At 42.5% G+C, this 60,736-nt stretch overlaps 2 protein-coding genes and 1 pseudogene across 4 annotated transcripts; all 3 read left to right on the forward strand.

The window, feature by feature from the left end:
* The first annotated feature begins 1,730 nt into the window (after positions 1-1,730).
* CUNH2orf66 (chromosome unknown C2orf66 homolog) lies at positions 1,731-3,116 on the forward strand. The gene is made up of 2 exons (XM_021715039.1): positions 1,731-1,953; positions 2,938-3,116. Exons 1-2 carry the CDS (start codon positions 1,731-1,733, stop codon positions 3,114-3,116), a joined length of 402 nt encoding a protein of 133 aa, XP_021570714.1.
* Positions 3,117-9,810: 6,694 nt separating this feature from the next.
* On the forward strand, positions 9,811-42,252 carry GTF3C3 (general transcription factor IIIC subunit 3). 2 transcript variants are annotated; one of them, XM_008063471.1, is made up of 18 exons: positions 9,811-9,962; positions 10,930-11,041; positions 14,207-14,394; positions 15,103-15,226; positions 16,811-17,002; positions 17,499-17,664; positions 19,925-20,072; positions 20,895-20,967; positions 24,684-24,787; positions 25,675-25,846; positions 29,258-29,460; positions 29,957-30,058; positions 31,261-31,396; positions 33,321-33,558; positions 34,037-34,227; positions 35,809-35,933; positions 39,973-40,125; positions 41,755-42,252. In XM_008063471.1, exons 1-18 carry the CDS (start codon positions 9,861-9,863, stop codon positions 41,875-41,877), a joined length of 2,652 nt encoding a protein of 883 aa, XP_008061662.1. In that variant the 5' UTR covers positions 9,811-9,860; the 3' UTR covers positions 41,878-42,252. The 2 variants fall into 2 exon arrangements, with proteins under 2 accessions (XP_008061662.1, XP_008061668.1); XM_008063477.1 differs by lacking the exons at positions 31,261-31,396; positions 34,037-34,227; positions 35,809-35,933; positions 39,973-40,125; positions 41,755-42,252 and having other exon boundaries at positions 33,321-33,447.
* LOC103265802 lies at positions 12,601-13,529 on the forward strand (annotated as a pseudogene). Its single transcript, XR_504658.2, has one exon. The product of XR_504658.2 is annotated as a vesicle transport through interaction with t-SNAREs homolog 1B pseudogene (transcript).
* Positions 42,253-60,736: the final 18,484 nt, after the last annotated feature.

Raw genomic sequence — 60,736 nt, forward strand, 5'->3', positions numbered from 1 at the left:
CAAGATAATAATAATTGCTCCACTGCTATCTTAAGACAAAGATGTTTTCCAGGAGGTTGCCAAGCATAAGGGAAAACAGCCAAATCACCATTATCCTAAACTTAAAAGCTCATTGGCAATTATGCAACCATAATAATTTTAGTTGTGTTAGTTTTATTTCATTATGTTTAGTTAACTTTATATGTTTATTCAGAGTAAAGATTAGTGTATGTATTTTCACAGTAAGTGACTTTCATAGTTATTCTTTAAATGCTAGCCACTGTTGTTTGGTCAAGTTAATGGGCTTCATATTCCTACTATCACTAGGTACAATCTATAGTTTTGTACTAGTGATTTTTAGGCTTTTTTAATTAGACAAGTGATGTGGAACCGAAGTCAAAGTAAACCTTGTGTGCATTATGTTTAGTTTAAGTGAAACTCCTTTTACACTTATCTCAAGACTCATTAACTGAAAGTAGATAGTGTTTTTGGCTTATTCGTTTCTTCTAAAGACCGCTAGATGGTGGTAACTTTTAAAACATATGTACATGAAGGAATTTTCTTTGTCTTGCCCCTTTTACAAATGCTATAAAAGCTTTCTGTTAACTAATAAAGGATGTCATATGCTCAGGAAGCAGGTGTCCGGGTATATTGTTTTCATCTTTCGCCTATCCGTCTCTCCTTCAGGAGATCTCACGACCTGGCAAAGGGGCTGGACCCCTTCAACTGACATAGTCTATAAACCTTTTTCATCCTAAGCTGATTGATTTATGCCAAGTTAAACAATTCTATAGAAGCTTAAGTATTTACTTTACAAACGAAAGTGGCCCATCCCAGAATGTTTGGAATGTGGCCCAGTCCAAAGTTCACAGTGGACTACCTGCAAGTAACCCAGCCGCATTCTTTCAACAAAATGGCTGTCTTCTAAAACTGTATTCTACAATTTACACCTTCAATAAATCCTAAGATCATGACCCAGAAGCCTGTGACCAATACTAAGGCTCTTCGATGTGACACGAGTTTGAATTATAAGTTGTGTGAAAGCCAAAATCGCAGTTTGTGGAAGAATGGGAGCAATGAGCTTCAAAAGTTAGCTTGTGTTCATCCTGGTCTCAGAGTTTTTATGTTTTGAGCTCACAAGAGTTTAATCTGGTTAGTGCTGAGTAGAAAGGGGGAGGAAATGGGGTCAATACCTCCCGAATGCATCCTAGTGGTCTCGGGGTCAACGGCCCTTCCTGATCCCTAATGCTCAGTGGGCCTCCATGGCTGGCTCCCAACAGCTCGGTGGCTCAGCCTGTAATCCCGCTCCTTTGGGAGGCTGAGGTGAGTGGATTGCCTGAGCCCGCGGGTTCAAGACCTGCCTGGGCAACTTGGTGAGACCTCATCTCTACAATAAATCAAAAAATCAGCCGGGCGTGGTAGCGCATGTCTGTAGTTCCAGCTACTTGGAAGGCTGAGGTGGAAGGATCGCTGGAGCCCAGCAGGTCGAGGCTGCGGTGGCTGGGAGCAGCCACGGCACTGCAGTCTGGGCAGCAGAGTGAGACTCCAACTCAAAAAACAAAACAAAAAACAAACAACAACAACAACAAAAAACAAGTGAATCTGGAAAAACATGGCTGCAAAACATCAACAAACCAATGTGCTGTTTGTCCTTCCTTGTCTGCCTATACAGAGGTGTCCTCATTCTCTCTCTCCTCCCTGACCATCTGTGACCACCAGCCATTCCCTGACCTCCCCTATCCCACTCTGCCATGCCCACAGCATCCCACTTGCTGTTGTGCACCACCCTGGGGCTACTCAGGCCTGTGTGTGGGGCCATGCTGAGAAATGAAGACACATGGCAGTCACTCAGCAACCTCAGGAACCGAGACCTGGTAAACATGCAGGTGTGCCAGGCTGCAGAGAGGCCGGTGCCTCTCTGGAGTTTTGCACATGGCACTGTGCTCCAGAGCACAGGGAGAGGGGGCTGCAAGCGTGGAGGAGATTCCCCCAAATGACAGGACCAGGGTCTTGCCAGCCTTGTGGTGGGTCCTGTCGTTTCTCTGACCCATTTGCATTTGCTTCTGCAAGGAGAAACACCTTGACATTTAGAAAAAATCTTATATGCACACAGCCCATTCCATCTGCAGGTGCTCTTATTCACATGCTGGGTCTGTCACCTTGACTTCTAACACACATTCAAAGTCAAGAGCGTGACAGGGGATGCTTTTCTCACAGCGTAGACTGAACTGGTGATGGAACAGATTATCACAGAAGCAGCACTTGCCAAGCTCAGCTGCACACATGGAAAGTTGACCCTGCATGTTTGTCAACTCACCAGACATAACTTCAACACACAGTTATCTGGGAAATGGAATTCAAAAGATCGATAGAAATCCTCTTTTAAAAACCATGCCAAATGCAATAAACATGTTGATATGACTATTGCAAAACACAGTTTCTCTAAAGATAATGATGTGAAATATAACAATATAGGACTAAAACAACCAAACAAATAGCACTTGTGCTCAAATAGCTCCTGTGCTCACTTCCTACTGGAAATCTGAAAAACCCACATCTGAGAAGACATGATTGCAGAGGGTGGCGACCAGGGCTCTCACTGTCAGAGGAGACAGAGATGTTCATGATGGAAGTCAGTTTCCTCTCTGCCCTCAGTTTTCAGAGGAGGCTCAGGGTGTGACTTCTGACGTGGTGCTGTTCAATAATGGATACTCCTCCCTGAGTTTTCACCAGGAATGCCCACAGCATCCTTATCTTGTTTAGGGCCAGAATGTCAGAAGGAAGGCTGTGGGGAGGGTGGGGAAAGTAACCAGAGCTTGTACTAATTTTTTCTGTATGTTCAGCCTCGTGGATCAACCTTAGTCTATTCAGAGAGGAAATGGAGGGGAAAAATTCACCTGTGAAGATCTTTGGTGTCTCATGTGTTTATGGCATTGAACATTTTCTTTCTCTCTTTAGTTTTACAGGAGCCTTCGGTGTATTTTAAGGCCAGAGGTCTTGATCTTGGAAGGTTTCCAAATACTTTCTCCATGAATAAGGGTCCCAGCCTTCTCTCTTTCCAGTCAGAACTTATTGCTTCCACATTTGCAGATTACAAAGAGCAGAAAAACTCCACTCCCACTTACCTCAAAGGCTGAAAGTTTATCCTGAGCTCAGGTGAAAGTTCTCTCTTTTCTCCCGTGATGTGTCCACACACACAGCTCAGTCACGAGGTAGAGATTTCCAAAGTACTCATTTGAAAAATGATTTTATATCCTCCTAGAAATAAGTGTTCAGTCCTGCTTATACTCATCACTGTTAAATATTTAGTCTTGGTTCAGGTATTTTACAGTCTTTTTTTAAAAAAGAAATGACAGTTATGATTTTTAAAGCATAGTTTTCTGGGGAGAAAAATATATTAAAATAATAGTAATTGTCACACTTAATGGGATTATTAAATTAATAACATAGCTACAATATCTTTTACCAATGTCTTTTTTAGACCAGATCATATATCTGTTATATGGTAAATCATATAAAAGAAATATGTTAAGCAGTTGGATTAAATGGGAAATCAAAGTTAGAGTGGTTCTTTTTGGAGGAAAGTATGCATATACTTGAGCTTGAACTTCCTCACCCTAGAGAAAAAAAGGTAGAATATTTGTAAGGATAATATTTTACGTTTAAGACTTGAATTTTATTAATCTTATTATGTTAGCATTCCTATCAAATAAATACCCACCATTTAAAAAGGAACAGGTGTGCTGCTTCCAAGTAAATACACACAATTGAGGCCATTAGCTCTTTGTTCAACTGAATCATAAAAGGAATGGAACCTAATGAAAGCCTTTCACCTTTCTTTCACAGTGTGGGAATGAAATTGTGAGGACACATGCAACTGCTGGACTTCACTGTGTTTGTGAAAGTGTTTTCACTATTCTTTTTAATGTGATGATTTAAAAAATAATGATTGCTATTCTAAAAAGATGTAATTTGCCATGTGGACTATGCACTTGGATACTGTCCTAAAATTAGAAAATAAAAGAGAATAAGCAGGAAGATGTTGATCATGTTTTCCCTTGATTGTTCTCCACACGTTGGCCTTAGGGTATCAGACACTAAAACAGAGACCAGTGACTGACACCAGAGCACCTGCTTCAGTGGCAGACACGCTGCTGAGAACCTGTTTCTTCATCTGTAAATTACAGATACTTGTCCTGACTACAAAGAAATTATCATAGAAAATACCAGATCAATGCTTTCATGTGAACATGAATGTGGTCATGTTCAAGGGCAGGAAACCAATGAGGCCCCTAGTTGATGGGACTGTAATATCATCAGAATTACTCAGCTCTGTGAAAGAAGCACAGCTCTGACGTGGAGTTCATTTCATAATGATAAGCTCTACATTCCTAAAACCTCTGATGAGAAAATGAAGACAACAAGAGTTTTCATGGAAATATGTCAATTCGGGGGGGTCTTCGGGTTGATCGGGCAGTCTTCATTTTCTGCTTCATAACGTGTCCTTGCTCTTTCAAGTGTCTGCTATCGTAAAACTACAGATGAAGCTGCTCATCAGAAAAATTCAGCCACAGTCATAGCTAAACTTTTGTGGGGTTTCTTTCCCCTCCATTTTTATTTTCAGTTTGTAATGATTTTATTCTACAGTTACAGATTTACATTTAGATAGCTGGCCCCATGTGATTTATGTGCATATTTTTGGAGTGTTTTTTCCCTGTATAACTGTAAATATTGGTGTAGAACACTGCACATATTTGTAGGAGTTACAAAAACACCACAAGCTGAAAAGAGATGATAATCTTCCAAGTTAGATGTTTCATTGAGCCTGTTTTAAAAACTTGTCTTTTATGTTTATTACCTTTTATCAATCAATATTTGTATTTGAAAGGGACATGCTCATTTTTACTAGAGTAAAATTCATTCTATATAATTGGGGTTTGGGTTTTAAATGTCTTTTTTCATAAAAAGAAGATGCATTCCCGCTTTTAGTATATGCTGCTATAAGACCTTACCGCTCCAGTTGTCACAATTAAGTCAAAAGGGAAAGCAAGGGACATGAGAATCCAGGAGCTGCCAAGGTTTGGTGGAGGGAGGGGGGCGGAGCGCGGCGGGGGGGAGTGGCATTGCTCTTTGCCAAAACATTCTTAAAAGGATGTTTTGTTACTCCAAACAGCCTCACCACCACCACACCTGGAGCCTCCACACAGCCTCCGCAGGAAGGGAAGAAGAAACAGGGGTTCTCCCTTCTTTCCACCCCACCCTCCAGCTCATGCCAAGTTACTCTGATGTCCATATTCTCATTGGAACAGCGACATTTCAACATTTCCTGTATCTTTATAGATAGCTGCATCGTTGTCTCTGTGATTCCTGCATCAGGAGCATTGTACTAGAACTCAGCGTCAGTGTCCTAAGAAAACTAGTCTGTACATTTCAAAATAGTTTTCAGTGACTTTTCTCATGGATAATTAATACTATCAAGAATAAAATATTTGGGCAAGAACAGACTTTATGTCTGGTTTTAGATGTCCTACTGTCAGTTGTAGATGTGTCTGTTTTCCCTGAAGGGCTGTGAGGTCTTTGTGAACAGGGACCCTACGTGACTTATTTTTGTTCCCCAGCACACCTAGCACAATGGCTAGCATGCAGCAGGGGTTCAGTAGACATGTGTTGAAGTGAAGTGAACATGTGCTCTTCAGCCATTCTTCAGGCAGTCATAGAAGATGCTTTTGGTTAATGTCAAGGTTCTTTTTTTTTTGCCATTTAAAAATATAAGTGATTATAGATGAGTTAGTTCTCATAAAAACCTAGCTGATTCATATAAATGGCAGAGTGGTAGGGAGTGTTTCACCACTGTTGTGTTCTATACAAGGACTAGTGACTGGTTTTTCTTTTCTCACCACCGCCCCTACTCTGGCTATCAAGACCTCCATAAAGGGGCTATTATCAGTTTCAGGGCCTTGAAAAGGAGGAGCATCCACATGGGACATTTAGCCGTAAGCCTGACAGTCTCAGGGCTGGGGCATGCACCCTTCAGCTAGAAGATTCCCCCCAGTGGCAGTAGCTGTTGATGGACACCCAAGCCCCACACTGATGAGCATTTCTTAATGTTGGTGCTGTTGGCACTTGGGGGAGGCCACGTCTTCCTTGTTTGTGACCATGTAGCACACCCAGTCCCCAGACACTCTACATTAGCAGGTCCCTCACCTCTCCCCTATCATTCTGACAATTACAACCTCCCTGAACGCATTCCTAAAAGCCCACTGAGAAAGTAACTTTGCACTTGACTGAGAACTTTTGCTAGGAAATAGCATAAGTGCAGTTTCCTCTGATGGAAGTAAATGTTCTACGAGTGCTCCAGGCTCTCCAGAGGCCCTGATACTTCTCTCTATGGGTTCTGATAGCCCATGAACACTGACTCTGCATGCCTTCAGTGAGTTCCCATTCCCTGGCACTTGGCCTATTGTCCCCTGTTCCAGATTGAGGGTGGCCAAGAACCATTAAGAGCATGAGGTTTCATCCTACTTGTAAGCTACACACTAGCCTTCTATGTTTTTTTCAATCCTGGCAGACACGGGAGATTCCTGTGTCTGAGACAACCACGTGTGCTACTCATGACATGCAGTGGCATGCTTTTTACATTTACACCAGTTCTCCTCTTCCCCCATGTAATGAGGAGGTCCACATGAATGTGGGTCCAGCGGTATTCAGGGCACAAAGGGACCTGTGCCAAAGTGGAGGAACCCTACTCTCACAATGGGACTGCTAGCAAACATGCCCAACCTTTGTCCCAGAGGGAAATGTGATTTTTATTATACTGGTCAGAAAACAAACTTTCACCCTGCCCCAGAAAGAGACAATATCTCTGTCTCTCAAGGTTGTTTGTTCTGCACACACCTTTGAAAAGATAGCCCAGAAGAAAGTTATCACAAGATTCTTCAAAAATGTGAATGACCCACAGGAAAATAGTCTGCCCTAAAGAGTTGCAGCCCACCCTGGTTCCTTCCCCTGGCAAGGAGAAGGAATGTCATCATCTCTCTGTGCTCTCCTAATTTGATGATCATGGGATAAATTTGATGTTCTGCTTCCTTCAGACTTTCCATTTTATCTAAAATCAGTCTGAAAGTGTTTTCATTACTGGCATAACAACTCTACTTCTTTTCAAGGTCATGTGGATGCCTTTGACTGGGGGTTGGGGGGGAGCCTCTTACAAGGAAGTGGTGAAAGGAAAAACAAAAAGATTGACATTTCAAGATATTTTGCTACATTCCGACCTCTAAAAGAGCTTCATATCATCAAGATGCTCCAGAAAAACTATCCTCCCACCCCTAATTCACTCTCCCTAGATAAATCTGTATCTCCACAACTGTTCTTCCCACATTCCAGATGACCAACAACAAAACAAGCTGGACTATGCCATCTGGGTCCTAGGAGAGTGTCCTCCTTGCCAGGCAACTGTCCCTCCTCACTTTCAATCCCTTCTTCTTTCTTGGGAGAGTGAGGGCTGGAGATTCTTGACTTCCTCTTGGATGCAGTTCCTTATTGCTAGAAACGATTAGAGGAGAACTTCCCTGTTGGTAATTTCTGTGGTAATTACCTTAACACACCCCAGCCAGCTCACCTTCCATAGTTTATACCCAGCTAGACCTGTGGGTCTTTTCTCGCCTAGAGGTAGGGGGCTGACTTCTAGATGTGAGATCATTTTCTCTCACCTGGCAGTCCCATGGTCTCAGGTCCAGGTCCCCATTCTGCTATCCTATGGCTGCTCACCCTCACCTGGACTGTTATAAAGGCTACTGGGTCGTCACCCTCACCTGGACTGTCACAAAGACAGCCCGGTGATAGTTCCCTGTCACTTGTCCCTGACCTTGGCTGCAGAGGGAGCTACATTCCCCAACTGTTGATTCCCTTGCCCAAGTTCCAAAGGCACTTTCCATTCCATCCAGTTCAATTCACAAAGATGTTCTCAGCACACATTTCTAGGCTACAGAGTAAGATTACAAGCATGCATCAGCTAGCTGTTCTTGGGATGTTCATAGCTAACATCTCTAGGATTGGACAAGCAGAGAAATAGTTATAACACAACGTGAAATACAAACCACAGGAGTGTGCAGGAGTTGAAAAATGGCACAGCTGGGGGAACAGCAATCATCATCATTACAAACATGGGATTTGGAGTCAGGGACTAGAGTTGAAATCTCGACTCTACTACTTATTAAGCAGGAGACTTTGGAATTAGGAAAAAGAACATCCACTTCCAAGGTTTATTTTGAGAAATGTATGTAATTTGTATTCATCAGTGGACAGACAGCAGTGTATAGTGACCACATCAAGTGTTCGGTTCTTTCTCAAAATCTGTTAGAAAATATGTAGGCTGGGCACGGCAGCTCACACATGTAATACCAATATTTTGGGAGACTGAGGCAGAAAGACTGCTTGAGCCCAGGAGTTTAAGACCAGCCTGGACAACATAGTGAGACGAGAGAAGAATCTACCAAAAAAAATTAGCCAAGTGTGGTGTTGGGCATAGTCCCAGCTACTCAGGAGGTTGAGGTGGAAGGATCACTTGAATCCTGGAGATGGAGGCTGTAGTGAGCTATGATCCTGCCACTGCACTCCAACCTGGGGGAGAGAATGAGACCATGATTCAAAAAAAAGAAAGAAAAAAAGGAAAGGAAGAAAGCACAGACAGATGGACAGAGGATCAAACCTGCCTTTTTTTTTTCTCTCTCTTATCCAAATTCCTAAGAGGCTTGGGGAGTCACTGCCCGATAAGTACTCACCAGACAGGGTTTTTATTACCCTATATACTAAGGTTTGTTTTTATCCTGATTCTTGCATAACATCACATAACAAATAAAGAAGGAAATAAAAGTATTTTTTGGCCTGTAAAGCCATCTATTGTGGACTCCCAGACTCCAGGAATCTTGTGAAACACTTATCGTCTCTGAAGTCTGCCACATATAGGACTTCATCAATATATCGGCAAACCTGAAGTTTTCCACCACTTTATCTCAGCAAAACACCTCCACTACTGATTTCCAAAATTCCTTAAATAGGAACGACAAATTACCAGCTAAGAAATCTTTGAATTCGATACGGTCAAACCAATGAAAATATCACCTATATTGATTTACGGTTTCCTGTAACTTCTGCCTTCTAAGATATATATATAACCAAGCCACCATTCAACCACAGTGGGCACACATTCTCAGGACCTCCTGAAGATGAGTGTTGCCAAACGTAAGACCCCAAGTTTGTTTCAGAATAAACCACCATAAAGTATTTCAGAGTTTAGCATCTTTTCATCAACAGAACACATGGGCATAAGAGACGGCCCAGGAGGTGCAACAGGCCCAAGCAAGCAGGACTGGGGAGGGGAGCGTGGACTCCTACGAAAGGGGCTGAAGGTGGACTCGGGCAGGATTCAGAGCATAAAATGGGACTCAGTTTGCTCACCGGGGCAGGATGGGGAGAGACACACATAGGAGAGCAAAGGGAGAAATTAAGGAAAACAATCGCCACAGCAAAGACAAGCAAATGTAAAGGATCTTCAGAGAAGAACATGGATTGGGAGGGTGAAAAACATCTTTGAGAGGAGTTGTGGGGAATTATCTAAAGAAATTCTCCTTAAAGCCTAGATTTTTCAACGCCAAATCTTCTCAAGCAGGAGGGGACGGGACGAGTCAAGTACCCCGTTTACGCCGGAAGTGCCCGCCTGGCCAACCGGAACTCAAGCGATGCGTCTGGAGCGGCGCGAGCCCGGCGGCTTTTCCGGTAGGACGCCGGTCCCATCTCTCGGCTGCTCGGGCTCGTGGCCCTTCCGGCTCGTGGCTTTTCCGTCTCCCGGTCCCGATTCCTGGGGCTGTGTGGGTCCTTCAGACATGTCAGGGTTCAGCCCGGAGCTCATCGACTATCTGGAGGGGAAGATCTCCTTTGAGGAGTTCGAGAGACGGAGAGAGGAGAGGAAAACCCGCGAGAAGAAAGTGAGGCTCTCTGGGACCAGTGCCCCTTCCGTCGCCCTCGCGAGCTGGGATGTTGGGCCCAGGCGGCCCCTTTTACTTGGCGGAGACCCCAGGCTCGCCCCACCCGCGCCGGGCGGCTTAGCATGGTTCCCCCGAGGAACTTCTGTCGTTAAGCGGTCCCTAACTCGTCTCCTTTTTCCTAATTCTAAGTTTGCATCGGGAGTGGCTGGACGCTGGTAAAGTGGAAGTAGGGAGAGGCGTTTGGGACCCCAGTGTCGGGGTCAGGTCTTAGCGTTGCGCTGCGTGTTTTGTGACCTGTGTGGGCAACTCACCTCTTCTTTGGACCCCAGTTTATTTCAACCCTGCGGGGATTGAGCTCCTGTTTTTTGAGGAGTCTCCAGTGGTGTCATTTAATATTCCATAACAAAAGTAAATCTAATTGATAACATGACACTCTTCATGCGTACCTATATTTTCATACTGAGGAAGAAATATCTGCATTTTCCACATATTCTCACTTACTTGAAGTCCAAGGGAAAGTAAAAATAATTCAACCTTTTGGAGTTAGCTGGCAGATTCTTTCCTAATGCATTCGACTTTGTAGGGCCCCATCTTTTTATTTAAAGTGTTAGGATACAACATGCAGATTAGTGAAATCATTAAGATATATATATATATATATATATATATATATATTTTTTTTTTTTTTTTTTTTTTTTTTTTTACAAACGACCAATTGAGATGGAAGGTTAAGATCTAAGTACTGTAAAATGTTTTGGCAATATTCAAATTTAGATTCCACAAAATATGTATGTGTGCAGAAGTTTTCTATAAATAGAAAATGAGGTAAACATCCTATTGTATTATTTGCCCACCCACCATCACAGAATGACTGAGTGGCAAAGCTAGGACTAGAGACATAGACTCTGACTGGGGAGAGCTAAATCTGCGTTACTCTATGGACTCATTAATTAATTTTCAATCACAGAGTCTTCAGGAAAAAGGAAAGTTATCAGCTGAAGAAAATCTAGATGACTCTGAAGTTCCATCATCATCAGGAATTGACTCTACCAAATCCCAAGACAAAGATGCCAATGAAGGTATGTTGGGATTATTTGCTGCTTGCATTGGATGTTAAGAGTATGTAAGAAAAGTAACTTAGTGAAAACATTTTTTTCATTGCACTGATATTCATTAATGCTCCTGGTTTATCAGTATTGTAATCCTGGTATATAGTAGGTGTTCAATTAAATAACAATAATGATATTTAATAACTCAGCAAATAATGGAAAAGTGTTTCAAATTGACATCAGTATTTGTTTGGGAACCTTTTTAGAGTCATTGTTTTTTAAATTGGCCCTCTTACCTGGTGACTAATTAGTTCCAGATGATACTTCCAACCTTTCCATTAATCGTGGCTTCCAAACCACTGCTTTGGTGATAGGGAGGTAAGACAGAAATGCTGGTGTGAAGGTCAGTTGACTCCCCAGATGGGCCCTCACACATAGCATAGGTATCTAGGATTCAGTCCTCAGTTTTGCATGTATGCTATTAAACTTGATTAGTGCACCCAGACTAATTAAACTCATCATAGTGTAATGATGGACTAGCATGCAAATTTATTAATTTTTCTGTGATTGATACCCCTTTCTGGTGATCAGAATGCTGATAATAGCTCAGATTATCCTTTACTACCCATGTCAATTTACCTGAGATGCCAAAATGCCAAGTAAAATGTAGCTTTGTGAACAGGATCTGACTGAGACCCAAACTAAGCTATCTAGTTCTGGGGATTATAAATAGGGGCTAGCTTTTTCCCATTAAACAAATAAGCCTTTACACAGAGAACACACATTCATAGGATGGGCAAAAAAAAAGCTTTATTCCTACCTCCTTGGACCAAGAGGGGAAGAACAGGAAGAAAGTTTCTTACTTTGGCTGGTGAGTGGGGTGGGAAAGGGAGCTGGAGTTGTTCTGACACCTGTGGGTCTTTATCTGCTCAGGGGAGGAGCTGCTCTTCTGTCATCTTTTTTTTCTAAGTTCGACTGTAGCAGCAGGCACATGTTTATCCATCAGCTTTGGGGTTTGAAGTATTTTGCATAAGTGAATAAGCTTGAGGTTTTCTGAACACAAATATATGTATTTATATTTATATATTACATATATTTTTAATTTTAACTTTTTTGAGGAACTTTTCTAAAGTTTACTTTTCTAAAGTCTGTTTTCTGTTGCTTATAGCAGAATACCTGAAACTGGGTAATTTATAAGGAAAAGGAATTTATTTCTGACAGTTATGGAGGCTAAGGTTGAGGGACCACATCTGGTGAGGGCCTTCTGGCTGGTGGAGACTGCAGAGTCCTGAGGTGGCACAGGGCATCTCGTGATGAGAGGTCTGAGTGTGCTAACTCAGGTCACTCTTCCTCTTCTTGTAAAGCCAACTGCCCCACTCCTGTGATTAATCCATTACCCATAAATGGATTAATTCATGCATGAGGTCAGAGCCCCACCTCTCAATACTGTCACCTTGGGGATTAAGTTTAAATATGCATTTTGGGCCTCTTCCTGGGTGGCTGCGGCGGTGGCTGCAGCAGTGACAGCAGCAGCGACAGCAGCGGCTGCGCCGGACCGCGGCGGCCGCTGCTGTAGCACGGCCCGCACCATGGCCACCTCCGCCACCTCCTCGGAGCACTTTGAGAAGCTGCATGAGATCTTCTGCGGCCTCCATGAAGACTTGCAAGGGATGCCCGAGCGGCTGCTGGAGATGGCAGGGACCGAAGAGAAGAAGTTGATCCGAGATTTTGATGAAAAGCAACAGGAAGCAAATGAAATGCTGGCAGATGGAAGAGGAACTGCGTTATGCACCCCTCTCTTTCCGTAACCCCATGATGTCTAAACTTAGAAACTACCAGAAGGACCATGCCAAACTCCATCAGGAGGTGAGAAGCACACCTTTGACAGCCACACCTGGGGGCCAAGGAGACATGAAATATGGCTCGTATGCTGTAGAGAATGAGCATATGAATCAGCTGCAGTCTCAAAGGGCGCTGCTTCTGCAAGGCACGGAAAGCCTGAACCGAGCCACCCAAAGTATTGAGCGCTCTCATCGGATTGCCACAGAGACTGACCAGATTGGCTCAGAAGTCATAGAAGAGCTGCGAGAACAGCGAGACCAGTTGGAACGTACCAAGAGTAGACTGGTAAATACAAATGAAAACTTGAGCAAAAGTCGAAAGATTCTCCGTTCAATGTCCAGAAAAGTGACAGCCAACAAGCTGCTACTTTCCATCATCATCTTGCTGGAGCTAGCCATCTTGGGAGGACTGGTTTACTGCAAATTCTTTCACAAGCATTGACTTCCCAAAGGGAAGGGTTTGTGAACCAGCACTTTGGCCCTGTGAATGCATAGTATTAAGGATGTGGATGGAAGAAACCTGTTGCTGCTGTGGGCTGACAGTGCCAGGATGGACTGTGTAGCCAGACTGTGGGAGGAGGGGGGAAAGGTGGAAAGCCATTTAAATGTGAAGGAACAGCAACAAGACCAGTGTGATATACCAAGGTAATAAATGCTGCTTATGACTTCTTGAAAAATAAATAAATAAATAAATATGCATTTTGGAGGGGACAAATATTCAAGCCATAGCAATGTTTGCCTTGTTTAACAGAACATTGGCTTCCGAACTTAACCTTCTCTTGATCATTCGAGGTCATCATTATGAACATACAAAAGTCATTGTATTGTAGGGCCATCCTAAGATACAAATGAACTATGTCATGTTGTTTTGTTCCTGAAATAATAGTGCTATTTACTACTAATAGTAGCACTCAGTAATTTATTCAAGGTTGCATAGCTAATGGCAGATGGAGATAAAGTTTGAAGCCAGGCAGTTTGACTCTAGAGCCCTCTAATTTGGCTTCTGTGCTATGCCAGTGGGGTTCTGTCCCACCATGCTTGTTTAGTTCTTGGGTCTGTGTCTTGTTTATGTTTCTTCTCTCTGTTTAATTATTATTGCATGTGCTTCTGATTTTCCAGTTAATTTTACCTATAAAGCTGGGTGAGGCCTACAGAATGTCAGCCATTCCTCCAGAGCAAAGTACATAGCTTTTGGGACAGGTTTGTTCAGGTTGTTTTGGGGGGTGTTAATTTGCTATTTTTCACTTTCAAGTTTGCCATTACATTATACTCCAGAAAATACTGTTTTCCCTCTTAAACACTGAGAGTTCATAACTTTTTTTTCCCTTTGCAACCTTAATGTCTCTTTTTTCAGGAGAAACGTCAGATGGAGTGAGTAAGTCTGTTCACAAGGTCTTTGCTTCCATGCTGGGAGAGAATGAAGATGATGAGGAGGAAGAGGAAGAAGAGGAGGAGGAAGAAGAAACACCTGAGCAACCCACTGCTGGCGATGTATTTGTATTGGAGATGGTTCTCAATCGAGAAACCAAGAAAATGATGAAAGTAAATTCTTACTTATTTTGATATTTATTATAAGCAATGTAAGAAAATGTCAAACTGATGGAAAAAATCTGTCTTTAAATTATACCTGGGAAAAAACTATAAGAAAGGAAGTACTAAGAGACAACTACTGTCATTTAAGTTTCCTTTTGAGATAATTTTTAAGTAAAAACTTAATTATTGCTATGTTAAAATAAACTGTAGTTTTGCTACTAAAAGGTCCATACTATAACCCTATGTTTTTTTAACCAAGTTAGTTCTGAGTAGATAATTTGAAAGAAGGAGGATCTCTAGTAAATTATATCATAACAAGTCTCCTGGTGTATAAGTCCATTTTGTAGCATTTTGTTCCACCTTTGTTGTTATTCTGAGTAGTAATTTAGTGATTCCTGACCACTTTGGTTTTTGATTTCTTTGTATATTTTACTGAACTTTGAACTTTACACTGTAGGAAGTTTTTGTTTTTAGACTTTCTGAGATGCTTCTCTTTGGAGAGTATCATAGGATAATTCTATTCTTTCCTGCAAGTGAACTTTAGACTTTGATGTTAAATAATCTGTTAGGCTTGCAGCCTTTTGGTTCTGAGTTTAGAACATTGAAAAGTTTTAAAGGAAAATTTTAGTTTTATTATGTTCTATATTTATTAATATGATTGGAATTGAAATCCCCAACTTTACTGTATTTTAATCTAAACCTTTTTTCTCGCAACAGGAGAAAAGACCTCGCAGTAAACTCCCCAGAGCTCTGAGAGGTCTCATGGGTGAAGCCAACATCCGCTTTGCTCGAGGGGAGCGTGAAGAGGCGATTCTGATGTGCATGGAGATCATCAGACAAGGTGTTTCCTGCGGGGACTTGATTGATCACAGCAGTCTAGTAGTCTGACTTAAAATAGTTGGAGGAGGACGTCACTATTCTATTAGGAAAACATTTTCAGAGGATTGGGGATACTTATTTGTGATAAGTTATCTCTGCTTTTCACAAGAAATTGGAAACCACAGAACATGATTCAATGAAATATCATTAATATTTACTGAATTTTTACAGGGTTCTTTTTTTGTTTTTATTTGGTTTTTAATGTTTCATTTTGTGGTTTTAGAAGTTTGTTAGTCTTTTTAAAAAATACGTTAAACACCTTATGCTAAAACCACTTGAACATTCTTTTTTCCATTTTTCAGATTATGCAGTGCTGGATTATTTTAATCTATTTTTGGTAAAAGACAATTTAAACTTGTCATCTTCCAATTAAACAATATTTCCTAGGTGTATTAAAGGACATACTCAGAATTTTTTTTTTTTTTTTTTGCTACTAATTACTTACATTATTATTTTGCTTCCCTGTTGTGTTGTCAAATAATGCCCTGCAGAGTGGGTTGGGTAGTTGTAATATAGTGAACTTTTAGTTTATCGTTTCAGTATTTTGGCATTTCTCTTTAGTTAGACTAGGGTCATTTCTTATAATTTCCTGGATTATTTATTTGGGTAATTTGAGGCTACTGCTTTTACTTTTTAACTCCTTTAGAAATAAGATTAAGCAAACTTTTTTTTTCAGTATATTTCATTAGGTTTCTACTTTCCAGTATTATCTGTTTCTTTATTTCCATTTATAATTTTTTTTGACAAAAAATTTTGACTTTAATAGCTCATAATCTTTGAATTTTGTTTCAGAAGCAGTATTTGAGAAATGTAGATTTACCAGTATTCTGGGACTAGGCGCTGCTTACTACCATCTCTCCATTCGTACTGCGCTCCCTGGGATGGGAAACAGACCAGGAAGACTCACCCACTGATGTGACTGGTGCTCACCAGGATGACTTTGCTGAGCTGTTAGCCATGTTTAGCCTTAGTGAGGGGGATTTTCTTTTGTTTGTTTTTTTTTTTTTTGAGTCAGAGTGACTCACTGTCACCCAGACTGGAGTGCTGTGGCACGCTCCCGACCACCGCAGCCTCGACTTTCTGGGCTCTGGTGATCCTTCCGCCTCAGCCTTCCAAGCAGCTGGAACTTCAGGCACGCGCCACCATGCCCGGCTAATTTTTTTGATTTATAGTAGAGATGATGTCTCGCCAGGTTGCCCAGGCGGGTCTCGAACCTGCAGGCTCAGGCAATTCACTCACCTCGGTCTCCCAAAGCGTGGGATTACAGGCTGAGCCCCCGAGCCCGGCCTGTGAGGGGGATTTTCATGAAGGGAGTGCAGTGGAAAGTAAGATCATGGCATTATACTTTAACATTTTAAAAATGTATGAAAATAAAGCATATATAATCCTGTGTTTATTTTCACTTGCATTAAGCAGTTTGTATATTTCTGCTAGAGTGATTGGAGGTGTTTAGGTATTAAAAGACACACAGTTTGAACCATGGGGTTGACATCCACTCAAGCCTCTTCCCTCAGCCAATGGAATTTATCTGTTTAATCCGTTGTAGCTCCTCTGGCCTATGAGCCATTCTCTACTCTTGCCATGATATATGAAGACCAAGGTGACATGGAGAAGTCATTGCAGTTTGAGTTGATTGCTGCACATTTAAATCCCAGTGACACCGAAGAATGGGTTAGACTGGCAGAAATGTCTCTGGAACAGGACAATATTAAACAGGCTATTTTTTGCTATACAAAAGGTAATTAAAATATTTTTTCTCACTTGATAAGATGTTACCTAATAGATTTTTTGACAATTGTACTTGCTATTCTGGCTTGTGATATTGGCTGAAATGCATTTGTTTCTTGTGCTTTTATACCAGAAGGTAGTATCTGGGGTCACTGAGTTCTCATGTTGTTTGTTAGTGACTTTATTAATACTGTGAGGTAATGCAACACAAAGTTTTTGGATGAACAGCACCTTCAGTTTCCCCTGAGGTCAGTATTGAGGGTTCATGTCAGGCCAGAGTGGCCAAATAAAGATCAGTATGGAGATTCAGCTTCTGTTTGGTCTTAGATTAAACCTCATCGAGGGTTGCTGTGATGACAAGTTTGTTCCAGCATATCTCCTTTAGTTCCATTGAAGGACTGGTCTAAAGTGCTTACTGCATGTCCTGAGGAGATGGGGGGGTCACACCCAGGCATCATGCACCCCTTTTTGTGGCAGATATGTAACTTGTGTTTTTGTCTGTTTAGCTCTTAAATACGAGCCTACTAATGTCCGTTACCTGTGGGAGCGGTCGAGCCTTTATGAGCAGATGGGTGATCATAAGATGGCCATGGATGGTTACAGACGCATCTTAAACCTCCTGTCTCCATCTGATGGAGAGCGTTTCATGCAACTGGCTCGTGATATGGCAAAGTAAGTTGGAGGGAAGTATGTCCAGATGTGGCTCCTCGTCATCTAATTTGCAAATTAGAGCATGTATTTGAAATAGAACATCCTTTTCATTGAAGTTCAGGAAATGTTTTGCCTAATTTTCTGACCTTTTCTGTTTCCAAGTCAACTATAATCACTCAGAAAATCTTATATAGAAGATTACGTTTCTGTTGCTTAGGAGCTTAAACATGGGGCATGCTCTGAAAGGGTGACTAGGTTCCCAGATTCCCATCACTTAGCTGAAATTGTGTATATTTGCAATAATTTTAAAATTTATTTTTATTGTAGATGTGACTGTGAAATGTTTGTGACATGGGATATTCTATAATCATTCTCTTGAGCCAGTACTAGAGTAAGATTTTAAGATTAAGAATTTCTTCTTATAGCTGGCACACATTACTGACTATATGTAACTTAATCTAAAACATGCCCTCCTGCATTTACTTCTCTGATATTCTGTGTAACAAAACAAAGCAGGAGGCATTTTGCTGCCTATGCTTTCTGCCTAGGGATGTCTGTCATGTAGTGTTTGAGCCTGGGATAACCATCTTACTCTGGGCATGTTAGGGTTAACCTGACTAACTCCATGGCCTTTATAATGATGATGCTTAGCTGTGAGATCAATCCCTGCCCTTCCAAGGGTATGTAGGACTACTGTCAAGCATTTTTGGGAAATCTATTGAGGCAGGGCAACTCTAAGTTGATTCCTAGTAGTACTGTACACTGAGGGTCTTGGCGGTTACTGGCTGTCAGATCTTCAGCTGTTGCAGTGGTTAGTCCAGTAGGCTTCTGCTTTATGAACTGCAAGTGGCCTATGAGAGTAAACTGGTTTTCTACTTGATTATCTGCAGTATTTCTATTGGGGCAGCATGGTGGTAGTCAGTTCTGCCTTTGCTATGGAGGTCTGTCCTGCATGGAATTCTGTCTCTGTGACTTCTGTGGATCGGGCTTTCCCTGTGCACCCTGCTTTCCCTCCAGAAAGGTTTATCAGGTACATCTCATGCACTAGGTATGTACACGGAACCAGTTTCCAGGCCTGAGCATGTTTTAAAGTCCCCTGCATTTGTGGTACTCTTGTCCAATGGGGGAGAGAGTAAACAAGCCTGTTAGATCAGGGGTGTCAGGTATTGGCAAGTGGTGGGAAGAAGGGGAGGAGTCTTGGGCATGGGGCCTGTGATTTCAGGAAAGAGTGATGAGGGAAGGACTATTACCATGCTGTTGTCATGCTGAATGAGGGAGATGCAGGAATGAATGTTCAGGGCAGAGTCTCATAAAGGGAGTATCAAGTGCAGAGTGTCTTCAGGGAACACTGGAAGCTGAAGGGTTAAGAGGCGTAGAGCAGGGAGGTGTTGGGAATCCATCAGGGGCCTTTGCAGACTGTTGTCAGGGCTTTTGCCTTTATCCTGAATGAGTTTGGAAGTTACTGGAGGATCTGAGTAGAAAAGTGACATGGTCTGGCATAAAGTTTAAGTGTGTCAATTCTGGCTACTCTTGAGAATAGGTTGAACAGAGGGAGGAGCAGACGTAGGGGGCCTGCTTAGGAGGTCCCTGCAGGATACACAAATAGTGGTGACTGGACAGGGTGGACACAGCAGGAGATGGGGGAGGTATTCAATTCTGAGTATGCTTTGAAGGCTGAACTCCCAAGATCTTATGTTGGATAGGAGTTGTAGGGGGGGGCGCAGAGAGGGAGAGAGAGGGAGGGGAAAGGGAGGGTTCTGGGGCCTGAACCCTGGGTACTTTGGCATTTGGAAGTCAGGGAGAAGAGGAAGAGGCATCGGTGGGACTTGCAAGAAATGGCTGTGAGGTAGGAGGAACTGGGAGTATATGATGGTGAGAGAGCTGAGGATATGTGCAAGGGACTATTAATAACGCTGGCCCACAGAGCAGGAAGAGCAAGGGTGGAAGGGTGCAGGGGACTTAAGAGGGGGCATCCAGGACCTATTCTCTGTGGATCATGGAAGTAGAAGAGTTGTTGGGTTGTATGACAGCAGAATGAGCTGGAATGGTGGGTGGTGGTATTGGGAGAATAAGATGCTTGATGTTGTGACATTGTTAATGCTGACATGGCATATTTTTCTCTGGATCAATCCTGACTGATTTTAAAGAAGAAAGTATGTTTTCCTCCCAAATTTTAAGAAAATGAATGTCACAGTTTGTTGTTAGAGAGTCTAAGCAAGAAGATGAGTTTATCAGTAGAATTAGTTAAGTATTCATCCATTCTGCTGCTCACTTTTTTCAGGAGTTACTATGAAGCCAATGATGTTACTTCAGCTATTAACATAATTGATGAAGCATTCTCGAAACACCAGGGCCTGGTCTCCATGGAGGACGTCAACATCGCAGCTGAGCTCTATATTTCCAACAAGCAGTACGACAAGGCATTGGAGGTGAGGATGCTTGAGTATCTCTGTTAGGTTCTGAATGTGCTTCCGCATTCTAGACATTTTCACAAATTGGCAGTTCCTCATTTTAGTTGCATATTAAATGATGTGTATATTTAAAGTCTATATAGAAAACAGGTGACTTCTAGATTCTGTACAATTCTGTCTGAAATATAAATGTAGCTACATATGACAATATAAAAGATGTCACCATTATCGCAGGTGCCAAATATATCAGCACACAGGTTAGCAGGACTCAACAGTCAAGCAAGTGGCTGACTTAGTCCTTAAGCTGCCAGGGAAAGTAGGTTGGTTCACTGCAGAGGAATTGTGTATGTTTAGTTAGCCTTAGTTAACATGATACAGAAATGTAAATGTGTCACAGGATTTCTAATATTATTTATTATTTTTTTGAGTCAGAGTCTCACTGTCATCCAGGCTACAGTGCATTGGCACCATCATGGCTCACCACAGCCTCAACTTCTTGGGCTCAAGTGATCCTCCTGCCTCAGCCGTTGTGTAACTGGGACTACAGGCGTATACCACCACACCTGGCTAATTTAAAAAATTATTTTGTAGAGACAAAGTCTTGCTGTGTTGGCCATGCTTGTCTTGCTCAAGCAGTCCTCTCACCTCAGCCTCCAAAGTGCTGGGATTACAGGAGTGAGCCACTATGCTTGGTGATTTCTTACATTAAAAAGACACCGTTCCTCTTTATAATCCATTTTCATATTGTTGGGATTGAGTTAACTGTACAAAGTCTTGTGTTATGAAAAGGTTTTTCATACATAGCTATTGTATTTCTTTACTTTTTTTCCCATTCTTTAGGTAATTACAGATTTTTCTGGAATTGTGCTGGAAAAAAAGACTTCAGAAGACAGCACTTCAGAAGAGAATAAAGGTTGTAGTTTGCATAGAAAAGTGTATCTAATGCTCTCTTGCTCATAATGATATTTTATGGGGAAATTTATTTCATAATATGGTGAGTTGATAGTTAATGTTCTCGTAACAAGTTTTCTCAAGAAGCATTTTTTTCCTCAGAGAGATTTCTTATCTTGTGATTATTGACTTATAAGTAATCTTTTAAGTCATTTGTCTTGAGTCCTGTTTATTTCTCAGCATGTCCATTTGAATGTGGCATTTTTCACTTATACAAGTTTCTTTTCATTATTCTTACAGGAAAAAATAATTACTGAACAGCTTAACAGAAACCTTTAGATCTAAAGCAGTTGACCTTTCAAATGGGACTTAAATGTTCTCATTTTAAAAATTCTACTTCTAACTTAAGCGTTCATAAATAAAATAGAAACTAATATGATGACTCTACATTGTTTGGAGACTCAAAATATATAATTGGAGGTCTGGTTAGAGAGCCACCAGAGGTGTGCCTTGCAGAATCACTTTCAGCTCTTTCCTTGTCTTGGTTCTTTTATCCTGTTGAAATACTAACATGCAGGACTCCAGCTGAGATTGTCACAGAACTGATCTTCTTCATGGACAAAGCTCTGTTCTTATAAGATAACTCCTGGTAGTACCTTCTGCCCCTGCCTGTGAGTATCTGATGGAGCCTGAGGAAGGGGCAAGTAAATTGGTGTCAAGGACGTCTGCTTCAGAATGCTCCTTCCCTGGCCTATCATGACACCTAAAAACCCCATCATTATGTCATCCTTTGGGCTAAGGTATAATTCTCCAAAAACAAAAACTCTTATTTAAAATGTGATCCACCCTAATGGTGACATAAACTGATTTGTGCTGATTCCTAGAGAGCACTGTCCAAGGTGGGATGTGGAATGGAGAACTGTGTAAAGTTGCTGGGAGGGAACCCCATTCAGGAAGTTTCTTAGGAGGGACTGCTGGAAGGGTGTGCAGATGAGTGTGACACTCCTGCTCCGAGGAAGTACAGGGGAAGAGGCTCCAAGTATCATAGGAGGAATGACGGGATGATTTCTGTAGTAAAGCTGACGTTATGGGAATATGGAGGAGGCCATACCTGAAGAGTGAGAGGATGTGAATAGAGGTCCGGTTTCAGCAGACACCTATGGGAGCATATCAAAGGGATGGAGTCTCAGGTGTGGGAGCATGTCACAGGGGTAGTGTCGCAGGTGTGGGAGCATGTCACAGGAATGGAGCTGCAGCTGTGGGAGTGTTGCTTGGTGAGAGCAGGATCAGATCTGAGGCTTTGGTTGGGGCATTTGAGTTGCCAGGGTGGTGTGAATACGTGGAATAAAGAGTGGGAATTGTGAAGTGGTGTGAAAGCATGGATTAGGGTATTGAAGGCCTCTGCTGGTTTTGGTACTTTTCTTGAGTCTTGGAGAACCAAGGCCCAATTAAGTTAGTATTTTACAGTCATAATTCCTGTTTAAGATTTTTCTCTAAATAATTATATTTGTGTTGAAAGTGACAGTTGTCCTTTGTTTTGAAAAGTATTAAAAAATACAGAGTTCTGTTCAAGTGTTAATTATAGATATAATCAATCATCTTATCATTTAATATATTTTATTGTGTTTCTTTCATTGATTCTGTTTCCTCTCCTCCCTTCGTCCTCCCTCCCTCCCCCCTTCCTGTATATCTGAAATCAGCTAACATCTTAACATGTTTCAGTGACAGGCTAGCATTTAAGCAGTGGCGTTTTTCTGTTTTAGTATGTAAAATAATGATGCATCTGAAATCTGTGGCACCTTAGAGTTGATGGAATAACTTTAAGGAAAATATATCCAGAAGACTAGGAGATTAGAAGATTAAAAGCAATCCAAAGTTAGCTAAGGTAGCTTTTTAAATATACTTTTTCTTTTGCGTTGGAGTCTCACTCATTCAGGCTGGAGTGCAGTGGCATGCTCATGGCCACCCCAGCATCAACCTGCTGGGCTCTGACCATCCTTCTGTCTCAGCATTCCAAGTAGCCTGACCTACAGAGGCGTGCTACCACGGCTGGCTAATTTTTGATTTATTGTAGAGATGTGGTCTTGCCAAGTTGCCCAGGCTGATCTCAAACCCTCTGGCTCAGACAACCCACTTGCCTTGGCCTTCCAAAATGCTGGGATTACAGGTTGAGCCACCAAGCCCGGCCTTAAAAATGCATTTTTAAAAAGGATTACATTTATTGGTAGATTGAACATTGTCTATTCAGGTTCACGTTTTTTAGTGAAATGTGAAAGACCTGATGGGAGTTCAGGAGAGTAAAGTATCAGTGACACAAAGACAAGCTTTTTAAAAGATAGTGTAGTTTAATATTAGTTAAAAATGTATAAACTATAGGGACTAAACACACATTTATATGCACCTTCCTTAGTGTTGCCAAGTTCACTCAGGTGTCTAAGCTCTCTTAATCTCTGTGTTTATCAGACTGAACTGTTGACGTGACCTGTGAGTAGCATTATGAAGTGACCTTGCCTTTTTAAATGCATGTAGCCTGAATGCTACCTTGTCCGACAGCAACATTGTGATCCCTGCTTTCTTGTTCGCATCTGTCTGCTGTGCCTTTGTTCTTTTATTTTCAACTTTCCCGAATCACCTGATTTAGGCATACATCTTGCATTCGTCATAGAGTTTTGCTTTGCGATTTGATCTGAAAGTGAAGTTATTTATACATCTGTACACTATGTCTAATGAACATGCTGAGATTTTAAGTATTTACAATAGCTTACTTTTCTTGCTAAAAGTTAAAACACATAGATGTATTAGTACATTTGGACTTTTACAACAAAATTTCTTAGACTGGTTAATTTAGAAATAACAAATGTACTGTTGTTCATTCTGAAAGCTGGGAGGTCCAAGATCAAGGGGCCACCAGGTTTGATGTCTGGTGAGTGCCCTTTCCTTAAGGAGGAAGCCCTCTTGCTATGTCCCCACGTGGCAGAGGGGTAAACAGGCTCCTTCAGACTCTTGTATAAGGGCTGAAATCCCATCCACCTGATTGCTTCCCAAAGACCACATCTCTTAGTACCATCACCGGGGGTTAGATTTCAACATAACAATTTTGGTGTGACACAGACATTCAGACCATAATAAACAGTATTTCTAGAAAGAAAGCAAATGCAAGAGTTTGGAATATAAAACCCATATGTAATATAGATAGAATCCCACCTTAGTAAAGTCAAAAGTCTCGTTAAGATGACTACATGTGTTTGGTCCTTATTCAGATTGGTGTCTATAGATACTGTCTGCAGAAGAGATATGCTCTGGGCATATCCCTGAGCCAGGTTTAAGGATAAACATTCCTTTCAGTAATTTCACAGGGTTTTAAATTGTTTTGCTGTAATGAAGTTTTAGAAAACAGCACAATATTATTTTATCCTTTTCTTAGCCTTTTTGTAGTAAAGACTAAAAAGAACCTTTTCAATTAAAGAAAGAAAAAGAACATCCACACATCCTGTCATTTTTGTCTTTTTAGTTCCCTGTCGTTCAGGTAGAAAGTGGGCATTTGGGTATTAGGAAAATAGTAGGAAGGAGACTCGCTACTAAAGGACAGACAGAGGGAGGTATAAGAACTTACTTAAAAGAGTTGACCAGAATTAGAATTGACTGTGGAGTCATTTGCTTTGAATGCAGTACATGATTTTGTACATAGAAGACACACATCCCACACTTGAATTTAGGAAGTGCCTGTCTGTCCCACAGCTCCTGAAAGTGTCACCTGCTCTATTCCTGACGGTGTGCCCATAGACATCACAGTGAAGCTGATGGTCTGCCTTGTGCATCTGAACATTCTTGAACCACTCAATGTAAGTTGAACCAAGACCCCGCTTGGGAGGCTTCAGATCAGATCCATAGCCTGTTTTCTTTAGATGTCCTAGCGCTTTGGGAGGTGAGAGGATGGTCTGAGCCCAGGAGTTCAAGACAAGCTTGGGCAATATAACAAGACCTTGTCTCTACAGTAAAAATAAAAAAAATTAGCTAGGCGTGGTGGCACACACCTGTAGTCCTAGCTACTCGCAAGTGCTAGGATTACAAGCGTGAGCCACTGTGCCCAGATGGACCAAGTATTTTATTATACAAAAAATGCATTCGGCATTTGATTTGTAGAACTTGGGTGAGGTATTGAGTAAAATACACATCGCCCTGCCCTCATGGGTCTTTTGTTTTAATGGGATTAGATAGATAATAAATAAAATATAATAAAATATACAGAATATTGATTGGTGATAAGTGTTCTAGAGGAAAATCAAACAAGGAAGAAAAATAGGAAATATTGAGCAGGGTTGGGGGAAAGTTGCCACTTTCTATCAGGGAGGCAAGAAAGACCTCCCTGAAAAAGCAGTGTGAGAATTATAACTTGAGCAAGTGAGGGAGTAAGCTGTGAGATATCAAGGTAGCAGCTTTCCAGAACATCAGCAGACAGAAGCCCTGGTTATGGAATGTTTGCCTCATTGGAGGAAGAGCCAACAGGTCGATGTTATGTTGGCTCCTGCAGTGCCTGCCTTTGAGCTGGCCCACAAGCTGTCCTGCATGGAGGAATGAGGGGAAGTGTGAGATACTGGAGTGAGTAGGTGAGCAGCCGTTCAAGGCTGTTTGTGTTGCGCTTTGCTGCTTTTCACTTGCTGCCTATGACTGATAGGTAGATATGCATGTTTGCTGTGAATGTTTGACTCAGGCTTTTCCTTGGCCCTAGCCTCTCCTGACCACACTAGTGGAGCAGAACCCTGAAGACATGGGTGACCTGTACCTTGACGTTGCTGAGGCCTTTCTGGATGTGGGGGAGTACAGCTCCGCACTGCCCCTCCTCAGCGCGCTTGTGTGCTCAGAACGGTACAATCTCGCAGTGGTCTGGCTTCGGCATGCAGGTAATGCTTCCTGTGGGAGGGAAAGTTTAAATCACCTGAGCAGACAGGAACTTACTTTCTGTGATGGTAATAATTATTATATGTGTTCATATTTTTGGTTTCCGGGTGGGTTTTTGAAAGTATTTTAAGTTGTCACTTGGCAGGCTGTAAGTGATCCCCACTCAGTGATGCTTTGGAGCACAGTTCCCTTGATGCCAGAGTGGAGCAGGGGCCGGGCATGTCCCTTCCATGCTGGCCTTCACCCATTTCCATTGTGGGCTCCAGATTCTAGAAAAGGATGTCAGACTTGGGGTAAAATCTAATTTTTGAAGTGTTTTTATAGATTTATATTTATTGTGTTATTGAGAAAAATATTATATATATATATATAATATTTTTTTTTTTTTTTTTGAGTTAGAGTCTCACTCTGTCTCCTAGGCTGGAGTGGCACACTCATGGCCACCCCAGCATCGACCTGCTGGGCTTCAGCAATCTTTCCACCTCAGCCTTCCAAGTAGCCAGAACTACAGGTGCGCACTACCACTCCCGGCTAATATTTTATTGTTTTCTTTTTTTAATTGTAGAGGCGAGGTCTCATCAAGTTACCTGGGCTAGTCTCGAATCCACGGGCTCAGGCAATCCACTCGCCTTGGCCTCCCAAAGTGCTGGGATTACAGACTGATCCACTGAGTAATGTATTTTTTGATGCTCTTTGAGCCACATGTATAATCAAGAGTTTTTTTTATTTTTTATTTATTTTATTTTATTTTATTTTTTGAGTTGGAGTCTCACTCTGTCACCCAGACTAGAGTGCAGTGGCCGCTCCTGGCCACTGCTGCCTCGACCTGCTGGACTCCGGCGATCCTTCCGCCTCAGCCTTCCAAGTAGCTGGAACTACAGGCATGCGCTACCACACCCAGCTAATTTTTGATTTATTGTAGAGATGAGGTCTCGCCAAGCTGCCCAAGCAGGTCTTGAACCCGCAGGCTCAGGCAGTCCACCCACCTCAGCCTTCCAAAGCGCTGGGATTACAAGCTGAGTCACCGAGCCCAGCGAGACTTTTTTAAATCAATTGTTTTATTGTACTGTGCCTAAACCCACAGTGACCTGAAATAAATCATTTGGAGTGCAAGAAATAGCTTAATCTATTTCTTAATCTTTTGAAGAAATGTATTAAAGCAAAAAAAAAATTCTAATAGGACTTTCTATTAAGTCAACATAAAAGGTGCATTAAAAGTTGGGTAATCAGCTGGGCTCGGTGGCTTAGCCTGTAATCCCTCACTTGAGGAGGCTGAGGTGAGTGGATTGCCTAAGCCCGCGGGTTCGAGACCCGCCTGGGTAACTTGGAAAGACTTCATCTCTACAATAAATAAAAAATTAGCAGGCGTGGTAGCGCGCGTCTGTAGTTCCAGCTACTTAGAAGGCTGAGGTGGAAGGATTGCCTGAACCCAGCAGGTCGAGGCTGTGGTGACCGAGAGCGGCCACTGCACTCCCAGTCTGGGCGACAGAGTGAGACTCCAACTCAAAAAAAAAAAAAAAAAAAAAAAGTTGGGTAGTCTTTGTTTCAACTATTGCATGCCGGCAGAAAATCCTAATGGCTCTTGAAGTGTTAAGTGATGACAGAAAGTTCTAACTAGAGAAGCAGTGACTGACGTCTTGGGCAGTAACTTGAGAGAGCACTTATGATCAGGATAGCACTTTTTTATTTTGATCTGTGAATAGGAGTATAAATGGAATGCCATCATTAAAAAGTTGCATTACTTGTGGGACTTGAAATTTTTAAGACGAGAAGAATATTTGAGGTTTTATTACCTTTTAAGGCTGTGATATTGAAACTGCTCCTGTGTTACTAATAGTAGATAGTTTAAAAATTCTAATTGGTGATTTTGATAAATGCTGCTTCCTTGTTGGGCCCATGTGACTTGAGAAGAACGGAAGGCAAAAACTTCAGGAGATAAGAAAGATAATTAGAGGAATTTAATGCTTGAAGCATAATAACATAAAATAACAATATCTTTAAAAGTGAAAAATGAGCCAGGTGCAGTGGCTTATGCCTGTAATACCAGCACTTTGGGAGGTAGAGGCGAGAGAAATGCCTGAGACTACAGGTTTGAGACCAGCCTGGGCAACATGGCGAGACCTCTACTATAAATTAGAAAATTAGCTGGGTGTGGTGGCACACTCCCTAGCTTCAGCTACTTAGAAGGCTGAAGTAGAAGGATCATTTGAGCCCAGTAGGTCGAGGTTCTGGTGGCCATTAGCGTACAACTGCACTCCAGCCTGGGCAACAGAGTGAGACTCTGACTCAAACAAGCAAACAAATAAATACAAGTGAAAAATAAGAAAAATGTAGGAGGTATTATTGTGATAATCCATGCATATTAGTACTCTTCCTTTATTATCAAGTTTTAACCTAAAGATGGTGGTTAGGAGGGATTTGGGAAAGCAGTTGGAGGCAGAAATATTATTTGGAAGGTAACAATTGCAGTGAAAAAGGCAAGATGCAAAGGATCTTGGCTTTTAGGATGGAGAGAAGAAATGCTACAGGCCTGGGTTCATGTCCAGAGGATGGAACTTTGTGTCTGATGGACGTGAAGTAGTGGGGTCCAGAAGCCTCACCTCTGAGGACTGTCTGAGAAATGAGCTGCATGCAGGGAGGGGAGTGTTTGATATCGAGGTCACAGCTCAAGAGCCTGGCAGGTAGCCAGGCCTGATGACAAGAGGAGAACTGAGAGTGCATCCAGGGGGCTGTTGCTCATACTGGCTGATGTGTGGGTATGGGCACCCACTGCTGCCGTCTGACATGCAGGTGAGTGTGGAAACCCACTGCTGTGAATGATGTGCCAGGTGGGTGTGAGCACCCACTACTGCCAAATTCAGGGTTTCCAGAAGAGTACAGTACCCTGGATTTTATGAAAATTCTAATTTTTAAAAATCCTGGAAATCAATAGTTTTTAAAAGCACTGTGCCTCAATAGAACACATCTGTGGGATATATCAGTCGGTCAGTTGTGAACTCTGGTGTCTGTAGATGGAGATGTTCACAGCGGTATTATTTATTATAATAAAACTTGGAAACAACCTAAATGGCAAGTGATATAATTAAGTAAATAATCACACTGGTTATTATGTAACCATTCAAAATGACAGTGAAGACGTGGGATAGTGTTTACAATGTAAGTCAAGCAGAGCCTATAATTGGATACATAAACCAGTCACATCCTTGTAGCAGCTTGAATTTAGAGAGATTGATAGATGGATCAATCAACAGATAGAGATGAGAAGGGATAGTTGTATTAACATATTAGAAATAGGCATTTGTTTCTTTTTATACTTATTTTATATTGATGTAATATTTATTTAAAATGGAAATCTTGCTTTGGCAGTTTACATGTCTGCCGCTCACGTTTGTGCTGTCTTTCTATATGACCAGAATGCCTGAAGGCCTTGGGCTACATGGAGCGGGCAGCCGAAAGCTACGGCAAGGTGGTCGACCTGGCTCCCCTCCATCTGGATGCAAGAATCTCCCTGTCCACCCTGCAGCAGCAGCTAGGCCATCCTGAGAAGGCGCTGGAAGCTCTGGAGCCAATGTATGACCCAGACACACTGGCGCAGGATGCAAATGCAGCACAGCAGGTGGGCTGTAGGATGCAGGAGGCAGCTCTTCTCGGTGGATTACATTTCAGAACATTCTCCTTAGTTAGAGATGTCTCTGCAGCTTACGAAACTTTATTTTAGTGATCAAATTCAGTGTTGAAAATGATTTGAGTCTTAAGTTTCAGCCACTTACTTACTAGTTATTATAAATTATGGTTTCTAAAAATATTTGGGTATTAGTTATTGTAAAAGATTATTAAAGCAAATGTTCTTAAAGTTTGCTTTTTTTTTTGAGTCGAAGTCTCACTCTGTCACCCAGGCTGGAGTGTAGTGGCATGCTCACGGCCACTGCAGCCTCGAACCTTTGGGCTCAGGTGATCCTTCCACCTCAGTCTTCCAAGTAGCTGGAACTACAGACGTGTGCCACCATGCCTGGCTAAAATTTACTTTTTAAAATAGAACTTTTCTGTGCAAATAAAACAACTTATAGAAAAAGACTCCTTTTCCATCCACTGTCATGTGCTTATTCACTCAGGAGCTGAAGTTGCTGCTTCATCGCTCCACACTGCTGTTTTCACAAGGCAAGATGTGTGGCTACGTGGATACCTTGCTCACCATGCTGGCCATGCTGTTGAAGGTGAGTGGTGAACTTCCTTACCTATTTTCCAAGCTGTTGAAGGTGGGTGGTGAGCTTTCTTTATATTATCCTTTTCTGGGTTTTAGGTGTTTAGTATTTGATTTAAACATAGGGCTGGGCATGGTGACTCATGTCTGTAATCCTAGCACTTTGGGAGGCTGAAGCAGGAGGATTGACTAAGACCAGGAGTTTGAGAATAGTCTGGGCAACATAGGAAGACTTCATCTCTACAAAAAAATGAAAGAAAAAAAAAAACAGGTGGATGGGGTGGTGCATGCCTGTAATTCCTGATACTCAAGGAGCTGAAATAGGAGGATCGCTTGAACCCAGGAGTTTGAGGCTGCAATGAAGGAATTGGAGGTTGCAGTGAGCTATAATCTTGTCATTGCACTCCAGCCTGAGGGACAGAGGGAGACCCTATCTTTAAAAATAAAAAATAAATAAATAAACATAGATTATACAACTGTGTAAATATTTTACTCTCTTTTGAAAGTTTGAATTTAATCTGAGTTTCTCTTTTGAAAGTTTGAATTTAATAAAGTCAGATAAAGACAAAAACTTAGAGATTTGTGGTATATAATTGAAAATTCTTGACAATAGATTTAAGTGAAATAAAATCTTTCCTAGTACATATTTAGAAGAATGAGAACCATAGTATCGTTGATTGTTTGCCCTGTAGACTGTACTTTGTGCCAAAAATCATTCACTTTGCAAAACTGTTTTTCAGATCTGACACCCTGGGTCTGGCTTTTTTGCGGGGATGTGGCTGTGTGTGTGTGTGTGTGTGTGTGTACATGTTTAAATGTTAATATGAATTGCCTTTCTCCTTTTTAATGTGAGTAGTGTGACCCAAATTTCCTTTGCTAAGAAAAAAGTAAGTCAATTCATTCTACTTTTAGGTGTTTTCTAATGTAGTAATTTGGTGTCTTTTTTTCTTACTAAAGGAGCTTTCAGTCACACTTGTGGTACTTGTGGCCCATAGGTTTTCTTTTTAAAAAAATTGTTTAGAGATAAGCAGTGTGCCTGTAGTCCCAGCTACTTAGAAGGCTGAGGTGGAAGAATTGCTTGAACCCAGGAGGTTGAGGCTTCAGTGAGCTATGATCTCAGCACTGCACACCAGCCTAGGTAACAAAGCAAGACCCTATCTCTAAACAACAAAAAAAATTATTTTAAAAAATCTCAAATTTTCATCTTTAATCCAGGTAGCAATGAATAGAGCCCAAGTCTGCTTGATATCCAGTTCCAAATCTGGAGAGAGGCATCTCTATCTTATTAAAGTGTCAAGAGACAAAATATCAGACAGCAGTGACCAAGAGACAGCAAATTGTGATGCAAAAGGTAATTACTTCATTTGCCTTGTTAAATTACATAAAACTTGACTGAATTGAAAGACTCATGAGGTAACATCTGATAGTAATCTAATTGAAAATATATTATTTTCAAATAAAAAGAAATTTTCTAATCTAAATCTCTCATATACAGTAAACTCATTTGATGTTTAGAAAGCAAAAGCTAAATGTAAGTACGTTAAAAAAATTAAAAGCATCTGCTAGGATCTTTCTATGGAAAAAGTGAAACAAAACTTTTAATTCTGACTTTTTAAGAAGAAAATGCATTTTAAAAAATTTGTGAGTCCAGTCACACCAGCTCACACCTATACTCCCAGCACTTTGGGACCAAGAAGAGAGAAGATTGCCTGAGCCCACTGGTTCGAGACCAGCCTGGGCAATTTGGTAAGACCATCTCTCTACAATAAATCAAAAAATTAGCTGGGCTTGGTGGCATATGCCTGTAGTTCCAGCTACTTGGAAGGCTGAAGCAAAATGATCGCCCGAGCCCAGCAGGTCAAGGCTGCGGTGAGCATGCCACTGCACTTTAGCCTGGGCAACACAGTGAGACTCTAACTCAAAAAAAGAAAAAAGGAAATTTGTAAAGATTAGATGGCAGTGTAGATTATTTGTCCAAAGACTTCAATTACATATATTCCATTCTCTATTAAATTCATTGACAAATGTAGCAATAGACATAGAAGTTCTTTGAAAATAGGTTGCTGTTACCTAGTCTCAAGTCATATGATTTTAAAAGACATCTATTTTTTGTTGAAAACGCATCAGATATGTTTGGTTTACCTAGGCTATAAATTGGAGATGTCAATCCGGCAGAAGATGGCTTCACTGTTAATTAATTCAGCAGATTTTTATCAAGTAATTATCATAGGCAGTGTTGGAGTCTGAGGAGGGTGGGGCCTCATCTACCCCTGACCTGGCGGCATGCTGTAAGCTCTGCCAGCTCTCCATTCGGCTATTCTGGGTTTCCTCAGCAGCCTCTCTCTCTGCAGCATATATTTTGAGCCACGTTTCCTTAAGTTGTGTTTTCTCTTTGTACCTGATCCTGCCTGCTTTCTTTCAAGTGCATTGTTGATTTTTCTTTGGCTCATGGGTTGTGTTGGTTTGTCTTGTTAACTTTATTACACTTGCTACCTGGATAGTGTGATAAGCCTCTTTATGTTACATGCCGAATTCTCTGATACTTTCACTTGACATCTTCCCGTGGTGCTCTGTTCTCTTCTTCACTGTTATATGTAAGGAATGGATAGCGGTTCCATAATATAATAATTTCCTTAGTTAACTTTTGGTATATGGCTGCTCCTGATAATTTTCTTTTATAAGTAATAATGTAGTGAGCATCTTCATTCATATAGATTGTCCATATTCTGATTATTTAGGATCGATTCCTAGAGGAAAAATTATTGAATCAAAGGTTTTTGGTATTTATCAAGGGTAGTTAAAGGGAGACTTCTTATAGAGAAATAAAGAAGAGGAGGAGGTTGTTAAAAGAAGTATAAAGTAGTGGAAAGAAAACTGAGTTCAGAAAGAGAGCAGCAATCCCCTGAGTCTCATGGCATGGATTTGGGCATTGTTGGTGGACATTTGAGTGTCCCATGTGTGGAGCCCCCTGTGACTGTGGTCGCAGGACCCGCACTTGCTCTCTGTCTGGAGGAGCTGGGTCCTGGCTGGAGTTTTCTTTGCGGAGAACACGTCGGCATCAGTGTGACCTGGGATTGGAGTTGGCCGGGCAGCAAAGAAAGGGGGTGCTGGGGTGTTGTGAGCCAGGACCACCCCTTCTTATAACTGCCGGGGGAGCAGGCTGGTATCTGGGTGAAGGATCAGGAAATTGCTGTCAAGAATGTGATGTGTACTTCTCTTCCTAAGACTGTGATTCTGAAAACACAGCATCTTAACTTGTCTCATTGGCCTTGTAGCGATTTTCGCTGTGCTCACGAGTGTCCTGACGAAGGATGACTGGTGGAACCTTCTGTTAAAGGCCATCTACTCCCTTTGCGACCTGTCCCGGTTCCAGGAGGCTGAGCTACTCGTAGACTCTTCATTGGAATATTACTCGTTCTACGATGACCGGCAGAAGCGGAAAGAACTGGAGTACTTTGGTCTGTCTGCGGCCATTCTGGACAAGAATTTCAGGAAGGCCTACAACTACATCAGGTGACCTCTGGTGACTTGCTCCTAGAGCCTTCCATGGGGCACACCTTTCTGTTGACTTAGAGGCAACTCTGTTTTAGCTCTCCTGCAGCACATGGCTCATTCAGGCTGCTGGCCATTCTCTGGTGGCAGATGAGAGTGTGGCTGCCAGGGCCAGGCTGCTGGGTTTAAATCTTAGTCCTGGTGCTTACTAGCTGTAGGACCTTAGGGAGGGTGGTGGGTAGAGGGAGAGTGATGCTTAAACCTCTTGTTTGTGTTTGGGTTTAAAGTTCTGTTGAAAGCAGAAACAAGATATGGACACACTCCCTTAAGCAGCATCTTCTGGGGAAAGTCTTTCACTGTGTAAGATGTAAACAGATGAAAGTGGCCTGTTTTTCCTTGCGGGGATAGTGCATTCAGTGCTAGCGGGACCGCAGTGAGACCTCATTTTTAGGGGCCAGAAGTAATTCTACTGCCTACCCCCTCACCACCCCAATTTCAGGATCATGGTCATGGAAAATGTCAACAAGCCCCAGCTCTGGAACATTTTCAACCAGGTCACCATGCACTCCCAGGATGTGCGCCACCACCGCTTCTGTCTCCGCCTGATGCTGAAAAACCCTGAAAACCATGCCCTGTGTGTCCTGAATGGACACAATGCATTTGTGTCTGGCAGCTTCAAGCATGCACTTGGTGAGTGTCCTGGCTGGAATTGTGGTGAGGAGACTGCCAAGGTGAGCCTGTCTGTTACTCCACTGCCACTGCCTCCGTGTCTTCGTCCCTAAGTGGAGTAATAACTGGACTGCCTTGTAGGTTACTATGAAAGCTAAGTGAGTTGATATACTTAACACAGCACCTGGCACCTGAAGTGTATGTACCTGTTGGATAATATTAATCCGATCAGTGTTTATTGTTCCTATTGAGCTTTGGTTGTGAAAGGCTGCTGAAGTCAGGTCTTGTAATTCATTTGAGATGTCAACAATTCTCCCTGCTTAGGCTTGTTTATTCTTAAAGTGATTTTCATTAGTTGTGATGGGTTGACCCTGATTTTAATTTGCCGTAATGCAGAAGTATTGAAGATGTGCTGATAACGCCTTCCTTTAGGAGAAATAAATCTTTATGTTAAGAATTACTGGCCGGGCGCAGTGATTCAAGCCTGTAATCCCAGCACTTTGGAAAACCAAGACGAGGGGATTGCCTGAGCCCAAGGGCTCGAGACCCCCCTGGGCAACTTGGCGAGACCTCATCTCTACAATAAATCAAAAAATTAGCTGGATGTGGTGGCATGCGCCTATAGTCCCAGCTACTTGGAAGGCGGTGGCGGAAGGATTGCCTGAGCCTAGCAGATCGAAGGTGCGGTGGCTGTGAGGTTGCCACTGCACTCCAGCCTGAGTGACGGTGAGACTACGACTCAAAAAAAAAAAAGATTTATTTATATGGTGCTTAACTAGTTCTAATGAAGCTCAGGGAAAACTCGTTAACCATTTATAATAGGACTTTCTGTAATAAGGAATCAGAAGCAAACACGTAGAAAATTACCCAACCAGGTGTTTGAGCGTTAGATTAGGTGTGAATCTTAGCTGCCTGAAAGCTCGTGTTGCCATGTTGACTTCTAATAAGTAAACTCTGGCTTTGGCTGTTCATTACTTTCATGTTTCTCTGTGGATGGCAGAGTAGAAGCTGGAAGAAGTAGAAGTTTTTGCCTCTATATGATACATTAAATATTACTGCTTCTTGAGAAAAACCTGCTTAAGTTCCCCTACCTCACTTGAGGCTCTCACTTGAGGTGGTTGTATATATGGAATACAGGGCATTCTCACAGCCCCAAATTCTTATTTTGTTATTGAATACATTTAGCTTCTCAGGACAAACAACATGGTTGCTGCATTTGGAACACAACACCTGTAATCTAAAGACTGGAATAAAACCTTCCTTTCCCCATTCCCCTACATACCATATTTGAGTTCATAAAGCAGATTTACAGATGTATTCACCAAAAGACATGCGCTTCCTTTCCTGTCAGGCCAGAGTTATGGTCATGATGTAGATTCATGATCACAGTGTAGAAATGTCTTGCTGTGCCTAGAGAAAAGCTGCTCAGTTACACCCATTCATCTTGGTGGTCAGAGTTTGTTCATGGATGGGTTTGACTGATGTGTTTACACTGCTGTGGAATGTAGATACATGGGCCTTTGGTTGGCATGTAAGACAGATTCACCCGTGTGAATCCGTGTTGAGCTCTGTTCTCACCCTCACGTGCCTGTTCTCTTCCAGGACAGTACGTGCAGGCCTTCCGCACCCACTCCCAGGAGCCCCTCTACAGCCTCTGCATCGGCCTCACCTTCATCCACATGGCATCTCAGAAGTATGTGCTCAAGAGACACGCACTCATCGTGCAGGTACCTCATGCAGCTGCTCATCGCTTGATTTTGTGTTCTTCAAGTGAATGGGCTTGATGCTTTCAAAGCCTTCAGAAGTAGCACGTGTGCTTAGTGCTCACCAGGATTCCTCGTGCATCCTGTACAGCACCCACAAGACTCAGCACACGGTTGTACGCTGGACCAGGACTACGACAGTGGTGTAGGAGAAACACTAGGAGAGGACACAGCAGGGCTGGAGGACCCCTGCAGGCACCTTAGTCCAGAGCCCCAAGCTGTCCAGCCATCCTGGGCCCTGAAGATCCATGTCACTGAAAATCATCTTTGAAAATATAAGAATACCCACACATGGGTTGAGGGCAGCTGTTCTTACACCATTGCCAACAAATTGTTCTTTTAACATTTTCTTCCTGGATCTTATAACAATTTGAAAGTATGTTTTTGTTTTCTTGTTACCTGTTTTTACAGATTGTCTCCTCTAATAAACATGTAAAGTTAGGTCGGGCGTGGTGGCTCACACCTGTCATTCTAGCCTTTGGGAGGCCAAGGTGGGAGGATAGCTTGAACGCAGAAGTTCAGCACCAGCCTGGGCAACATAGCAAGACTTCGTCTCTACAAAAACATTTTAAACAATTAGCCAGGTGTGGTGGTACACAGCTATAGTCCCAGCTACTTGGGAGGCTGATATGGGAAGATCATTTGAGCCCAGGAGGTCAAGGCTGTGGTGAGCTGTAATCATGCCACTGTGCTCCAACCTGGGCAGCTGAATAAGATGCTGACTAAAAAAAAAAACAAAAACTGCAAAGAAATAACAAAAACATTTCTTTTTTTTTTTGAGTTGGAGTCTCACTCTGTCGCCCAGACCGGAGTGCAGCGGCCGCTCCCGGCCACCGCAGCCTCGACCTGCTGGGCTCCGGCGATCCTTCCGCCTCAGCGTTCTGAGTAGCCGGAATTACAGGCATGCGCTATCACGCCCGGCTGATTTTTTTGATTTACTGTAGAGATGAGTTCTCGCTGCCCAGGCGGATCCTCGAACCCGCGGGCTCAGGCAATCCACTCACCTCAACCTCCCAAAGGCGCGGGATTACAGGCTGAGCCACCGAGCCCGGCTATTTCAGACATTTTAATCGAGTTAATCACTAAAGGACCCAGCATACTCACTGCTTAATGTCTACATAACATCAGATAAAGTTAGAAGGAAAGAAACGCGAACGAATTTATTCTTACAATATGGTGTAAGGGTGTGGAAGATAGAAAACCATGAAAAATTAGGGGTTTTTTTAGTAGTATATTTACTATAGTCCCGTAGTATGAGGAAAGAAAGATGAGAAATTAAAGCAGTTTCAGAAAGTATGCTATTTACCACAACACCTGCTCTTTCAAGACTTTTCTAGGGAAACTGTTTACCATCTACAGGAACACAACGAGTAACCCTCAGCTCTGTGCACTACCTCTCATTTCGTCTGTCTCCAGCCATCTGAAACCTGCTACTGAACTAGGAAAATAATGTGAAATTTAGCTTCCAAATTACCTTGAAGTACATTTTTTGCCCTACCAGACCAAAAAAACCCAGACATTCTACCTATTTAATAAGTTAATCCATAAACATTTCTTAACCGTTCTAACCAAACTTTTATGAGGGCAAGAAATTCTGCCTGTGACCCCCTTGCTACCACCCCAAGCCCAGGCATGCATTGAGCTCAGCACACATTTAATTAACATGCACACCAGCATATTAACAGAAAAAGTGCCCATGCAGGAAGACCCTTAGGGGAAGAGACAGAATACTGTGATTCAGTACAAGAAAAGTAAAAATGTAGGGAGACTTATTTGTTTCTCAGAGTTGTTTTTTTTTTAACTTTTTACTATGGAATTTGTCAAATAAGTAAAGAGCATTTCTAATGAACTCCATGCCTAGTTTTAGTAGTTGTCATCATTTTAATAGAGACTTTCTTTTCACCATTTTACTTTAAGAAAACAAAAACCCTTTACTATATCCTGCTACTCCATTGAAGCCAATATTTTCTTTCCTTCCCAATCTATTTAAAAACATGTCTATACCATGTCATATTTCAGAAGCAACAAACATACAAAAAGTGAAATCATAAAAACAAAAATGTTGAAGACATTGAACAAGACAGACAATATTTCTGATCTCTTGGGAATATATATATAAGTTATTTTTAGAGACAGGGTCTCACTCTGTCCGCCCAGGCTGGAGGGTAGTGGCACGATTGTGGCTCATGATTGTAGCCTTGACCTTGACCTCCTGGCTTAGACATTCCTCCTACCTCAGCCTCATGAGTAGCTGGGACTACAGGCATGTGTTACCACAGCCCGCTGATTTTTCTAATTTTTGTAGAAACAGAGTCTCACTGTGTTGCTCAGGCTGGTCTCCTGCTCCTGGGTTCAAGCAGTTATCCTGGCTCTGCCTCCCAAAGTGCCAGCTGGAATAACAGGCTTGAGCCACCACACCCATCCTTCAGTTTTATATTTGATGATTCAGATAAAATAAAGTGCTTATAGTGTCTAGTTTTAAAATGACTAAATATTTTCTGAATAGTCTTTGAGTTGTCAAGGAGATTATCCTCTCAAGTTTGTTAAAGATTTCTGGAAGGTAGCAGGTAACTCCCATTATTGGATTAGAAAACCTACACATTCACTTGTTACAACAGTTCATCTGGGACTACTGTTTCTTTTTCCTTGTTTTTATCTATAAATTTGTCTTATTTGTCATTTTTAAATATGAAAACTTAGCTGGGCTCGGTGGCTCAGCCTGTAATCCCGCACCTTTGGGAGGCTGAGGTGAGTGGATTGCCTGAGCCTGCGGGTTCGAGACCCGCCTGGGCAACTTGGCGAGACCTCATCTCTACAATAAATAAAAAAATCAGCCAGGTGTGGTAGCATGCGCCTGTAGTTCCAGCTACTCGGAAGGCTGAGGTGGAAGGATCGCCGGAGCCCAAGCAGGTCGAGGCTGCGGTGGCCAGGAGCGACCACTGCACTCCAGTCTGGGTGACAGAGTGAGACTCCAACTCAAAAAAAAAAAAAAATATGAAAACTTGATATTTCTCTGAGATTATAGTTTAATAGTCTGCTAGAGACTATTAACAGAAAGCTGTGTGTTTCAGTGGCTGGAGATCATAGTCACATAAATGAGTTCTTTTATTGTGCAGAAAGTATGATTTGTATATATTAAACATGATTACTCTTAGCCTTAAAATCCTCTCATTTGAAAGATTTTATTAATTTTATTTATCTAAAAAATTTTATTTAAATTGTTTATTATTTAAATTTGTGACCATTTGTTACCTAGCAGGCCACCCAGGGAATCATTATACATAATATTCTGTGTTCATAAATCAGTTGCTTTACTTTTCTGGCAGTATATTTAACTACTTAAGTAGGACATTCACACCTGTACAGTCTGTCACCTTCCATGGTCTGCATGTGGGAAGAGCCAGGAAGCAGCTGCTCTGCGGACGCGATGACAGTGAGCCAGTGTCATGATGGCTGTGCTCCAGGGTCGGCTTCTTCACCAGCCCTTGAGTCAGAAGCTTTCAGGGCAAAAAACACCCCAGTTTTAGGTTAAGATGTTCTTAAGATCCTGAGGTAACGTAGATAGGTGCTGTGTACCCTGAAGGGGCCACTGTGCCTGAGTGCGCCTGCTCCTGGGAGCAGGCTTTCTAAAACTACCCTCCCAGGGCTCTGGGTTCATATCCTGCCCAAGCCATGTCTCTCAAGTCAAAAGCTTACTGGCCTCTGATGCCACAAAGGCCAACTTGAAACCACAAAAGAAAGTCTTGTAGGTCATGGATCTTAGGGAGCTGGTGTGAATGTGACTCTGTTTTCTGGAAGTATTTTTGCCCCTAGCTCACACCTTCAGAAGAGCTGAGAGATTGACACTGTGATATACCACCATGCTGAACAGACGTGTTCTTGAGAGGAGGACTGTTTTTTGTTTTTAATATTTGTGTTCCTAGCACTGGTGATACACAGTGGTCAAGTGCACACATGACAGATGAGTGAAGTGTTGACTTGTTTTTCTTTTCTTTTTCACCAGGGCTTTTCCTTTCTTAACCGCTACCTTGGTCTGCGTGGGCCCTGCCAGGAGTCCTTCTACAACCTGGGCCGTGGCCTCCACCAGCTGGGACTGACGCATCTCGCCATCCACTACTACCAGAGGGCTCTGGAGCTCCCACCTCTGGAGGTGGAGGTACTGCCTGACTCGCCTCATCCTGTCTGCGTGTCATTGGCTGAGTGCAGTGAATTGCACTCAGCATGTATTTTCCCTTATTTGATACATTTACATGACTGTTCAGTAACAGGTAGACCTTTGGCATCCTAGCTTTGTGACGTGGTTGGCCCCACGCAGATAGTACAGCCTATGGTTAGGGTGGTTCAGTCATCCTGAGTTGGTGCTCGGGCTTCAGATAGGAGCTGGCGGCATAGAGCCCAGGGCTGAATGAGGTCATCACTGTTCATTCCCAAGTTTGGGTGCAACTAATGTGTTTCTTTATAAAGATGAAGGATCAGTGTTGATGGCATTCTTTGTTTTAAGAGAGCATTATAAGTGCTGTGATGACCTGTGTTTAAAGTCTGGTTCTTTTTATTTATTTATTTATTTATTTTTATTCTTTTTCATTGGAGTCTTACTCCATTGCCCAGGCTGGAGTGCAGTGGCGCAGTCGCAACTTACCACTGCCTCAACCTCCTGGGCTCAGGCCATCCTTCTGCCTCAGCCTCCCAAGTAGCTAAAACTACAGGCACGCACCACCACACCTGACTAATTAAAAAAATTTTTTTTAGAGACAAGGTCTCACTATGTTGCTCAGGCTGGTCTTGAACTCCTGGGCTCAAGCAATCCTCCCACCTTGGCCTTCCCAAGTGCTGGGATTGCAGGTATGAGCCACTATGCCTGGCCTAGTTCTTATTTTAATTCCTAAAGAAAAGTATGAGTATTTTCATTTTAATCTTTAAATATATTTTAACACAGCAATATGTAAAAATTTTTAAATTTCACTCATAATCCCAGTATTTCTTCAAACTTATTTTCTGTAACTCTTGGTCCACTTTAGTCTGTAAGCAAATGAACAGGTATTTTTATAGTTACCCTGACAAAATGTATCTCATGTTCTTATTTCATAAATGTCTTCACATGCTGCTATTTGAGCTTCATAGGTGTCATTTTTTTATTGTTGCAGATGTTTTTCAGTTAACCCAAAAGCTTTGTATTGGGGAAGCTTTAGGAACATAGATCTGTGCACTGAGTTCATTGCTTTGTGTTAAGTAGGAAGCAAAGTCACCCCTGAGATCATGATCTCAGACACCTTGCACCTGCCCTCCAGACCTGCTCCTTCTGGGCCTTTTGTGGGGTCATGTGGGCATTTCCCATCTGGTCATTTGTTCATTTATTCCTGTGTTATCTTTCTACACAACCTAGGCGCAGAGTGAGACCCTGTTTCTGGGAAGTCACGTCAGTCTTTCCCTTTGTGCTTCCACTTTTGCAACATACCTAGAAGGGCCTTTCCTCCCAAGATGATGTTATTCAACTCTTTCTGTCTCGCGGCTTTAGTTGTTTACTCTTAGATCCTTAATTCATCTGGAGTTCATGCTGCTATGGGTTGTTGGTGAGACTGTAAATCGTTGATTAGACATTTTAAGATACTGGATGACACTCGTAACTGCATCGGCATCGATACAGGGCATATACACAGTTTTATGGGATTTTTCTAGTACTAGGGGCTTTAATAACTTTGAGAACTTAGGAAGCTCAGCTTGCCATAAGACTGTCTTGGTTGGCGATTTGAAATGTAAAGACCGCAACCTGTCTGCTTCCTCCTAGGGCGTGGAGACTGACCAGTTAGACTTGCGACGAGATAGTGCCTACAACTTGTCCCTCATCTACCAGAGCAGCGGGAACTCTGCGATGGCGCAGAGGCTCCTGTACACCCACTGTGTCCTCTGAGTGCGGGATGTTGAGGGCATTGGGATGGCCCAGAGCCTTCTGGACACCCACTGCGCCATGTGAATTCTGCGAGAGGACATCAGAATGGCCCGGAGGCCGCTGGACACCCACGGCACCGTGTGGTCTCTGTGTGGGGACATCGGGTTGGCCCAGAGGCCTTTCAACACCCGTTGCCCTCTCAGCTCCGGCAGCTGCTGCGTGAGCACCCTGCATCTTCTCTCTGAAATCCTACTTGTACCTCTAAAATGGTCATAATGGTTAACTCTAAAATTGTCATGACACTTCCAGAATTATCTAACAGTGCATTGGCTTTTAATATGTGATATTTTGATAAGTGTGGAAAAGTATCTTTCCGATAAAAATTTGCATATTGTACTGTTGCTTTCTTTTAGCATGTTATAGTTAAACTGTCCCAGTGCAGAAATGAACAGGATTAGCCTTGAAGCCAGCTTGGATGTGAACACACTATTCTTTACACCATTTATTCTTTTGTGCATTTAATACTGAAGGCTTCTTAATATTACGTGATCCAATTTTTCAAACACATCAAAAAGGAAGTTGCTTATTAAAAAGACAGACTGGGTACAGTGGCTTACACCTGTTATCCCAGCACTTTGGAAGGCCGAGATGGGAGGATTGCTTGACCCCGGGAATTCGAGACCAGCCTGGGCAACATAGTGAGACCTCATCTTTACAAAAAGTAAAACATTAGTCAGGCATGGTGGCACGCACCTGTAGTCCCAGCTACTCAGGAGGCTGAGGTGAGAGGATCTCCTGAGCCTAGGAAGTAAAGGCTGAGGTGAGCTGTGATGTGCGACTGCACTCTAGCCTGGGCAACAGAGCAAGATCCTTTCTCTAAAAAATAATAATGAAAATAAAGACAAATTGGGACTTGTTATGACATCAAGAATATTACTTAGCTGAGTACCTGACAAAATTTTTAAAAATAGTTATGTGGTTGGTAGAAGGACAATAATTGATTGACTCTTTTACTTTTCACTTACCACTGTTTAGCTTCTTAGACTGTGAAACCTGAAAGGCTTATATCAATTCACAACATACTGCTCCAACACATATGAAAAATGCCTGGTCTCTACCTACGACTTCCTGACACAAGAATAGAAGAGGATCTCGCTCAGTAACAAGACCAGGTTTCTATTTCAAGATCACTGGAGTAAGACTGGGCAGGTTGTCTGTAGGAATTAAGTATTGCCAGTAGATTAAGAACAGATAAACACTCTCTGCGTGTCTCATGTGACACATTTTGAGTCTAAGCTGAAAGTACTTTTTAGATGTACTTGTTTCATAACAGTTTTTGAGGGGAAAACAAATGCTATAATCCATGTGGATTGTAAGACCCAGTCCAGATATGGGAGGAAGCAAGTGAGGCTTGGGGTCAAGAATACAGGAGGGCTTTCACAGAATCTCACCAGTTTACACTACAATGCCTTCTAGTTGAGGAGCAGAATTTGTACATAATGGTAAATATATTGTGTACTCTGGGCACTATAAATAAACTATTTTTATAACTAAGGTTAATTTTTATAACTAAGGTTAACTGCTTGCTTTCAAATTTCCTGCTATCTGCAGGCAGTGCTGATGCTGGCTGTTGGAGTTCTGTAGAGCTGGGCATCTTGTGTGCAGTTTCTCTCTGGAACTCCCTCTGGACAGTGACTCCAGTGTCTGCTCAATAGCCTTGGAGGAAACAGTCTCTAGCAGTCTCTGACATCACTCGAGCGTGTTGAGCATTCAGTCACGGCTCCCAGTTGTTGAGTCTTGGCTGCTCGGTGCCAAGCACAGTGCTCGGTGCAGTGGAGACATGAGCTCTGAGTGTCTCAGAACACCTACAAGGCAGGTGGTACTATCACTTCCACCTTCTGTAGGGAGGTTAAGCAGCAATTTCAAGGTCACTAGCAGGTTACTCCCTGCTCAGAAATGTTCCTTTGGAGGAGTGACTTGCAAACTGAGCATGAGTCTGTTTTGGGAAAAAGAAGGAAACTGGCAGTTAGTGTACTACATTTATACAGCTAGCAAAGCTCCTGTGGAACACATCTTCTGGGGTGTAACAGCCCACAGCCACTGCCCACCTGCCACCTCACCCCAGCGGTGGGTCACAAGAGTGTCTCACTCAGGGAGTCTCCCTCCTACACTCCGCGAGCCAGCAGGAAGTCTGCTCCTGACCCGTCCAGAGGGTCTGTCCGCCCTCCCTCCCGGTGGGTTTTAGAATTGAGACTGAGCCTTTCTGTGGGGGCTCTGGCTCAGAGCTCTGTTGAGGTTTATGCAGTAAGAGAATGCGGGGTGAGAGCCAGGAGCTACTGGGCTCCTAGGGCTTTCCCTGTCCCACTCCATCCGGGGCCAGCTGCATCCTGCCCTAGATTGTCCTGTAAGGCAGCCTTGAGTCGACAGTCCTTCCCACTTGGGTGTTCACGCTAGCTTGAGCTTTTCTGTGAGCTGCACCGAAAGCCAGTCCTAACAGCCCCATGCCCTCTTCCTTCTCATGGAGCATTCCTACTTTCTAGCTTTTCACGGCAGGAAGAACAGATGGCAGACAGGAGTGAATATAAAAATGTGTTGCCAAATTGTAAGTAGTGTCACAAAGTCTAGTCCATGATAAGCTTAAAAGCCTTAGGATCAAAGAAATACAGTGAGTCTTCTGATCTTTAATAAACTACAGAGCAAGAACAGGGGAAACGTGTTTACTGTCTGGTGTCATAAAGTTAGATTTGTGCCATGATCAAGCTTCTTACAGTGGTTAGTACTGTAATACTGTAGTTAATACCCTAAGAGCATAATTCTCAACTGAACCAAGTAGACGAGTCAGTGCCCAAGATGGCCAAAGACATGGTAAGGGGGGCTAGAAGTGAGTTCCACCTCCAGGTCCACAGTCCCCAGTCACTGCTGTTAGGGAACTGCGAATTACCATGTTTTAGGCATTCTGGAGAAGAAAATGATGAAATAAGATGGAAATTTTCAAGTGGGCAAAAGTGAATTCTGGAAGCTGTGGTGCAATTTTAGCCAGTCTGAGCTCTCGGGAGAAGTGAAGTTCTTCAGGATACTTACTCCCTCCCTGGAGGGGCTAGGCTGGTGGCTCTGGGATTCCCTTGAAATAAGTGCACCTGGATCTCAGCAGAGGGTCTGAGGAAGGCTGGTGGAGATGGGCTTGGGGATTGAATGGGGAAAATGTGGCTGATCCTCCAGCAGGTAGAATGACCAGATGCAGATTGCATGTGGACAGGCTGATGTCAACTGCAGAAAAGCTAGATGACAGGCCAGCAGGTTCACTAACATCACAACTTAGGTGGACATAGAAGAGGTCAAACGTGCATGTTAGAAAACCAGAAGCTACAAGAAGCACCAATACTAAGAACCAAGAACAAAAAAATCTCAACAGGTTTGAAAGGGAACCCAAACACTTTAGAATAAAATGATGCACTTCAGTTTAAAAAGTCAATAATAAAAGTATAGAGGAGGCCAGCTCAACAGGGCTCACGGAGAATTCCTTGGGGAATTCTCGCAGCACCTGGGATCTGGTGGGAGCTGCTGACAGCAGAGAGTGCCCATGGCACACTGCCACAGTGCAGTAGCCACCTCCCACTGCCCACTACCCACTTCCGACTGCCTACTTCCCATGTCCACTACCCACTGCCCGCTTCCCTCAACCCTTACCCACTAGCCACCCCTTGCCCACTGCCCACTGCTCGTCACCCACTGCCCATCACCAACTGTCTATTGCCTCCTACCCACTCCCCAAACCCGCCACCCACCGCCCACACCCACTTCCCACGGCCCACGGCCTGCCGACTCCCCCCGCCCCCAGTGCCCCAAACACAAATCTCAGTGCAGGATACACTCCAGGCTTGTCCCCAAAGCCCAGCCACGGCCCTGCCGCCATCCCTGGTGAGCACAGCTGGAGGGCGGATGCCCAGGACTCCAGAGACACCAAGGCGATGCCGTGGGACAACCTAGTCGCAACTCGAAGGTCGCACCCCGAATGCATCCTGCGTGCAGACTCAAGGCAAACAAGCTCATCTGGAGAGAATACCAGCAGGGCTCGTGGCACGGTGGCAGCAGAGGTTGGTGGGGCTTAGATCTGGGAGGATGTGAAGCAGCGGGGGTGGGGTGGGGGGGGCAGGTGTCCCAGACCCTGTGGGCTCAGGGCTCGTACAAGGACAAGCCAAGGCCAGTCCTGGCACAACTGATTCTAAGCATGCCAATTCTGTCTTCGCTTTTTAAGTTATTATTTTTTAGCAACAGGGTCTCATTCTGTCACCCAGACTGGAGTGAAGTTACAAAATCACAGCTCACTGCAGCCTCAAACTTCTGGGCTCAAGCGGTCTTCCTGCCTCAGGCGCCTGAGTAGCTGGGACTACAAGCACGCACCTCCATGCCTGGCTACTTTTTTCCATTTTTTTGTACACACAGGGTCTCACTGTGTTGCCAGGCTGGTGTCGAACTCCCGGGATCAAACAATCCTCCTGCCTAGGCCTCCCAAAGTGCTGAGGTTCCAGGCACCACCACCACGCCCAGCTCTGTATCCTCTTTCTAAAGCTAGTCAGTATCACAGATTCTCCTTGTTTCAGAGGGGTATGAATGCAGCAATAAGTGCTTTTTACCTAAAGTTATCCCCATACTTACAGACAGTTGAATGAAGTTTTCCTAATAACATGCTTACAAGAACTTATCTGGCCAGAGATGCTGGGTACATGTGCTGGGGTGAGGGGGGCCTTGCCTTTCCTCCATCTCAGGAGCTGGTGCTCTCTTCTGACCAGCGGACCAAGAGGAAGGAAGGGATCTGACCACGGGGGGGAGAACACCCCCAGACTTCCCAATTGCCAGAGCCCTGGGCTGAGCAGTGAGTGTGACACCTGTCAGCCCTGTGGGCCCAGCAAGCCCTGGAGTGGCCGTGCTGTTCCTCCCAGTGTGCCCTGAAATAGTGCCACCACCCGAACATGTTTGTTGAGAAGCCTCCCCTTCCAGCCGCAGAGGGCCAGGCAGTGGCATGAGGGGAGAACAGCTCGCCTTGGTTCTCCATCTACAGGAGGTTTTCTTTTCAAAAATAAACTATTTATTTATATTATTTCGGAATCCATGGGGTGCACGTGAGGACTTGCTACACAAGCAGATTGCGTGCAGGTGATGCTTGGGCTTTTAGCAGGCCCTGGTCGTGGACAGGGTCCCTGGTGGGTGACTGTGTGTCCGTCATCGCCCCCTCCTCCTTTGGCAGTGCCCAGCATTTATTGTTCTCACCTTTGTGCTCACGTGTTCAATGTCTGGGGTCCACGTAAGAGTAAGAATATGCTGTATTTGGGTTTTTTATTTCTGTGACAATTTGCTTGGAATGATGACCTCCAGCTGCATCCATGTTGCTGCAAAGGACATGATTTTGTTCTTCCTTATGGTATAGTATTCCATTGTGTATATGTACCACATTTTATTTATCCAGTCCACTTTTGATGGGCCTCTGGGTTGGTTCCAGGTTTTTGCTATTGTGAATAGTGCTACAATGAGCATATGTGTGGTGTCCTTTTGGTAGTAAAAAGACTATGTTCCTCTGGGTATACTCCCAGAAGTGGGATTGCTGGATCAAATGGTATCTCCCTTTTTAGTTCTTTGAGAAAACACCACACTGCTTTCCACAAGGCTGAACTAGCTTACATTCCCACCAACAGTGTAGAAGCGTTCCCTTTTCTCCACCATGTTGCCAACACCTGTTGTTTTTGCCTTTTTAATGACAGCCATCCTTACCAGTGTTAGGTGGTATCTTATAGTTTTAATTTGCATTTCTCTGATAATTAGCGAAGCTGAGCATTTTTTTCATGTTTGTTGGCTGCTTGTATATCATCTTTTGAGAAGCAACTGTTCATGCTCTTTGCCCACATTTTAATGGGGTCATTTTGTTTTCTTCATGAATTAGTTTGAATTCCTTATAGATTCTGGATGTTAGGCCTTTGTCAGATGCATAGTTTGCAAAATGTTTTTTTTTTCCATTCTGTGGGCTGTCTCTTGAGTCTTGATGGTTTCTTTTGCTTGGTAGAAGCTTTTTAGCTTGATAAGGTCCCATCTGTCAATTTTAGTTTTTGCTGCGCTTGCTTTTGAGGACTTGGCTATGAATTCATTGCCTACACCAATGTTCAGGAGGGTGTTCCCTAGGTTTTCTTCTAAGATTCTTATAGTTTGGGGTTTTACATTTAAGTCCTTGGTCTATTTTGAGTTAATTTTTGTATATGGTTATAGGTAGGGGTCCAGTGGTTAGCCAGTTCTCCCAGCTGAATATGGTTTCCTTTCCCCAACTTTTGTTTTTTGTTGGCTTTGTCAAAGATGAGTTGGTTGAAGGTCTATGGCTTTAGTTCCAGATTCTCTATTCTGTTCCATTGGTCTATGTGTCTATTTCTGTACCAGTACCATGCTGTCTTGGTTACTGTTGGCTTGTAGTAAAATTTGAAATATGGAAGTGTGGTGTCTCCAGCTTTGTTCTTTTTTTTTTTTTTTTTTTTTTTACTGAGGATTGCTTTAGCAATCCAGACTCTTTTTTGTTTCCATGTGAGTTTCAGTATTGTCTTTCCTAAGTCTGTAAAATAAACGTTGCTGGTCATTTGATAGGTGCGGGGGGGCAGCCCCTGCAGATATTGAGGGTCCCTGGTAGGAAAGATGGCGTCGGTGATTAAACTGGAAGGATAGATCTTAAAAGAAAGAAAGATGGAGGGATAGATATAAAGAGAAGGAAAGAAACCGGACTCTGTCTAGTGCAGAAGCCGATTCTGTATGAGGGATAGATATTAAAAGAAAGAAAGAGGCTGGACTCCTGTTTAGTGCAGAAGCTGTTTAATGGGACAAACCGTAAGTCTTTTATCCCAAATTTTCACAGGTTAAATCACAAGACTTTCACGTGCACACAAAGTCAGGTGGATGAGGGGGCGTCCCCCACCCACCAGGTATTTCCTCATGCATGAGGAAGGACAATCCCAATTAAATCACAAGACTTTTACGTGAACACAAAGCCAGGTGGATGAGGGGCATCCCCCACCCACCAGGTGTTCTCCCAAGCATGAAGAAGGACAATCCCAAAATTATCTCACTGTTCCTTTTGCTTGGTTAATGTTCCTCAAAAGCAATACAGCAATTCTAACATCATAATATTCTAATAATCAATAACTTTTAAAACTTATGCATACACAACATCTAATGACTAACTTAAATCCTAATACCTTTCTATTCTGTGCTAATTCTACCTATGCTATAGAAACTCTTAATTATAGCTCAAACCAGTTCCTAAAGAATGTGGCCCAGTTCAAAGATTGTGCTGGGCCATTTCTAGGAACAATTGATTACAATCTCTTAACAAAATGGCTATTCTGTAATCCTATATATCTATCTTAATTTCTATAAAAGTTTTGAATTCCTAATCCTAATATATAAAGCTGATCATCAGCAATAAACCTTCTAAAAATAAAACCCAAATATAAACTGTAAATTGTACTAAGGCCAAAACCACAATAGTAGAAAATGGGAACTATGAAATTTCTCAAGTTAGCTGTATTCTTATTAAACCTCAAAATATCATGTTTGATCATGCTTGAACTAACATAATTCCCTGACGTTAGTATGACCTATTCTGCAATACTTTCTATGAGTAAAATAAATTCAATTTCTATAATAAGTAGACAAACCCTACACTAACTGTAGCTAAAACCAGTTTAAAAGAATGCAGCCCAGTCCAAAGTATACGCTGGGCCCTTATGAATGTGGCCCAGTCCAAAGTTCATGCTGGGCCATTTCTGGTAACTCTAGATAATCATCTATACCATCTAAAGCTGGAAACAGCTCTCCATATGTATATACTAATTCTACAAATACACTTTTTAAATCTTATAATGAAGCTTGTGTCATCAAAGGCTCCCAAATGTGACCTGAGTTTGAACTATATTAAGTTTAAAGCCAAAACTGCAGTCTGTGAGAAACGAGAACAATAGACTCCTAAAGTTAGCCATGCCTGTCATACATTCAGAGCTTCATGCTTAGATCATCAAGGTTCCTTCTGATGAGATGTGCCAAATAGGAAAAAAGGGAAGAGGAAATGGGCCAACAGCTCCTGAACACATCCTAGTGGTCTCAGGGTCCACAGCCCACCTTGATCCCTAATGTTCAGGTGGGCCTCTGTGGCCAGCTCCCAACAGATAGGGACTGTGTTGAATTTGTAGATTACTTTGGGTAAATGGACATCTTGACAATATTGATTCTTCCAATCCATGAGCATGGAATGTTCTTCTATTTGTTTTGTTTTTGATTTCTTTAAGCAGTGTTTTATAGTTCTCATTGTAAATATCTTTTACCTCTTTGGTTAGATGAATATTGAGGGTATGTGTCTATTGTGAATGAGACTATGTTTTTTGATTTGGTTCTCAGCCTGCTTATTGTTGGTGTATAGAAATGCAACTGATTTTTGAGCATTGATTTTGTATCCTGAGACTTTACCAAACTCGTTTATCAGTGCTAGTTTTTTGTTGCTGTTTGTTTTTGCAGGCTCTCTGAAGTTTTCTAGGTTTTGAATCATACCATCTGTGAAGAGAGATGATTTAACTCCTCTTTTCATATTTGAATATCCCTATTTTCTCCTGCTTGATTGCTCTGGCCAGGACTTCCTGAAGTTATGCATTTTGAAGAATGTTCCTTTAAATCATATGGACTTTGAAGTTCTTTCCCTGTGGTTTATGCTCTGATCTGCCTGACACTTTTCTTTTTTCTTTTTAGTATTTCCATACTTAGGGTGTGTTTGGTGTCTGTGGTGGCAGTTTCAGATCAATCTTAGGCCCCTTGGCAGCTTCCTTTCCCTGTGGTCCCCACAGTTTCTCTGGGTCTGTTGTTTGCTTCAAAGCCTTGTGGTGAAGTGGGGTCAGGAAGAACTCCTATGAGACAGCAGGTGCTGGGATTTGGTGGCTTTTCTCTCTTTGCTTGGATATTTTGGAGATGTTGCATTGTCTGCCTTCCAGCTATGCTGAGGGTGTGGTTTAGGTAGAACTTACTTTTCCTTGCTTGTTTCACATTCTTGTGGTGGAAATGTTGGGAGGCAGGTCACTGTGTAAAAGCTGTTGTCTGTGGCTTCTTGGAACTTCCTATACACAGGTTATTAAATAATCAGCATCTGAAAGCTTTGGGAAGGAGGTCTGGAGGAAATGAGGTGTCATCATAAGAGAAGGACCCAGCACCTACTCAGAACTCTCTGGCTGCAACTTGGAGAAGGAGGGTTTGTTTTTGTTTTTTAAAAGATGTGGGGTACAATTCAGGGTTAGGTATACAAATGGTCATTGTACAGGTAAAGTTTGGGCCTCACTTTGGTCCCCACTTCACCTGGTTTGAGATCAGGTACCCTTATTGATGAGGTATGCCCCTCCCTCCCCTGGCAGTTTCCCACTACTGCCAATCTCTTTCTTTTAGTATTATGATCATTGTTCAGGGTCCGCTTATAAGTGACAACATGTGGTACTCAGTTCTTTGTTCTGTGATAGATCACTCAGCATTATAGACTCTAAGTCCATCCAAGCTGAAGGAGGTTTGGTGGTGACCCCTTTGGTGTATTTTCTCCACTTCAGTCTTGTGACTGCTGGGATGGACATCTGTGGTTTTGCTCTGGCCCACTCCATTCCCCCTTTCTTCTAGGAATGTCACCTTGGTTCCCTTGGAGACCCGACCCCAGTTTCAGAGATGGAGACATGGAGCTAGTATCCATAACACATCTTCAGGTCACAGCAACCAGTTGTAGGTGAGTGGCTGACCAGTCTTATTGGAACTGTAAGAAAAATAAAAGCTCTCTTCTGCTGAAGTTGATAAGCAGAAAATTGTCTACAGTCTGTTTCAGTCCTGCTATGCATAGTACATTGTTCCTCATTGTTCCTGACCATCTATAAAAGGGCTTACATTCACAAGTGATTTACGGTCTCTATTGTCAAAGAAGTCAAAGGTGGAAAACACAGGATCCCATGAACAGTACCGACTTAAAGCCATCTTGCTCAACAAAATGAGACTGATCACCAGAAGAGAGCCACAATAAATGCACTTGAGAAGAGATGCCGAATATTAGGCACATTTCTTAGCAGTTTTGTCCTTCTTTCATACAGTATTCTGGGGTAGACCCAACAACTGAAGTTAAAAAAAAAAAAAAGCCTTATCCCCTCTTTCTGTTAGTAGACTCAAATCTAAATTAGCAAATTTAATTTAAAAAATTGAAGCATGAAACTATTTTGGAAAACATCTAATATGTGGCCAGATGTTTTTAGAGACCTTTAAAAACTAAACACGCTAGAAATCAACACAACCTATAGCTCTTTAGATAAAACAACAGACCCCTGAGATAAAAATTAGACCAAAAGTCTTTTGCTAAGCTTTGGAAGTCTATAGGTAAAGGAATCAGAAGATATTGTAAGCAAAAGGATCACTGGAAGAACACTTGTCTAATACTGGCTAAGAAACTAGAGGATCCCAACCCTGACTCTGTCCAACAATGCCACTCCGAGGAGACAGTCGTCCACAGCAATGCTCTGCTCTCCTCTAAACTCCCTCATGAAGCATTACCATATTCTTGTTGGTGTTAGTGTTATCCACAGCTAATCCCACAACTACGGAACTTTAGAACGTGAAGACTGACCTAGGGTGAGAGAATTTGTCTTAAAGATGACTGTTTATGACAGATGATGAAAGGAGATAATAAAGATGAATCTAGAATGTATAGTGCTTATAGAAGCTTGAGCGGAAATGAACTTTATTTGCTTTGGTTTGCTAGAACCAGTCAAAACATGAGAATTTACAACAGTTCTAAGTTCTTTTCCAAGTCCCAAATGCATCAGCCATACTTTGGGTCGCTGAGATCAACACGTCTTTCTTCTTTGTGACACTGACGGATGTCATGGGTAGGATCTAGTTCCAGATAACATATGTTGCACCCTCACACATGATCAGATCAAAATGATGTGACGTTAGTATGCCTGCACTCATCTGTAGGACACACCTCAAGAAATTCCCAGGAAAATAGCTATGGTCCCAGAATTCCCAAGAGAGAAAGAGTCCACAGACATATGAACTGGAGCAAAGTCAGTGACAGTCCAGAACGGATTCTTCCTGGATTTCATACATCTCTTTCTGAACAACATGAAAAGGTCAGGTCATGCTCTAGGGGTATAATCCACCAATACCACATGTGTAGGAGCCCCATGGCCTGTCCCTACTTCAGTGGCCACAGCTTAGCCTCCTGACCTACAACGACCAGGACATTCAGAAATTAGTCAAAGCACTGATAGATCCCGTGTCAGGACCACCTTTACGTTTGGCGTCACCATGTACAACACATCTCAATTGCTAAAGAAAACCACCCGGCATTCTTCTACTAATTACAAACTTGTGAATTATCGACACTGTAGTCATGCACCTCATATGACATTTTGTTCAATTACAAACTGCATACGATGGTGGTCCCATGAGATTACAATACCATACTCTTACTGTATCTCTTTTATGTTTAGATATTGTATTACTGTTGCCTACAGTATTCGGTACAGCAATGTGCTGTACAGGCTTGTAGTCCAGGAGCAGCAGGCTGTACCACACAGCCCAGGTGTGCAGTAGGGCAGGCCATCTAGTTGTGTAAGTACACTCTGTGATGTCCACCTGATGATGTCACCTAAGGACACATTTCCCAAAATGTATCCCTGTTGTTAGGTGTTGCATGACTGTGTCTCTTTTGCCTATTACCACCTGCTGGTGTAATGTTCTTTGAACATACAGAATGCAGTTCTGACACTGATGTGTTCAGTGTCATCTGCTGATTCCAGTGTGTTAGGTCCGGGCCAGTGTTAAGTGAGAACTGTGAATCACGTTCTCCTGTTGTCTTCAAGTTCTTGGTTATTATGACTTAGATGCCAGATGTTATGATTTTACTTTGATAGGTGCCATATGCTGTAGTATTCCCCCAAATATTCTTAAGATTTGCTCTGGAGCAGTTATTTGGAAACAGATCATTGGCATCTTACTTTCTAGATGTGTCAGGTGAGACCACAGCAGTGCTCACCTGAGGGCAAGCTACTCTTTCCTATGAAGAAGAGTCTTGTGTGTGCTACACCCAGTGACCAGTAAATCAGGTCTCCAATTCTGCCTGGTGGGAGCTGCCCTGTGGCAGACACTCCAACCTCTGACCTTTCTCTGACTAGAGAATGGTTATTACTCTAGTCTTAGGTGGCTTCCTCCTAGCACATGCTGACCAGCACTTGTCTGAATGCTCTCAGAGGACCCTCTGCAGGTAACAGGAGTGTGCCTCTGCACAGCTCTTTCCTTTCTGGTGTCCTATCCTGTGCTCTAGTTGGCCATGTCTTTCCAGATACTCAGCTCCTGTTCCCCAGCTTGGGGACCTGCTGGGTCCACCCTAATTCCCTCAAGACCTGGGGCAACCGTGGGCCACCTCACTTGTCCCTTCTCTCACTGTTCCTTACTGCATGACATCCAACATTTTGAAAACCCATGTTTTACATATCTATCTGCTTTTTGGTTGTTTCTGGTGGGGGTGATCTGGTCCCTGTCACCCGCCTTGGTCAGAAGCAGAAGTCCTAACCTAGCAGTCTTGACCTGGCAATTTTATATTTCTCACCCAGTGGAAGATAATTTCATCATGGTATTTTTGTAATTCAAGACGTCTGTATTCGTGCCCTGAACAGAACATGTGCACACTCTAATATCACATTCTGACTTCATAGTGTTTGGTAATGGATGTTAATTATAGAAAACAAAAAGGGATTAAATCAGGCTGGTATATAATGTCATTTTAATGGCTGAACTGTGACCTTCTGTGGGCATGAAAAAGTATAAAAATAAGGGAATAAATATTCACTTTAATAGCTGCAATGCTTTTAGAATAACTAACTTCTTTAAAATGTTATAGAGACAAAGACGTTTCTTAACCTTCTCAGGCAATTTAAAAAATAAACAATTATGAATTAGTCAGTGCCTGATGTCTTGCTTCTGCTTTGACCCTGTTGCTGTCATAAAAGTAGAGGCCACAAAGAAGTTAGTATATTATACTACAGATAATATAAAATACCATAAAAACACTTAACAATATCATAGAAATATGTTAGCAAACCATTACACTAAACAGGCTACTCTAGCTAACGTTGCTACCTAAAGACACTTATCTAACAACAACAACAAAAATAACAAATCTATGGAAAAGTTCAAGGATTCTATCTTAAATACAATAAATCTTCCGCACCACCAAAATCTGTAAAGAAACACTAAGAATGATTGGGTTGTGAGATCCTTGAGGGCAAGATGTAGAATAGCTACTCTTTAGTACAAGATAAAACTTCCAAGAGACACTTAATAAAATCCTCTATAAAACAACCTATCACAGTAAGGAAACATTTGCCATGATATTAAACACAAATGGAAACTTTTTAGGATGGCAAAGGATATGGCCAGATCATGTCTCCTCTGTAATAAAATTAACTTAAAATTGCAAAGGTGCAATATGAACTAGAACCATAATCTAAAAGACTCTTTGAGCATATCCAAGATTGCATACAACTGCTTTATTCTGTGTTATATATACATAGATATATATATTTATTTATTTTCTGGATGGGCAGACATATTTCCTTGCCAAAAAAACCAGCACTTACAATGGCTAAAAAAGGATTAGAGTTTATGTTTCTTTCCAAGGACATTCCAACTATCTAATGATATAGGAACACATTAAGTTTCAACAGTTATTCATGATTTGAATTGTATAAATTATACAAATTTGCCCTGTAATCAAAAATTCTTATTGCACATATCAAAAACCAGAAAAGACCTTAGTAGAATTAGAAAGTTATACCCCTTAAAGATCCAAATGTTCTCCAGAGAACTTCTAGAAGCAGACTATCTACAGAAGTTGATTGCTGGCCCCAAAGCCTTCAAACATGTAGATGAACATGCAACACAGGCAGCTTCCACTGGAACAAGATTCTTGTGGTACATTCTCCTTCACACACTCTTGTCTGTTATTGTTCTGGTCATACCCTCTCTTTACCAGTGTAAGCTCATAATGTTCTGATTTAGTAGTCACATGCCTCTTACTAAAAACAAATAGAAGCTTTATTAGAAATTATAATCAGTCTAGCTATAATTATCTTCTCTCAAGCTTGTTCAATCTGGAAAATGACAGAGTGATATTACATTAACTTTATCAATAATGTCACAATACATAAGTATAGAAAATTGCCCTTGTTCAGGATATAAGTATTCCTGGCAGGTAACTGACTGCCATAGCCTTTACAACCCACTAAGCTTAATCGTTTGCCTTATGTAGTTACTGGGATGTTTTTTACTATGTGAAATCCATCACCAAGGCTTTCAGTGCCAATTCAGGACCAAGGTTAACTATGCTGTGTGGCTTCTAGTTAGACTGTTTCAAGATGATGATTCCCCAGTATCCTCAGTTGACTATGTCTCCCTATAAAGAGTCCTTTTTGGGGAAAGACCTATGACATAGGAGGCTGACAACTTGAGAAAATCATCAAAAATGTGTTCTTTCACTTTAGCTGGCCAAGTATCTGCTAGAGCCTAAGTCTTGGAAACAGAACGAATAAATTTAAAGTTCTTAACCAAATGTCTTAGTCCATTTTTGCTGCTGTAACAAAATACCTGAGGCAAAATCCATTCATGAGGGCTCTGCTCTCAGGACTTCATCACTTCCCCAAAGGCCTGCCACAACAAGGATTACGTTTCAACATGGATGGAGGGGACACATTCAAACCATAGAATCAAAGGAGTTATGGGTAACAAAAGAGCCACAGATTTTCTTCTTCTAACCAGAGTGGTGTCTACACCAGTATAACACTTCATGGAGTGCCTGTATTAACAAGATAATTGTTTGGTGTCTGTTGTTCAGTCCTAAATGCTTCTATAGAGCTAGTGTCCTAACATACAATATGAAGACCAAAAGGGGTACTAAAAATAAAATGTCCCTACCCTCTTGAAAACAGATGGATTGCTCTGAGGCCTTGACAATAGGCAGCTATCAGAAACACGTGTCAATCTGTCTCCAGGTTGATGACAACTCATCTTTATGTATGTGCCTTTACAAGCCTGCAAACCAGGACAGGCCTTTAGTCCTGCAGGTCACATAAGCAGGCCTGGACTCACTCCAGTGAACAGGTCTCCAAATGCCCATCAGTCAGTGACAGTCTCCCTCCAGCAACGACATTTCCACAGATGTCACCCACTCAGCCTCTGAAGGTCTTCCATCTCCAAATTCCAAGTGTCCCTGACCTATGTGAGATCAACAGTTGGCTCTGCTCAGGGTGGGGGCTCTGGCAGCAACACAGATCTCCTTGCTACCCATAAGCAATACTCTCAGCTTTGTATTTTAGTATTAGGTAGCAAGTGGGAGATTTATCATTCTCTGATAGTATTATGGCTGATATTCTTTCCAATTTCATAGTTGCTTACTTGATTTAGGTCCTGAAGGTATTAGCAGCAGCTACCATTACTTGAGCATGAATGAAACCAGGTATTTTGCCAGTGTATACATATTCTAAATCTGGATTACCTAGACCACCACGTAATATCTGTAACACAAGACAAAGCTGACTTTGTTGCTTACTATGGTAAAGAAGACTGTTCTGGACAGGCAGAGTCTCCCTGAGCAGAACAGACTGCTAGATTCAACATATTTATTTTTAAATGACTGAAAAAGTTGTAAATACAATCTCTAAGGTACCTTAAGAATAGAGATAGCAGACTTCTTAAAACGCACTGCTAATTAGCCAACATAGGAGTGTGTACATTTATGATACAGTGGGAGAGTTTTTCCATTTTCAAGTGATTCTAGTTCCAGGTGTGATCTACTAGGACATTTCATTGAGACAAAGTATCAGATCACTGAGTAGTCACATCACTTAATCCTTACTAAATGAGGTCATAAGATGTACTTAGAGAAACAAGCTAGAATCGTGCAACAGCATCTCCTATCATACAACATATTAATATAAATTTATTGGGAGGAAAGTTGGGAATGGGACAAAAAACATGGGGTGGTTTTGTAGTGATATAAAACAGTTCACAAAAGGATAAACTCTGGTCCCAAATCTTCAGCCCATCACATCTAAGACCTCATTGTTCTCATGAATGTAGAGACAGGCCAAACTAGGTGAGGAGCTAATGGGACCCTGGCAGTGGAGCTGTGCGCAGAGGTGCTCCCTTCCTCTCTACCTCACTTCTTCTCTATGTCAGAAAGATGCTTCCTGGGCATGAACTGCAGATGCTGTTTTTTCTCCAGTCGATGGAGAATAGATTGGCTGGATGTGACGTTGTGCCTTGCGCCTTGGTCCTATTGGAAAGAACACACCCAACACTGTTCAAAACTAACTGTTTTGCCTTTATGAATGTCATTTATTCATCAAGATAGGTGGTTCTAATCTAGACAGTCTGGGAGAGGTAGAACTTTATAAGAAAAACGTTTAATTTGGTTTTCTAGCAAAAGTTTAAAGAAACAAAAGGTTACCATAGAGGGTAACTAGGTGATGAGAGAACTTTGGGAAATCTGAAAAGCAAGAGACACAAAGGTGTTGAAGACGGCCATGTCTTCAGCATACCTCCTCCTGCCACCTGTCCTGGGGGAGCCTCTGCAGCCGGTTTTTTGACAGCTCAAGTTGCAGGCCATCAAACCTGTGCTTAAACCAGCGGTGAGCTTCTTCCAAGTTGGCTGTTATCTGCACATATGAAAGTTGCCATTAAAGTTACAACAAAGAAGCAGTTACAAGGTTGTGTAGTAGTTGCAGAGACTTTTTACCTAGATAGTAAAAGACCCACGTTCTGACTGCAAGGTCTTTGCAATCTATTTGTACAACACACTTAACAAGCTGTAGGTGAGAGTAACTTCTGGAGAGGGCTAAAGGATGCATGCAGGCCAGCTGCTACTTATGTATTTGTTAACATTTCCTGGATGCAAACAAAGGCAAGAGAGGACCCAGGAGAAAAACAAGATGAAAGTACAAGATGGTATTGAAAATGACAACACATATATGAAGAACTCTTTGTGGTTTTTTTTTGCTGGGCTCTGGCAATCCTTCCGTCTCAGCCTTCCAAGTAGCTGGAACTATAGGTGGGCGCTGCCACGCCCAGCTAATTTTTGCTTTATGGAAGCGATGAGGTCTTGTCAAGTTGCCCAGGCAGGTCTTGAACCCATGGGCTCAGGCAATCCACTCACCCCGGCCTCCCAAAGCGCTGGGATTACAGGCTGAGCCACTGAGCCCGGTCGTGAAGAACTCTTAAGAATAGTAGTTGGATCAAACTGTATATTGAATATCTGAGTTCTGATCTCTGAGACTAAGTATTTCTCCAGAGTCCCTAAACTGCAAAGGTTAGGCTTTCCTGTTGTGATTTATAAGATAATAGAATGAACTACTGAAAAATTGGACTAGCTTAGTGTACATTGTATAATTTTTATGTCCTTCATCATCAAAATATTTTATACTTTGGCTCCTGCACACAAACTTCCAATTATCTTTGCTATACTTAACAATAGTCCCTCTCATGGTCTGCAGCTGAAGGTGATCTGGAATTGGTATGCATGTATTTGGCAAATGCTTATTAGCCTTACACATGCCTGGCACTTTTCTATCAATTTGGAATGCTGGTATTTTGAAGCAGGGTCAGCAGGTTTTTATACATGACACTGCTTCACAGCAGCCCGGAGCACAACCTCTGGAATGAAAGCTAGATGATGGGCTTTCCCTCTTTGGCTACTTCATTTCATGGCAGTATTTTCCAGCAGAGGCCGAGTCTGGCTTTTTCCCTCTGTGCCCCCTCACACAGCGGGGCACTGACCCAAGATAGTCCTCGATAAGTAGGTGTCACTGTGTACTAAGTCCACAGTCACCAGGTCCTTGCGGAGTTCACTGTGGTGAGATAAGAAAGACTCCCCTTTCAGAGTGTTACTTGCTCTACGAAAGCAACACAGCTAAGGCATGTCCAGGTCTGTCTGTGCAACCTGATAATGACCATGACCCCTCACAAACCACACCACCCTGCCTTTCTCCAGCACCTACTACAGGTGTGGAGGGATAGCTTGAGGTGGCCTCACGTGTATCCCCCATTGTGTGAGGAGTGACAAAAATGCTAACTTCATGAAACACACCCTGAGAACCTCTCAGAATATGACCAGCAGACATAGCTTCCTGACTTTCACAGATGCAGTCGCTGATGGGTTAAGGACGTCAATGGAAATGCCCCAGGGCACACAGCCGCCCAGTGGTACTCAAGCCCAGACTTGTCAGAGCCCATGTCCTTTCTCACATGCTGTTCTGAGAGTCACGCTGTCATTTCATTTAATGGACAGAACAGTGAAAAATCAAGACCAGCTGACTTGGTCACTGTCACACCTTAAACTTGGCACCTGTTTCCTCATCTGGAGAATGAGGCTGACTGTGGTACACCAACCATCGCCCAGGGCCTGTCTAACTCTACAAATGTCTGACTTGAAACAGCCTCAAAAAGGCCTGAATTGAGAATGGAGAAAGTAAGTTTATTAAAAGCAGGCCAACCTTACCATCCCACTTCCACGAGCTCATGTCAAACAACAGCACAGGAAATGCACACACGCTGGTCTTTCTAATGCTTGGTGGTGGGACTCGGATGTCAGCTTCTTTAGTGTTTTAGCATCCCACTATCTATTGTTGGGACACAGAATCTTGATCTAAGAATCACCTTCTCTTTTCAGCAGAGTCACACAGAGCAAATTACTGCTTCTTGCCTGCTGCCCACCTGCCGAATATGCTAGTGAAGGCCTCAAGTGGCTTCTACATGCAGAGGGCCGGGTGAGGGCACTGTCCAGGTC

This window comes from Carlito syrichta, unplaced genomic scaffold, assembly GCF_000164805.1.
Source record: "Carlito syrichta isolate Samal-C Ts95f unplaced genomic scaffold, Tarsius_syrichta-2.0.1 Scaffold98732, whole genome shotgun sequence".
Classification (NCBI taxonomy): domain Eukaryota; kingdom Metazoa; phylum Chordata; class Mammalia; order Primates; family Tarsiidae; genus Carlito; species Carlito syrichta.

Bases quoted from the DNA above. Each gene is read 5' to 3' on its own strand.
- CUNH2orf66 (XM_021715039.1), top strand. From the start codon at position 1,731: ATGCCCACAGCATCCCACTTGCTGTTGTGCACCACCCTGGGGCTACTC. The intron at 1,954-2,937 runs GTGGAGGAGATT...TTCTCTCTTTAG, and splicing joins AGGGAGAGGGGGCTGCAAGC to TTTTACAGGAGCCTTCGGTG.
- GTF3C3 (XM_008063471.1), top strand. From the start codon at position 9,861: ATGTCAGGGTTCAGCCCGGAGCTCATCGACTATCTGGAGGGGAAGATC. The intron at 17,665-19,924 runs GTAAGTTGGAGG...CACTTTTTTCAG, and splicing joins CTGGCTCGTGATATGGCAAA to GAGTTACTATGAAGCCAATG. The intron at 30,059-31,260 runs GTGAGTGGTGAA...TCTTTAATCCAG, and splicing joins TGCTGGCCATGCTGTTGAAG to GTAGCAATGAATAGAGCCCA.